At 41.6% G+C, this 71,881-nt stretch overlaps 1 protein-coding gene and 1 long non-coding RNA gene across 2 annotated transcripts in view; both read left to right on the top strand.

Moving 5' to 3' along the window:
* The window catches only part of LOC120324787, a 15,987-nt gene extending 13,612 nt beyond the window's left edge, over positions 1 to 2,375 (top strand). The window contains exons 4-5 of the long non-coding RNA XR_005566368.1: positions 1,466 to 1,526; positions 2,165 to 2,375. This is a non-coding gene — a long non-coding RNA (uncharacterized LOC120324787). The remainder of the gene's footprint in view (positions 1 to 1,465; positions 1,527 to 2,164) is intronic.
* A 21,874-nt stretch (positions 2,376 to 24,249) lies between these two features.
* On the top strand, positions 24,250 to 64,890 carry NDRG1 (N-myc downstream regulated 1). Its single transcript, XM_027711295.2, has 16 exons — positions 24,250 to 24,360; positions 38,225 to 38,303; positions 41,008 to 41,043; positions 48,494 to 48,599; positions 50,252 to 50,372; positions 52,300 to 52,362; positions 53,975 to 54,035; positions 54,483 to 54,569; positions 56,079 to 56,135; positions 57,092 to 57,195; positions 57,592 to 57,648; positions 58,521 to 58,572; positions 59,331 to 59,378; positions 60,885 to 60,920; positions 62,251 to 62,302; positions 63,045 to 64,890. The coding sequence occupies exons 2-16, from the start codon at positions 38,241 to 38,243 to the stop codon at positions 63,308 to 63,310; spliced, it is 1,209 nt and encodes a 402-aa protein (XP_027567096.1). The 5' UTR covers positions 24,250 to 24,360; positions 38,225 to 38,240; the 3' UTR covers positions 63,311 to 64,890.
* Positions 64,891 to 71,881: the final 6,991 nt, after the last annotated feature.

Here is a 71,881-nt window from a genome sequence, read left to right as displayed (position 1 = left end):
TAAAAGCAAATTATACAGGACAGTTCCATGTGATTGTCCCTTGTATTCACACTGGTCTGGGAAACGGACTGCAAATTGCAATGGGAGAGAAGCTGGGGGCTTTTCATCCTTGTGGTTCCCCTTGAATCATTTTGGCCACAAGGATACAAAAGATTTTGTTTTGCTCTAAAGAGGCAGGGCAAATCTAAAAAAGGCAAGTTTAAGCCAACTGTGCTAGCTTTAGTACCCTGTACAGCCCACAATGCAGGGCTTTGTGCAGACTCCAAGGAGAAGAACATATGTGCGTGTTTAAATGGGAACTGAAAGAAATGCTCTGTCAACTGACCAGGAGCTGGAATGTTTAGGGATCAGTTTCCAAAGTGAGCTCAATGGCATGACAGCAGTTCAGAGATAATTCAAATTAACATGCAGAGAAAAGCCCTCTGAAAGAAAGTCTTGCCCTGAACATATAATTTGTAGAATAGATCTCAACTGAAATAGATCTCTTTCTGAAGTGTGTTTGAGTAATAAATGCATAAGCAGGAAAGGATCTCTACTAGGCTTTGCTTCTCCTGGAAACACTCCCTGTTAGGCAGAGGACAGGTCGATAGAGACCCAAGCAGAAATGTCCATCTCGTTAGACATGCTTCTGGGATGCACTTATGTCAGTAGTTACCCCTTCTAAATGTTTGTCACTGCCAATCTACTGGATGAGCCATTTGTGGGACTGTTGTTTCTTTTCCTTGTGGAAAATCAGCTGAATTACTTTCATTGTTCAGCTTGTTGGTCTGAGCTGATTTTCAGCAGCAGCTGACTGAAGAGTGCTGCTGTATATTGCTCTGCCTGTAGGGTAGTTGGCAGTCAGTGACAGCCAGGATAGCAGGAGAAGAACAGTAGGGACAGCAGAGTCCAGCAATAAGACCTCAAAAAGTTGTAAAACCACCAGCTGAAGCCTAGAAACCTTTTATCCCCTCACTTCACTCAACCACAGTAGCTCCCTAGAGTCTAGTGCACCAAGCTGTGAACCGTGAGCCTTGATAATTGCCACAGCAAGGGGAGACTGATTCCTGCAATCTAGAGATTAGGTAGGTAGAAGGACACTCAAGTTTTAGTTTGGGCCACAGTGGAAAGAAAGACAGGATATGCAGGCAGAATATCTCTTCAACAATTTCACAGCTCCTTTGCACAATTCCTGCTCACCCCAGCAGCACTGCTATATCATGAGTAATGACAGGCATCTTTTATACAAGAACACCTTTTGTATAGCACATCCTCTATGTGCCTATAAGGTACCCTAAAATAAGTGATGGACAATTCTGAATGAGACACTTCTCCAGTACTCCTTTGGAGTATGAGTCATAGTATAGCCAAGAGCAGAAGGTGCCTGGGTCCAGGAGAACAGTCCCTACACAGCAGTCATCTGCTCTCAGGAGAAGGGCCTTCATCCCCAGCAGACAGTGATAATTCCATTTCTCCTCCACTTTAGGTATATAAATCCAGAGTAGGACAGCAGTGCAGTAAACCCATGAACTTCATGTTCCTGTCAGGTAGGCAGTGCTTGTTCTTCACGTTTAGATCACGTTTATGCACTGTTTAGGGAATCTTGTGTCTGGATTTCATTGTGATGACTGTGTACGTAAAACCTGAGCCTTGGCATTCCTGAGGGCTGGGCAACGTTTGGCCACAGGTCCCCTGAGAACAGTTTGTTTTGTTGCAGGGTCATCTGTCACTGCACATGAAATGTCTTTCTGCTGCCTTGTGTTCCACCTAAGAGCTGAACATGGAGCCCCACCATGGAGCACCATGTTTTTGATGGGGATTCAAGTAAAAGTAGAGCAAATCTCAGTGAGGGATTAGTCATTTACTGTCCACAATATTTCTGCTGTGTATAGAACAGTCTTAGTCCCTGTGCAGTCGAAATATTAAACAGACCAGTGAGTTATTCCTGGCCTTTCCTTACATATAGTCATCTCTACCCACCACCTCAGGGTCTGTGCATATCAAAAAGATAAAAACTAAGCTGGCAGAAGTCGTTTTTCACAATGTCATTACTCTCATGAGCAATTTGGCTTGCTTGCAACCATCACCACATCAGTCACACTGTCATTGTGGCATGAACAACACCTCCTTCCATTTGCTGCCAGACTGAAGAATAGGCTTGGTTCTCTTTTGTTGCATGTAACAGTGACAGTCCTGGTAGAAGGAAAGTGCTGAGACCACCAACCCACCTGACTGCCACGGATGTCCCCCACCTTGACTCTACACCAACAAACGCTGAGGCCTCTGGACCACAGTGCCATGACACTGCTACTCAGTAGCTACACGACCAGCCAAGGTATCCATGGAAAAGGATGTTTTTAAACCCTCTGTCAACTGCTCTTCCTTCCCAGGCTAACAAGTTGACAATTAAACCATCTTGAAGCAAAGCTGAGAAAACCATGTGGTCTGTACGTGTATCCAGCAAATAGGCAAAAACGCCCCCAGACCTCGTCTGTTCTGTATTATCCCCCATGCCTTTGGAAATCTGCCCTTGATTTTCATTAATTTTTTCCACAAACATTTGAAAATCAGTTCATTCCTCTGAGGTTTTGCGGTCACCTGGTTTGAGTAACCTGAGGAGCTAACACCAGGTCTGTAGACCTTGTTAACCCAGCACATAAGCAAGACCTTTTTGAGATTAACTCCTAAATTTGTGCTTAGATGCTTTCCAGGATTCTGAATTAATGTTTGAATGGAAATTTTAGGCTGTTCTTACAAGGCTATGCGAGTCAGAGGTGTGTACACACAAAGCCCACTCTACCTGCCTGCCCTTGCTTGACTTTTAGATAATCTTCTTTCTTGCATCCCTCTTGAACAGCCTTCTGTGGCTGACAGTAGATGGACAAGCTGGGTAATAGAATTTGTCTTTCTGCCCCTAAAATGCTATAGTTTCACTGAAAAGTAGACCAGCCATCAGGGAACCAGCCTTGTTGCCCTGTGGGGCACTAAAAATTTATCCCCTCTAGGAATCGATTCTCTGTTCCTATCACAAGGTAGACCAAGGTGGTGATTTTGTAATACAAACCTGAGGGCTCATTCCTATGGGAAAGCATGAGAGCCTGGGGGTTCAAAACAGGAGTGATGATAAAGGCAACATAAGGCATCTGGTTTGGTCTCACCCTCACTGCCAGTGGGGAAGGTTTCTTAGGGGAGGTGTCACCCACACAACACCAGGCTTTTGTCTTGGGCAGAGCTGGTTGGGTTGTTCTTTAACAGATCCTAGGAGAAAAGAAATGGTTTTGAAGTGTGAGCAGTCTGAGTTTGAGTTGCCTCAGTTTCTTCCCTGGATGATTTTTATTTGGTAAGGCAGACATAACACTGAAGCACAGGTGAGAGATCCAACTGTTCAGAGCTTATTGTACAGTCCTCTCTCAGGGACAGAGAAGACAGAGTCCCTGGTTTTTGAAAGAGGATTTCCTGGTTAAAGCACTCACCCCTCTTGTTTTTTATATTCAAACACCAACCACCAAGCAAAAACCAATGGGGCTTTTTGGCTACAAAAAAGCCCACTCTGCACATTGAAGATGCCCTTCACTAAAAGCTTTTCCCTTCCTCCCTCTTCTGCAGCTGGTTGACAGAAGGCCTTAGAGATTAGCTGCGTTCCTGTGAGCTATTTATACTGAAATATTTTGTGTTGAAAGATGTAAGCCCTTTGTTTCCTCTGTATGTACACGGTGATCCCTGCGGGCAAGCAAACCCTCTTTTGTTTTGGATCAGATATGCTGTGAATTGCTGTTGTAAGACAGCCCTGAGTGCACTTCTATGAGTCAGTCTCACCTTTACGCTTCCACATGTCACCAGGCTCTCTTGGATGTCTGTGCCGCTTTCCAATTCCAGATTACCCCAGTTAAAACAAGTCTAATCCCCACTTGGGATGATGCTTCCAAAACATTTTCTCTGAAATAATATTTCTTGATATTTTTTCCAGGCAGAGAAAGCATTTAGCTCCTTGGTTGAGCAAAATAAGAAAATCCCTCAGTAACATGCTTGGCCAATTTGGCTGGATGATGTGTTGGATTAGGCAATCCTCATCTGTAATGCAACCCTCATGGCCTAAAATAAAATGTGTGGGGCCATACAGTATTCTCTGTTCCTATGAATGGAGGACTATGATCAGCCCAGGTGAGAGGAACTAAAAGGAAACATGTAGACGAGAATGGTACAAAAACGCAGGCAGAAAAACATAGGAAGAGATTTCACCTCAGACATCCACCCCTTCCTCTCTGTCCATAGCAGAATAGCTTGTCTGCTGGAGCATACAGTCAGGTTTGTGTGGTAAGGGCAAGCTCATGGATGAGACTCTGGCACAAGTGGCCAGGGGGAGATTTTTTTTCTAAGTGTCTGCATTGTGGAGAGCACCTGCAAAGATGGGGATCTGAACAACCATCAAGCTCCATACTGAGCCAGCTTGATGAGTCTAGAGACCCTCTGACCAAAACTCCCTCAGCCTTTCCAGCTCCATAAGCAAGGACTCTGTCTTAGGGAAAAACCCAGAAGTATGAAATCTGAGTGTTGGGTTTGAAGGAGAAAGCTGGCAATACAACACAGTCTTTCCAGTCTCCAAGTCTTCTTCTCACTTCTCCTCCCCTCAGCTCTGCACTGAATCTGACAGGATCAGAGGCAATGGGCACAAACCAAAAGACAGGAGAATTCAATATTCAATTGATCAGGAAACCCTTTCTTACTGTGAGGGTGACTGAGCACTGGCACAGGTTGCCCAGGGAGATGGTGGAGTCTTTCTCCTTAGAGACAACAGCCATCGGGACACGATCCTGGGCAACCAGCTCTAGGTGGTCCTGCTTGATCAGGGGGATTGGACCTGGTGACCTCCAGAAATCCCTTCCAGCCTCCACCATTATCTGTGATTCTGTGAATTGACAGGAAAGATCCCTTCCCCTGAAGCCTCCCACATTCTGTATGGTAGCAGGGAAGCTCAGCATTAGCAGCAGCCCTCTGTTACAGTCTCTAACTGGGAGACAGATTTATGTGATCCAGTATGAGTCACTGGAGTTGCAGGTCAATGGCCAAATTCTTCTTTTTGTTACACCCATAGAGTCCTGTGGGCTTCAGTGAGTGGGAGGGGAATGGAACAAGTCCAGATGCTTTTTATTAGAGCAAAACTGCATTTTGGTCCAAGCTATTTCAAAAGCACTCAATAAACAAAGCACACTTTATTATGATGTCCCGGAAAGGTCACCCAAATCTTATTCCTTTGGGGAGATAATTAATTTAAATAAGATTGGTTGAGGAATAATACCATCCGAAAGGGGATTTTGCTTTTTCTTGGACAGTATAGGTTGCCATCAGTTGCTGAACCTTTCCTTGGTTGCACAATTTAGTGATACAAATACAAACTGCTGCTATGTACTAAGCACTATTTACACTGTTAATTCCCCTGAAATAAGATTTTATGCCAGGGGCTTCCACACTTCATTGGCAATCTGGTTTTAAAAATTTAAATGTGTAGACTTTTGTCTTCACATTAGCTTTGATTAGAGGATTTTATTTTCCATTACTTGCAAGTTATCTGTACCACACTTATTAGGCATGCTGCAGCCTTAAAAGGTTCCTTCAGATCAACTCAAAACACCCTGAACACTTTGCCACATTTTTGTGATATCTTTGGAGAGCATATGATGATGATTTTTCAGATTGAGACAGCAATATGTTCAAAATGCCCTCATCCCTCCCAAGTGAATATCACAACCAACCAGAAAATGTCTTTAAATGAAGTTTCATTATATGGTCTTTATGAAACTTTTCTAAGGCCAACACACATGAATAAGGATATCAGATGACTCAGATGATATCAGATGGCTGCAGTGGAATTTTATTTTGCTCTGCAAAGCAGCAGTGCTATAGGAAAAAATGTCACTATTGTTACCAATGTTGCTGCCAATTAACAAAAGTTAATTTTAACCAATAGGTTTGTTATAATTGATTTTTTTTTACATGGAGCTATTCTACAGTATCGATGAATATTTTGAATCAAGCATATTTATGGAGAGTAAAACAAAAGATATTTGTGATTTGCAATTTTTATTTTACTAAGTGGAATATTCGCACTCATTAGATTTCTGATTTCTATTACTAAAGGAAAATCCTCCACTTTTAAAGATAATAAAACATCCGGCTATATTTATACAGAACCCAGACAACAAACTCCACACTTTGTCTCTTGAGTTTTTTTTCCTCTGGCTTCTTCCTGCCTCCTATACTGCATAGACTCCTCAGTCTACCAGCCCTGATTGCTGGGACCGTGCCTCACATTAAACATTTAACAGAGACCTTTTGTTGCTCACTGCATGATTATGACAAATGGCAGATTGTTACAGCAGGAGCTGTGTTATCGAAAGTCAATCAAGAGTGTGCCAAAAACTCTGGTCCCTTTTGCAGAATTCCGACATGGAATAGGCATTGTCTAGATTAGAGAAAGAGACAACTCATAAACACCAGTCAAATAAAAACCATAGAGAGAATGAGAGGTGTGCAACTGGAACCAGCAAGTGTGTCACCAAGTGTTCTTTTTCACTTGCTTTTGCTAGAAAAATCCTTAAAAGAGAGAACCTTTAAAAGCTGACTGGAATGAGGTGAGGCCTGAAGACTAGTGGGGGCGAGTGTCCTATCTACATTTAAGGAGGTGGAAGCAGAGTAGAGGAACAAATCCAAGGAATTTCAGCTGTGGAAAGCTATTGGAACAAATTATGAAATGGCCTGTGAGCACTTGGAAGCTAATATGGTGCTAAGAAACGGCCAGCACAGTTTTGTCAAGAGTAAAGTATGTTAATGGAATTTAGTTTCTTCTCTGACATGGTAAGTCACTGTGCAGGGTTCACATGGTCAGGTTTTGGTAGCAGGGGGGCTACAGGGGTGGCTTGTGTGAGAAGGTGCCAGAATCTTCCCCCATGTCCAACAGAGCCAATGCCAGCCAGCTCCAGGACGGACCCATCGCCGGCCAAAGCTGAGCTCATCAGCAACTGTGGTAGCACTTCTGGGATAACGCATTTAAGAAGAGGGAAAAAACGTCCGTGCAACATCAGCCAGAAGAGAGAGAAGTGAGAATGTGTGAGAGAAACAGTCCTGCGGAAAACCAGGTTAGTGAAAATAGAGAGACAGGAGGTGCTCCAGGTGTCAGAGCGGAGATTCCCCAATAGCCTGGTCTCACAGATCATGGTGAGGCAGCTGTACCCCTACAGACCGTGGAAGTCCGCAGGGGAGCAGAAATCCATCATGCAGCCCGTGGAGGACCCCACACTGGAGCAGGGAGATGTGCCCTGAAGGAAGCTGCAGCCCGTGAAGAGCCCATGCTGGAGCAATCTCATCCTGAAGGACTGCAGGCTGTGGAAAGGAAACATGCTGGAGAAGTTCCCGAAGGATTGTGTCCTGTGACTGGGACTCCACACTGGAGCTGGGGAAGAGCATGAGGAGGAATGTGTGATGAACTGACCACAACTCCCATTTCCCATTCCCTTTAGCTTCTGGAGGGGGATGAGTCAGCAGCGAAGATGAGCATGGGAAGAAAGGAGGACAGAGGGAAAGTGTTTTGGGGTTTTCTTCTATTTCTCACTGTTTCCAACTGACAATAGATTAAATTAATCTTCCCCGAGTCAGGTCTGTTTTTCCCATGGTGGTAATTGGTGAGTGGTCTCCCTGTTCTTCTCCCAACCCACAAGCTTTTCATCTCATTTCCCTCCTTTTCCTGGTAAGAAGGGGGAGTGAAAGAGCAGCTTGATGGGCAGTTGGTAGCCAGCCAAGGTCAGTCCACCACATTCACCCAGCTGGTGACAGGGAAACATCGGACATAATTAATTGCATTTGTAATAAAACCTTGGGATATATGGTCTACACCACAATACTGTAAAGTAACCACAAAATTCAGTGGTATGACTCAGAGCAGGGTGCAACAATTTCTACCCAACAGAGATGGTACATCAAATAGCTCCTCTGAGTCTGTGATTTGAAATATCATTGTGAAATAGAAATCCAATTTATATGAGCAACTGGCACCAATGTGTGCAGGCAGGTTCAACACTCAAGTTGATCTCATTAAGAAGAGGAAATGGCCTAAATTAATGAATTTATTAAAAACATAGAAATGAGAAATCACAGATCAACTAGGAAAAGAAGAGAAGCTCTCAAGGTAACAATAGCACAGAATAGGCTTTATGAAATGAACATGAAAAAATATGATACATGAGAAACCAAATGTCACTTTGGGACATATTAGCAGGACTACTGTAAGTCAAAGATAGGAGGTAAACTTCAACCTTCATTTATCCCCCTTTGAGTAACAAATCCATAGAGGACCCTTCAGCACCTCTGACTTCCAGATTTCAGTGCCAGCTTTGAATAGTGCACATTAGAAAAAACGTAAGGAAAACAGAGACACTTGAGTGAAGAACTGTGATCCCTTTAGGCAACAAGACTTATGAGGAAATGTTTTAAAAATAAAGTTTGTTGTGTTTTTCAATACTAAAAGGGGAAAACCAATAGAAACACCACAGAAACACAGAGAAGGAAAGCCTGAAAACTGCTGGCCTTCCTGTGCTTGGAATTGTTATCTAGAGTGTTACATATTAGAAAAAAAACTTGTTCTCCAGGTGCCCTCAGCCTATGATAAGAAAGAACTAACAGGAAGAAAAAACCAAAAAATAATTTCTTAAGGTAATATATCTCAGAATAACCTAGAGAAACCTCACACTCTATTTCTGGAGGATTTTAAAACAGGTTTAAAAATGTTGATAAGCAGTAGGTACATTTACTTGACCCTTTTTCCAAAGGTACAGATTCTCATTTCAAGTCCTCTTCATCTCTACTTTTCTATGATTTGATATGAAAATACAAGTTCTGTTCTTTCCACGAGAAGCTGCTTGGCACTCTCCTCACTTTAAGGGGAAAAAAAATTAGTGTTTGGAAAATGCTGTGAGTTTCTTTCCAACTCTGGTTTCCTGTCAATAGACTAAAGCCTTGATTCTTATTCAAAGTCTTGAGGCTAGTAGACTGTTTTTTCAAATGTTTACAGTAAGTCGGTACTTCCAGTAGTGTTTCTATCTAGTATCTTGTTTTAATCCTTTTTTATGCAGCACTGCAGAGCTTTAGATACTTTTTTTCCCTAAGTCTTGAGCTGTCTAAATGGCTACAAATACAAGAAACTGCCTGAGCTTCACTAATCCTCTTTCTATAGGAAAGACCCTTGTAGGGTCACATCCCTTTTTTCAGAATGTCTGAGTATCCCTTCTCCACATGCTTTTGTGATGTTTATGCTGTTTTCCTTCTCCGAATGTTTACATCATCAGTAGAGTGAGCACAAAGCAATAAACAGGAAAAATCATGTTCAGCTTCTAGAGTTGCTTGGTTTTTGTCTACTTTGTGCAGTGATACCTGCCCATCTTGCCCAAAGCCCTTGCCATCTGGGCTACCCCATTCCTCAGTGCAGATTCCTGGACTTAGACTTAACCATCTTAAATGGAGTTAAACTTTCTAAAGACCAGCAGCTATGCCATATGCTTATACTTTAAATGAGAAATAGTCTGAAGAAGATGAAGTTGACTTTTACATGTTACCATATTCCGCCCTCTCCCCCTTCTTTTTATTCCTTCTTCCTGCTACTACATCCCTCCCTCTTATGACCAGGAAAACAGGGATCTGTCCCTATCCAAAATAAAAAAGGATTGAACACAGAACATGCTACAATGTCCAGGATTTCCTCTTGACTGAAAACACCTCTAATCTTTGGTCAGTAATTCAGACTAGGAGAGATATGTTGTTCCTTTTCCACATTTATAAACAAACCTTCTATATTAAGGAACTGATTTAAATATTCAAAGAGAAAACACATCAATGACAACAATGAATCATTGTTGTTATTTAACTATAGGAAGAACTTCAGGTGTCACAACATAAGTGAATGTTTAGGAGAAAAAGGTGTTTTTAAACAGTGGTTAATCCTAACCTTAAATATTTACCAGATCTGCAGACTCTGCATCACACTCCGTGCCCTGGCTCAGCCTTTCTGTAGTACCAGGGAACATACTAACTGAGGCCCCTTCAGATTATTCCAGGGAGGTTTGATACTTCGCCAGGAAAACTCTTGAGTACATAACATAACTGCTGGATGTTGGCAATGGGCACGCAGACGATGTGGCTCTAAAAATGTCCAGTTCAGTACACTGCAGCTGCTAGGAAAAAAAAGGGACACTTCCCCTTTTGGTGAAGAACGTTCTGTTTTAACAAACATCTAAGTAGAGGCACTGGCAGCTGCTGAACCCAGGGCACTTTTGGTACCAGCAGTTATTGTGAGACACCTTGTTTGGGCTTTTTTCCTTCTTGGGCTTTTAGCCCAAGAACCCGCTTGGTTCAGTGTAATTATCCAGGCAGGGAGTCCATTCTCTGCAGCACTGACAGTGGCTGGTCCCCAACAGCTAGACACTTCTTTGAAGCCACCTGGATATAGGTGAGGATCCATTTTCCACAGCACATCCCCTAGACTATCAATTCTGATAAGCTGCTCTTGCAAATTTGCATGCAGGGTCCAAGCCAAGGATGTGATTTCTTTCATCTAGAAAAAACCCTGAACGACTTAACTTTACAACAAGGCTGCTTTCCAGCAGACAAGGTTACAAATCTTGTACGCTGGGGGTAAAATCCACCATAGTCCCCCACCACCTGAGTGCTTAGCACACAATCTTGTCACTACATGAGCTCTCACCTGCATTTGTGGAGAGGTGGTAGATCAGAACTGGGTGGGCGTCTTGAGGTATCCCAAGAGTTCTTGGAACCCTTCCTGAAAAAGGAAACACTCAAAAGGAAGGGATGAGGTCTGGCTTTCATGCCTGCATCTGGAGCTTTCAGCATGGTCAAGACTAGGATTAAGCTAAAACTGCTGACCTGACAAAAGGCCAACTAATAATGGGTCTCAGGAAGCTCAAGCCTGCATTCAGCCTTTGTCTTGAGTTTCTAATAGAAAGGACCTAGAGAAACCCCTTTCACAATTGAGAATAAAATGCTTTAAAGCAGCTTCACAGTTGCCCAGGGCAGGTGGGAAATAGCTGTCCCTACTCCCAGCCTGCATCAAATGCCGCAGAAAGAACATAAGATTAAATTTGGTTCCTGTGGGCTTTTCTGTCTTGGAACTAATGACAATAATAAACCAGTAGGAAGAATCAGATATGTCATATGTCATATGTCTGAGTTTGTAGGTAAAGAATATAGGTCAAATTTTTTGATTTTTTCCATGCTACTTTATAAGATGTTTTAAAGAATGTTCCTCACTTTACTGTAATTCTTAGTTTTAAATACTGCTGCAGACAGAGTTTTTCACAATGCGTTAACTAGTTATGCTCAAGGCTTCCTTTCTGAGTTAAGAATCTTTTTCAGGACTTATTTAAGTATCTAACAAGATGCTTTGAAGTTCTGTCCAAATATACCTTGAGATATCATGTTTGAAAATGGACCATAAAAACCACGACAGATTTTTACCCTCTTTTAAATTCTGATAATTTTTAAGGAGCTTCTTCTGAGATAAAAATAATCTGCAATGTGTGGGACAAACAAAGCCATAAATACATTCCATCAGGGAAAGCATGCTAAACAGGAAATCTTACATTCAGTAAAAAATGTTCTTCATGTCATCCTTTATCAGTTTGCTCAGGGTCTTTCTGAGCTGAAGGGATGCAAATTGTGGTACAGGCAGTCTTTTCAGACACAGGGCCTCTAAGTTCAAAATGTTTTGTTTCAGTATGTTCATACTACTCTCCCAGGGTGACATTGGTATTAATCATGCTGCTGAAAACTCTGGTCTCGTGGCTCACGTGAGCCAAGCTCCATGATATGCAGTGCTGTTTGCTGGGGGTTAGATTCCCCCTTTTCCCAAGACTGCCTGGTACCACAGCCCACATGTGGGTGGATTACAGCATTCAGGCGTATCACAAAGGGTACCTACGTGCACTCAGAATCTACTCATCTCACATCACTACTATTTGTGGTAGCTCCAATATTGCAATTATCAATAACTGTGAAGTATTCAAGACTTATACTGTGGCCTTGGTCCCCTAGCAGAAGATGATAGAGAATGTCCTCACCATTTCAATAATGAGCACTTTTGACACAAACTGCCTCTCAAAATTAATTTCTAGTAAATTTAGTAAATCAAAGCAGGATTCCTAACCTTAGCTCTACCCTGCAATGAAATACCAAAATTAACAAATAATAGTTATCCATGTTTGTAAAGCTTTGCCACGCACTATTAAACACATGTAGCCATATTAAACACTTGCAGCCATAGATGATATGTCTCAGCGCTGGGTGATGAAAAGCCAAATTAAATACTGCATCATGCTGACAGACACTTACAGAGTTCAGTGAGGTAAGAGAGCTCAACACAAACTTCCTGAAAAGCTGCTTTTTCCATTTGATATCATTGATGATCAGTCCACTGCACTGAGGACAGAGGAAGCAGCAGCAGTGTGTGTGTACATGTATCTCGCCATAAAGTGTGGGAGCTCCTGCCCACTGGGCTGTGGTACCTGTTGGGCATTACCAGCTATGCATGTGCTGTGTAATAACAAGAAATTACATGTCTGAGTACCGTATCTTCTACTAGGGTCATTTAGGATAGCAACTAGAAGGACTATGCTTCCTAGATAATAAACACAACTGGCCCTCTAAGATGTAGTTTTTTCCAGCTGCTGTTAGCACTAGTTTGGTTGTTTCTTCTTACTCTGCTTGGCCTGTACTTTTTGTAAAAGTGGCAAAACTAGGATTCTGCTAACTCTGTTCATTGGATACCCCCCAAGACAGCCCTGAAAGCCTCCAGTTGTGATATCCTTGTCCTCAGCATATTCACCTGAATTCCTTCCTGATCCTTCCTCCCCAGTCTGGTGCCTCTGAATCAAGTTTTATTCACCAGTGAGCTCTTCTCTTTCCAGTGACAACTGGAGCTGGAAAAAGGCTGTGCAGCCATCACCTAACAATAACTTTAATAATTTTTTTCTGATCTAAAGCCCAGCCTTAGCTGTAGTTCTGCCAGTGTTGATCACCTATTTGTTCAAAAAGGAAATGTGATTTATACAGGTTTTAAGTGACATTGACCTGCTCACATCAAACCTCAGACATTTGCTCTGTTAGATATTTGTTCTAAGCATTAATACATAGGTCAAAAATGACTATTTTTCTTCCAAAATTGCCTTTTATTTTTCATTATGAAAATTATATTCTGAAATTTTTTGTAGTGTTTAGTTCATTCAGTATAGCAATGACATTAAATATCATGTATTAGTCTCCTATAGATAAAATCTTAGAATTTTCCACACCCAAAGCTCAACCTCAATCATTTCTTTCTCTTACTATCAAAATTCTATTTGCTTCTGGAAGACTTATCTTTGATCCTTTTGCAGAAAAGCACTAAGTCAACCATTTCTTTGGGATATTGGATAACTCCACTTACTGATAATTAAAACATTATAGTAACAGAGTCCCTATACCACTTCAGTTTCTGCCTTGGGTTTTTGAAACTCTAAGCTTGCATCCTGTATCCAGAGGACATACTGCACAGTAGAATTTCAGATCAACAACTGATTATTTTGGCAAATAGGTGAAGCCTCCAGAGTTCACCTTTTTAAGCATTCTTGGTACCCTTCACTGTTCACTCTGTTTTATGGTGATAATCCCAACATTGCTGTGATCTAACTTATTTTGGTTTCCTTAGCTTTATGTTAGTGTCTTAAACCTCAGACTAATTTCAGCCTCCCACACTACAACTTGTAGCTGTTACCCCATTATATTCTGTGCCAGTACCAAAAAGAGTTTGGCTTCATCATCCCTTCAGCTTCCTGCCTCAGAGACGTAGGTTGCTACTAGACCACCCCAGTGTTTCTTCTTGCCAGGACTAGACAAGCCTTCTTACCTTCTCCTTGAAGATTGCCTGCCCTAACCCTTCTAACTATCTTTGGAGCTTTTTGTTGAGATTTTTAGGGTTCTTGACATGCTGGTAGGCCCAAAACTAGTCCCACCAGGAATAAGGAAAGTAGGTAATAATTTCCCTGGATCTGCTGCATGCTTCTCGTGGTGTAACTCCATGTGATATTTGCACTACCTGTGATAAGAACAGACCATTGCCTCCTGACTCATTCTGGCATCGTCCTCAAGCCCCACATTCCCTTTCATCACGTCTCAACCATTCATTTCCCAGCCTGTGCTGATGTGTGGGGTTATTCCACCCCAAGCACAGAACTTGGCACTTCTCTCTGTTGAGTTTCAGGAAGTTCTTGTTGGTACAATTTTCATGTTTCTCAAAGTCCTTCTGGGCTAAATATTTTTGATTTGGTATATCAATCACTTTCCCTCACTGAGCATCATCTTGAATTTGCTGCAGGATGCACGCCCCTTGTCTCATTATCCAAATCATTGACGAAGACATTGAACAATACTGGACCTCTGTGGCACTCCATTTGTTACTGTCCTTCAGCTGGATGTTAAGCCATTGATTATGACACTCTTTAGCCCTGGCAGCACAACCATTTTTCAAGCACACTCATGATCCATACTTTCTCAACCCAAAAATAAGAATATTGTGGGTGATAGTGTCAAAAATGCTACAAGAGACAACATATATTCACCACTGTTTCTTTATTCACGTAACCAGTCTTTCCACCAGCAGTCCTTTTCCGAGGACAAGTGTTAGGAACTAATTGACATGATGTTTTGCAGATGGTAGACATCAACCTGGCAATTACTCATCTTTGATGGTTTCAGTAGCTGGATGGTTCCTACAACGATCCTTTTTGCCTTAGGCTGAGGAAAGCTTTCTTGCAGGTATGATTTGGATTACAGATATCCCTATTCTGTGATATCTTGAGAAATCCTTAATTTTACTTTTGCTTTTTCTTTCTAATAAAAATATAACAGCTATGTTTCATTTATGGTAGTGCCTGTATTTTGTTAAAAAAACTTTTCAGAGTTGCTCTTGTGTTAGCTGGAAGATGTTGAACACATCAAAAAATTCAGTTGCTGTGAAAAATAAGGTTACTGTCTTCCTTTTGGCACCCAGTTTCAGGCAGATAGAAGCTGAAATGCTGCTGAAATTTCCTGGTTTTCCACCTATCCAGAGGCTGCCAGTGGAGGTGGTGGCTTCACCTGCTGCAGTTCTTCATTAGTGAGAAACTGTTGAGGAGCACCAAGGGCTTGAGATATTTGCACAGACACTGCTTAGTGTCTAACTCCAGGTGGATGTATGTGATGATAAAACCTACAGAGGAACCTGCTCAGTTTTTCTGGATACGTGTAGGCTAAAAGGGGACAGAGTATGAGCTCGACACCCAGACCTTGCCTGTCCACACACTGAGTTTCTATTTTGCTTGCTGGCCCTGCCCTCCTCCCATGAGCTGTCACCAGGCAGAATGGACATGACCACTCTGCAGCCCACACAGTCCCCCAAGGCTGTCCCATCAGGTTCAGCCCCATGCATACCCTGAGGGATGCAACATATCCTTTCAGCTTCAGGCCATAAAAACATCACTCTTATGGGTTGCAACACCACCCTTAGATTCTTCCAGAGCCTCTGAACTCAAAAACATTATGAAAATGAAGATAAATCTTAGGACCAAAGGGACACGACTTGTAGCACAGAAGAGAGCCAGGGCCAAATGCCACACAATGTGTGGGGTCAGTTTGCTAGTCCAAAGACACAAAGCCTGAGTCAGGCCACGACACTTAGTGTCGGGGCCAGAGACTGGGGTTTGGCTATTTTATATTTAGTAGTATGGACACAGCATCTGTTTGAGATGCAGCTTGTGCGGGCCAAAATTTAACACCAAACTGGGATTTTTTTCTGTGACTCATTTGCTTTGCTAATCTGAAACAGATTTACCATGCCTTGTTTAATAGCAAACAGCCTCTAAAGCTATTAAATGAATGAATTGCTGGTTTAGAGCCGGCTGTTTGATTCTGAGCAACTGTTTTGAAATTGTTGGGAAAAAGAGCATGTCCAGTTTTGCTGCAAGAGCTGCAATCAGCTCACCTATGGCTCTCTTCTCCTGTCCCTACTGCCTCCACTACTTTGTCTTAAGGTTACACACCTGGTCTTTGTCAAAAGAAGCCTGAAGTGACCCCTTAAACAGACTGTAATCAAAAATTGTTGCTTGTGTCCTATCTATCTCCTCTCTGGCACCTTCTTCATTGAAGCTTTTGTAAGAAGTGAATCCACCTTTGTCTCCTCTGCCTGGACACAAGACAGGGAAGAAACCTGAGGTATTTGTTTTGTAGGTGTTTGTGTTTTATGCCCTGAAGTTCAAGACCACGATCATGGTTCCAGGTGGTCCCAGGCCTGTTGGTGTGATCAGCTCTGAGTACACAGTGCCAACCAGCAACATTACTTTGTGCTTCCTTTACTTTGGATTCAGAGCTGTAAGACCAGCATTTATAACTAAAAACTTCATAAAACAACTGTAGCCATCTAACTGATCACAAGCAATATGTGTCATTTAGGGTCTTGAAGAACCAGACTTTCTTTTAGTTAATTGCTTGGCTGTGTTACTGCTGTGTAAATGTGTTCTTAGGGCAAAAGGACATGCACTTTTAACTGCATTTTCAAGCAGAGGGCACATGACATTACTACGTGAGGAAGATTAGACAACGATCAGGCCTTTTACCAGCTCTTCCTTATCAGACATCAGCTAGCACAGAATTCTGACTTACACTTGCTTAGCTGCTCCTCAAATTGATAGGCGCCCTGTTTTGCTTGATTTTGAGCTATCTCAGCCTTGATGGGTTCAAAAGTTCAGCTGAGATGTGAGTTGGATGTTCCTTCAGTGGGGCTGTGAAAAATGGAATGGGAAGGATTCTGGTACACACAGATGAACTCATGGCTACGTGTTTGTGTGTATAGCAACGCCTCAGCCAGACTGAGTGGGAGGCAGAGGTGAGGGGGAAGGGAAGTACTTTCCAGGTTTCTAGCTAGTAGAGGAACTTCTTTAAAAATATAACAACTAAAGATAGGGACTAAAGAGAGACTGGAGCACTTGTACTTCAGTTTTGGAGCAATTTTGCTCAGCCAAATAATGACAGAGAATCAAAAAGATGCTAAATTGCATTTGGTGCTTTCTGCCTTGGCCAATACAACAGTTGCAGGTAACTAAGCTGAAGTGACCTGCAGCAGAGTGTTTGGAAACAGATTTCCTCATGGCTTCCAAGTCCTATAATCTTTTGCTTCAAATAGCCTAACTTATTACAGCATACCTCATACCCAGACTATCCCTGGTAACACCTTTCTGCTAAAGAAGAAGTTGCTGCAAGGCTGTTTCAGAAAAATGATTTAAAGTCCCCTTGAGGTTGCAGCCCCCAAGTGAGTTCTGTTTGAACATTCCTAACCCTGTGTCTCCAGGGAGGATGAGAGCAGGGTTCATAATGTTCAATACATAGAATTCCCCCTTTCTAGTATGTGAATGCAGCTTTTAAGAAAAGGCATTTACAACTTGCAGATACTTCTTTAAACTTGTTGAGTTTGCAGCAGAGGACAGCAGTTGCAGTGGATGGTTAGTCAGATTCTCCACACTTAGTGAATGGAGATGGAGAGTCCCAGCACCCAAGGCTTTATCCAGGCAGACTGAGGGAGGATTACAGATGCAAGAAGTTGTAGATGACCATTTGTGGGCATCAGCTGGGCTCTGTTAAAATCTCTACTCATCCATTGCTTCAGAAATTGAATTAGTAACTTGTGTAGTTTGTTTTCTTGTAGGTTTGAAAAGAAATGTTCAAAAGGAAGAAATGTCAAAGGGTAGTTCTTAAAGGTAGTAATGTCTAATTGGTTTTCTTTAGCCAGAGCAAACCCTTTCTGATAAACACCAAGTTTCTTGTTGGAAAGAGGATGGTGAAGGCCACCCAACTCTGAGAGAGCTGAGGAAAATCCCCCCTTATTTAAAGCCTTTCAATATTTCATTTCTCCACGTCTTACTGCTGTGTAGGGCTATGGCACTGCCTTTAGTTCACAGTTAAGACAGGTCTCTCTACTTTCTTCCCTGCCCATAGCTGACAACAAAAAGAATCAACATGAATTAAAAAGAAAATAATATCTCGTACCAGCTCAGTAAAACTACATCTGTAAGGGAACTTATTGTGTTTATCTGTATTTTTGGTGTCGATCACTAAAGGAACGAGCTCTATACAATTGTACATACAAGTGTGTACGTGTGCGTTCAACAGGTGGGCAAGTCTGAGGAGTTCAATATTCCTCCAGCAGGAATAAACAAACTCATGCAAGAGGCTACCAGATACCCATAAAAACAATTCTCTGATCTCCCGGCAGCCCCAAAAAACTTTCTGTTTGGACCATTGAACAAACACTGGGCAGGTGAGTAGCTGGTCACCAGACACGTCCTTCTGGGGCCATCAGCAAGGACAGGGATCTCCATGGGCCACAGTGCATGGCTTTGTGCAAACTTCTTCTGCACAGTGGCAAGCAGGTGACGAAGAAGGATACACAAAGAACCCATCTGAGTAGACAAACTGAGACTACATAAGTGCATTACACGTTGATTGTGGTGAATGAACCTGAACCTCACAGAATCACAGAATCACAGAATCACAGAATCACAGAATCACAGAATGGGTAAGGTTGGAAGGCACCACAGTGGGTCATCTGGTTCAACCTCCCTGCTCCAGCAGGGTCATCCCAGAGCATGTGGCATAGGGTTGTGTCCAGACAGTTCTTGAATATCTCCAGTGAGGGAGACTCCACAACCTCTCTGGGGAACTTGTTTCAGTGTGTGCTCAGTCACAGACACAGTAAAGTTCTTCCTCATGTTCAGGTGGAATTTCCTGTACATTCATTTCTTCCTATTGCCTCTTGTCCTATTGCTTGGAACCACCAAGAAGAGCCTGGTCCATCCCCTTGGCACCCTCCCTTCAGATACTTGTGTACAGCGATGAGGTCCTCTCTTACTCATCTCTTCTTGGGGCTGAACAGGCCCAGGTACTTCAGCCTTTCCTCATAAGAGGGGTGCTTCAAACCCTTAATCATCTTTGTTGCCCTTCTCTGGACCTGCTCCAAAAGCTCCATATCTCTCTTGTTCCGAGGAGCCCAGAACTGGACACAACACTCCAGATGTGGCCTCACCAGGGCGGAGTAGAAGGTCGGGATCACTTCCCTCAACCTGCTGGCAACGGTCTTTCTAATGTACCCCAGGATGTTGTTGGTCTTCTTGGCCCCCAGGACACACTGTCTGCTCCTGGACAGCCTGTTGTCTACCAGGATCCCCAAGTCCTTCTCTGCAGAGCTTCTTCCCAGCATGTCAACCCCCAGCCTGTACTGGCGCCTGCAGTTTTTCTTCCCCAGGTGCAGAACCCTGCATTTGCTTCCTTAGTCTGAAACACAGACACCACTGAGAACTGTAAAATCAAAGCTGGGCTGCCACCAAATCAGGATGTGTGTGAAACCACTGCCACCCTTGGAAAAGGAGTTGCTTTAGATCCTAACTGAAAACCCAGTTGGGATTTCTTCCCTTTTGTTTTATCCTGTGCAAGTTCCAGATAATCCCTGCTGGCTTAATCTTTGCACAATAGATAGCTTCTAAAATGAAGGCTTTCTTTGTGAGTTCTTGGTGTGAGAAACAGATTTTAATCTAGATATTGCAATTGGAGCCTTTTCTGTTTGGAGGAGCAGTAGAAGTATGCAGCAAGTCCCAATTCTCTTTCCAACTGTAGCAGGGATATAGAGCTATCTCCCTGCTTTCATAATGACATCTGTGAGCAACAGAGCCAAATTCTTTCTTCTTCCTGTTTGGCTTGATGAACTTTCATTATTTTTGCAAAATGTGTTAACCCCATCAGGAGAAATTGCAAGCAAAGAATTGTGCAATTGGTACATAACCACCCTCTAGGAGATGGTTGAAATTTTTTCCTGGTAAGGAGAAGAGCTGTACTCAAACACAACAGAGTGAGTATCGTATCTGACACTGTCCCTAGTTGCCTGCATCCTCTGTGGGTTCCAGAATGTGAGGCAGTATCAGAGAAAACTCTCATTGACCATAGGTATTCATCTCAGAGAGAACTCACAGTCAAAAACCTTATGTGGAAATAAACATAAAATCTATTTTAGAGCTTGTCTCTCTTGGCTTTTTCTCTTGGCTAGCTTTAATATTTACCAGTCATCATGTTGACTTCTCGTAAACCCAGGTCTTAGGCACTTACTTGTCCATGTGCACTGGACTGAAAGCCTGAGTGGCAAATGCAGGGCTGGGCAGCTGCGTCAATCAGCAGCTAAGTCCTGCTGTGAATGCAGCTCACAGATTCCACACCAACCAACAGAGCTTCCTACAGATATGTTTCCCTTGGTAAAACATTCCACCAATTACTCCTGAAGGGACATACCTATTCCAAACAAAACAACCCCCCCCCATCACCTCCATTTATCAAATGAACTTACAGATAAACTCAATATTCTGAAATATATTAAAAAAAGAATCCACTTCCTTTGAAAATGGCAGGAAGTTCCTAATGCAAGACCAAATAAATGACTCACCCTGCATCTATGCTTTTGCTGAAGCAGACAAACCTGCCAAAAGCAGTTTCCAAACTGGAAATAAGTACTTAAGTGGGAATATGAATAATACCAGGCAGTTCTCTGACAAAGGCATGTGAATCTTCAGTCTGTGGTGTTATTTATTTATATTTTTAATTGAGGTCAGTGCCCTTAGTTCAAAGCTACATTGAATAATTTTTGGAAGGACAACCAATCTGTATGGCTACATGTCAGCATCATCAAGGGATCCAAAGACAACAACAAAAGGCTATAGTAGAATAAAATTCCCAGTAGATGGGGTGTGATATTTGATGGGTCACACAGGGAATTCTTTTAACATGAACCAGCAAACATCAAGTATATTTTTCATAAAACATGTAGCTTAATCCAAAATTATCCCTTCTGTATTGTTAGCAAGAACAAGGGAACACCCAGTTTCTTTTGCAGTGACTAATAATATTACCACTGCTTAAATGTAAACAGAGTGCAGAGATCTTTCTAAACAAATGCACAATATTTTTTGCAAAATATAACACTGTGCTCCTTTATTTAACTCTTTTTCCTTCTTTGCTGCTGCAGCACAACCACTGAAATTTCCTGTGTTAATGTTGGCATAGCAAGAAATATAATGTCAAGGGAAAGAGGAATAGTCTTTTAATTAAAATCTGTTTCCATAGCATTGAAATAGATGGAATTGCTACCTTTCGGTGGACTTTGGATCAGGTCTCTTGTCTGGTGGTTCTTCATTTTCACCACCCTCTTTCCCCTGGAGCCTTGCAAGCATTGATTAGTTAATGGCTTTAAAGTGCTATTTAAATGCTGAAATATTGTTACTACCAGACACTGGAACACAGAGGCAGGTTTCAGCTCAGCACATATGATTAGTCTTTCACTAACATGGAAGTATGGTCTTTCATTCTTTGTGCATATGTGTCTTTGGATGTGTGGATACTTGCAACAACCCAGTTTAGTAAAACAAAATAAAACAGTAAATCAAGGACTTGTTTACTTTACCCTTAAAGAACTTGGAGACATGAGCTGTGGTCTCAAGTGAAAGTCATCAACAGCACTGGAAAGGTTTCAGATTCATTTTCACAGCTCGTTTTCTGGTACAGGAATGGAGATCCGTGTGGGGCAGCCACCCCTCTAGAGATGCTCTTCTGTAAAGGACAAGTGCATGCCAGCTGCGTAGAGCTGGTTTATTCAATGAAATAATATTTACAGTAGAAGTACTTCTTGAGATTTCAGTGAGTCCACGTGGGTGGCAGCTTGTATTGTCTCCCGAGCACAGCAGTTCCTAAAGTACACACGTCTGTGCACGTACGGATACTGGCACAGGAGCCACTCCGGTGCTGCGGGAATGCGGTGTGAGCAGTCCTGCAGCCCAGCACGGGCTGAAAAGTCACTGAGGCTCTGGCTGTTGCATTGTCAGTAGTGACATTCTGGCAAATTGAGGTTTGACATTCCTGTTTTCCCAACCTGTCTTCTGAGCAGACTTTTTCAAGCAGAGAGGAGTGATGTTCCCCAAGCTTTCACCCATGCTCCTTTCTGGCACACACCAGAATTTGAATCTCTGAGTATAAACTTTAGCAATTACATCTTCACATAGTAAAATACTTTCTAACTTGGATTTTCGGAATTAATTCATTTTCTTTTGCAATCCACGATCACCCTCAAAAGACATTGTAAATTACTGTGTTATTCTCAGCCATAACTAGCAAAATAGCTGAGAAGAGTGCATGAACTAGCAAAGGCTCTGTTTGGGTGCACAGATTACCAGGCTTTTCAAGCAACTACTCCTTGGGGCTTCTACCTGCCAGCCTCTAACATTTTAGAAGGTCCAACACCACATGTGATCTAAATAGCAAACAAACTGCAAAGGTCAAAGCAGAAGAAAACACTTCATTCCAGTTTTCCAGTCCATTCCAGACTCAGTACTTGTTTTTTACTGATGGAGTCTGCATCTAGTGCACAGAGAACAGTTAATTCCATCTGAATCTCTGGAGCTTTCAGCCCCTTCCCCAAAAAGCAGCCAAGCACAGCAGATTGAAAAGTTACTTGAGGATGGGCCAAATCACACAACTCAGACACTGACCCAGGTCTGTTTTCTGAAGGACTGAACGTTTCTGAGCTAGGATTTTGTTTCATGATCAGATAAAGGAAGGATTAATCTGTTGGAAAATTAATCAAGCCCATCTTCTCATTCTAGCATTTACACTTTTTCCATAACTTTGGTACACCAAGCTAGGCAGATCTTCCATAACAAACACAGCATGCCAGCGATTTGATGACATAATTTTGAAGATATGACTTCAAAATAGGCTCGGTTGCAAATTAAATTATTTGTGATGGTTTCATTTGTTTCCTGGCATCACAGTTTAAGATGATTATGAAAAAGATTAGACATTTTATGATCCAAAAAAAAAAAGAAAGCACACACAGAGCAGTGCTGTCTTAGAATGACAAATGCTTCTCCTCTGTTGTTCAGAAATACTTTTCATCCTTGCAAACATCAACTAAGAAAACAAGATAAGAAATTTCCTTTATTCTACACTTGGTAATACTTTGGAATTATTGCTGAACAACATGATCTCCCATCATTTTGTGGTGAAAAAGGGACCAGAATTCCAGGGGTTTTTTTTCCTGAAGGCAGCAGTTTCTGACTCAGGTGCAGAAGTTGACTTAGGAGGGGAGAAGCTAATATGCATTTTAACAGGAGCAAGCTTCTGTAGATCAACTTAATAAGCTTATTGTATAGCCAAGAAAACAGGAGGCAGAGAGTTTAACAGAGTTTCAGAGTTTAAGCAATTTCTGATTCCCTTTTCAGGCCACCTAATGAGGGAGAATGACAACATGCTGTGATTTCATCAGTTTGGGTCACAGTAACCTACCATAAAAGTGAGGTTGTTAAGTGAAACCACACTCTTGCGGGAAGTGTTGCTTTACAGAGAAGTCACAGAAAAAGCAGCTCAGGCCGTCATAGTTTAACCCGCCCCTCGGCGGGTGGCTACACGCAGAACTGTGTATACACAGATACTCTTTGCTCAGCAGGCGAGGGCCTCTTTTTGGAATAAACGATTAGCTGCGCTTCTTGCCGAAGAGCTGTTCACTGGGAAACTCACACAGCACTTGCAGCACCCCCTGCACCCTCTGAACTTCACCAGAAATGTACAAAGGCATTATTTTCCTCTTGCAAATACAGCTCCTTCCTAGTGGTCACTTTGATCTATGAGAATAAGATTTTGCAACTAAGGATCTGGTAAACAGACTTTATATCCATATAGAAGTATGTAGGTCCGCAGGACTTTGGCCACCTGTTGCACGACCCCGCTGTCGCCGTCCCCGGCTCAGCCTTTCTCAAGGCTCCTGTTCTTTAGGTCTTTGGGCAAGCCCTTGCACACACTCCTCTCTCCTCACTAAAGTGTGAGAAGCCCCTGCTAACGGGATCCGGGAAGCAGGACGGGTGACGGGTCTCCGCCGCTCGCTGCTCCCAAGTCTGCCCGGGAATGAGATGTCAGCGCTGAGCTCTCTCCAGTCGGGCTGCGCGGCCAGGAAGGAGGGGAGAGCTGAGCTTGCGGCTGGGCGCCGAGGTTGCCGGCTGACATCCAGGGACCCCGTGCGCACCGGGCACACGGGGTGTATCCGCCGCCGCAGTCGCCCGCGGCCGGCGGGGCAACCCCGGGGCCGGGCGGGCGGAGCCCCGGGACGGGCGGCGGCGGCGGCACCGCCCGGCAGGCGGAGCCCGGGCTATAAATCCGCCCCGCGGGCCCGGGCGGTGTCGGAGCGCGGTGGCGGCAGCAGGCGGAGTAGGGACAGCAGGAGCGTGGCAGGTAAGGAAGGTCCCTCCATCCATCTTTGTCTCTATTCATCCTTCCATCCGTTCGCCCGACCCGTGGACCTCGCGGTTCCCTCGAGCGCGCATTGCCCTCCTCCTTGTTCATATAACTAAATCCCTTTCCCGCTCCTTCGAGCAGGGCTCTGCCATCTGCAGGGGAGACGGATGGCTCTCAGCGGGGTGGTGGCTTGGAGGGGACCCCGGCCTTTCCCGGGAACGGGGGTGGCTGCGGGATGCTGCTGTCCAGGTTCCCGGGCAGCAGCGGGATGGGCTGAAAAGCAGCTGTGTAGCCCAGACACATACTTTCCCTACGGAAGTTGACCAGTGATGATTGTTGCCTGCGTCTCTCTGCTCTCGCAGCTCTGTGCTGGGTTCGGAGCACGGGACGGCCTTGACTGGTGGTGTCTGGTCAGTTGTTTCAGTGGAGTTGTTGTCACTGTATGTGGCGACAGGCACAGTTTTGCCGCCCGTGCTTCCAGGCACCCCTCAGTTCAGAGCACTTCAGCGTAGTGTTAGCAGGGAGGCACAGCCACGCACTGGGGCTGATGAAATAAGGGATTTCACTTCTGCTAGGGAGAATGTTTTGGCTAATGCTTTTCGTCATGCTATGGTTTTCCTATGAAACACTTACAAGCTACCATTACTCATTGTTGAACCCAGCGTTTTATAAAGATCACAGTGCCCGATTTGGCACCCCTTCCCCAGAACAGGACTTCAGAAAGAACTGATAACAAACTAACTGATAACAAAATAACAGATGTGTTATTTTGATGACTTTTTTTTCTCCTATTTAAATAGGAACTGTATTTTGAATGTAGCAAATGCAGTTGTAGTGACATGGAAGAGTTCAAAGACTACCTGAAGCTTTCTGCCCACATTCTCTGTATGGTGTTTTGACTTCCTCTGGCTTTCTATCAAATTTTTTTCTGTGTGTCCAAGTGTGTCAAAGATACATAGCTACTGAAAAACTCACTGTTGAGAGCAAGCAATGGAAATACCCTGTAAACGGTAGCTAGCAACTGTTTCAGGTAAATATCTGAGAAGCCTGTCTTGCTCTTTTTAGTTTTGGCTCTCACAGGCACGATTTACGTAAAAGAATCAGCCAGTGCATTAAGCTATGCACTTCAAACTTGACTCTGGAAACATGTTTGGTGGTTTTTTGGTTTGGTTTGGTTTTGTTTTGTTTTTAATTTTGTACTCTTTTACTCAGAGTCTAATGTAGTTAGACATGGAAGGGCTGTGTTTTTATCACAAGTATTTGAGTAAACAGCAGGCAGCTAGTGCTGTGTGATGCCCTGTGCACAGCAAGAATTTAATGACTGTGGATGAAATAGTAAAACTCAGAAGTAGATGCAGCAAAAATAGTGTTCCTTAAAGGCTTATGCAGTTCCCAGGGTATTAATGAGTCCTATGTTCTTGGAAAAAACAAAAATCATAAATGTGTTCAGGAGGAACTGTTGTGTGTTTTGACATGGAAAACACTGTGCAGTGAAAACAGGTTTTAGTGTAGTAATGAGACCCCTTAGGGTGTCTGTGGTTTCTATATCTAGTTGTTCAGTATAAACTGAACAGATGCCATGGTATAATGGTTTGGGAACCTGGAGGCCTCAACTTCTGCATCTGAGCTCCTTGTGCAGCAGACAGCTGAATGGGCAGGGCTTCAACCTTGAAAACTTTTAACCAGAATTTCTACAGTTAGTGAACTGAGAGATTGTAAAAAGGTTTGAGTTGGAAGGGACCTTAAAGATTATATATTTCCAACACTCTTGCCATAGTCAGGGACATCTTTCATTGGACCAGGTTCCTCAAAGCCCTATCCAGCCTGGCCTTGAACACTTCCAGGATGAGACATCCGCAGCTTCTCTGGGCATCCTGTTTCAGTGCCTCACCACCTTCACAATGAAGAATTTCTTCCTAATATCTAACTTTAATTGACCTTCTTTCAGTTTAAAGCCATTCTGCCTTGTCCTGTCACTATGTGCCCTTGTAAAAATATGAACTCATCCCTTGAAAATGGGCACTCTACAAATTGGCTGACCTTGACCTTGAACCAGGCTGGGGCAGAGGGTCTAGAAGGTCTTGACTAGCTCTGGTTTTCATCTGTTTTCCTTAGAAAGAAGGGTTTGTGTACTTATTTTCTATATTCATTGGCCTCTTCACCAAGGTGACAGCAAGATAGAGATGTCAAGGCATCAGGTGTCCATGGAATTAGGCAACAGCCAAAGAACTGTCACCTGCTGCTGAGAGAGGGCAGCCACATGCACTGCCTGTGTTTGGGAGCCAGCACCACCAGAAAACAAGCTCTTAAGCTTTTCCGTTTCGGCCCTGCACAATGGCTTTTTTATTTTTGCCAAAACAAAAAGGAACACTAAAACTGTGACAGGTCATCTGAGTAGATTGTATGAATGCTCAGTGAAACCAGGAGGATTCTGCAATTGTCTTTACTCCTGTGGGAGGCACTCTGCTCTTCAAATTCCTTTTTGCACTATGACAGTTACATGGGGAGATTACAGTATACCTTTTGGAACATTTTGGCATGGAATCCTCGTCCTTAGAAGTAGTTATAAGGCAATTAAGTAATTTTCACTTGTAGTTCAGGTGGGATTAGCAGTGAACTGCTGTGAGAAAAATTCTTTGATTCAGGTTTTTAAACCCAAGTGATTAATTTACTTGACTGAAGTGCAACATACATCTTCTCACGAGCAGCTTAAGGGATTTTGGCAAACTTCTAACTTCCCACAGAAAATACTGTTTTTTCACTCAATCTCATGAGAGCCCAAAACATAGATGATACATGTAATGAGACATTTCCTGCTTTTGTTGTCTCAAAATAGACAAAGAGTGAAAGAAAAGATAAAGAAGGGATGAAACCGGCTTGAAGCTCTTCAGAATGAAGACAAGTAGAAACTGTGAAACTCAAAAATAACACAAATTCTAATTGTGTTGGATCAGCAGTGTTTACATCATGTGTACAGCTGGAAGCTTAAGGCAGCAAAAGCCTGTTTGCTGTCAGGGAGAGCATTGCCTAGGAAAGCAATGGCCTGAATTGGTTCAGTCGCAGCAGTATGCAGCAAGATTACTTGCTCTGGTTTGATCATCTGAAAGGAAAACCTTCTAAAAACCAGGAGATGCAACTTCTTGGTATTAAAAAGGATGAAATGCTGGTTCTGGAGATGAAGTATGAATTCCAGCTGACTTTTTACATCTAACTTTCATGTTGAGTCACAGCACCTGGAAATCTCAGGCAGAAGTATAGAAGAGCTTACTTTGTCCTGTCACCTTTTTGCTAAATAAATGATATTGCATGTAGACTGTCCCTGGCTTCAGCTTTAGGTGGGAATTTGAATGTTTACCCTAATGTATGATGGTGATGCCCCTGCAGTCTTCTCAGTGAAGAACATCCCTGGACTGCTGGGGAGTGGTCTCCAGCTGTCAGCAGGTTATTATAAAATCATAGAAAGGCTTGAGTTAGAAGGGACCCTAAAGATCATCTAGTTCTAACCCCTCTGCCGTGGGCAGGGATGCCAACCACTAGGTCAGGTTACTCAGGTCCAGGAGCAGCAGCTACCCTTCTGCCCTCTGTCAAAAGCTCTGTCCCAAAAGTTGCAAGCAAATTAGTTGCTGCTGCTGAAAAGTCAGGGGAAATATTCTGCAATTGTTTCAAAGACTGGGAGTTAAGGAAATTTTAAGGGTTGGTGGTGTGTGTTGCTATGGATGACTAAAATCTGGGTTAGACCTCTTGGAAATCAATGGCTGTGAATGTAATGGCTATTGAACTTGGTGTTCCTCTCAAATGGAGGCAGCTTTTTTTTCCTATCCAGAGCCCTGGGTGACTTCAATGCGGGACAGTCAGTGGGAGGTAATCCCTACTGTTAATTTCCTTTGGCTATGGAGCTGGAGCTGTAAGGAACCATTCAGAGCTTCTCCTGAATATGTGTTCATGTATCATTGAAGTGTTATTATGACAAAATTTAACTCAGTACTGAGCATCCATGTGAATCAGTCACGTGAACCATTATCTGGCATTTAATCCAGCACGGCAAGTGTGAAGTAGAGAAAAAAGTAAAACCTGAAATTATTGAATTATCAAACTTGAATGTGTGAGCTCCTATGTTGGATGATGAAGGAAATGAGTTTTTACTTTTAGCTAAGGACTGCTGCAGGTTTAGGTCTGTTTTGTTTCCCAGCTGGCATGAGTGTTGCCTTTGGATAATGCTTAGCAGCTTGTTGTTAGAGGGACGTTCTCCATGCAGAGGTGCACTGTGGTAAGCTTGCTGATGCACAGCTGGGTTGCCTATGCTGATGAAATTTTCCACAGCTGTATCTGTTTGTACTAAGCAGGATGTCTGTCAGTTTTGCTGCTCTTATTTTGTGTGGCTGATCACATTTCCTATGTTTCTTTTGGGTTTGGGGCTACTTCCTTTCAGTTAGTTGTCAAAATTTTAATACATCTTATTCATCTGTCAAGGTTTTTTCTCTTAGTAGCTGGAAGTTGGTCAATGCAGGTCTTCCTCTTCAAGCCCTGTTTTTAAAACTGGGTATTCACTACTCTTCCAAGCCTTTAACTGACTGCTTCCTGTCTGACCTAACTATAGCTTCAAAAGTGTGGCTCTCTTAGCTTATTTTCTACCATGGATGTGTAAGGTCAGCCTGCTAGTACTGTATGGATGATGTAGAAATTAATGGAAAGAGAAAGCCTTAGGACTTAGTGCAGCATGAAAACCTAACTCACAAATCTTTCCACGTGCTTTCAACCCTCCACTGGGTTTGGTTATTTGTGTGGTTGTCAGTCCTTGCTGTTTCACTGCTCTTAAGACTTGACTTTCTAAAAAATTCTGAATTTTAGGAAGAACAAAAGAAGTAATAAAGATCCAAAACTGTAATGGCCCAATGAAGACCCTGAAAGCGGAGGTACTGGTATTGAAAGCAAAAAAGTGTTGTGTTTACTAGTAGGCATAAGGCATAATGTAAAATAATAAGCAAAGTAGGATGCAACTTTTGAAGGAACTTTTATTTGTGTTCACAGTAAACAGACATCTAGATGGGAAGTGCACTGTTAAAGGAAGGAAGGATTGCTCTTGCTGTGGGATTTTCGATTACTTCCTTCAGGAAGATTGTGTGCACCTTGACAAACTAATGATGTCATTCTCCTGCTGCCATAGTTCTACAGTGCTCTAAACATACTTTTCATGAACTGTATGTAACATATCCCTGCTAAATTTGTCCAAGGATACAAATACGTCTTAAAAGTTGTGACATACTGGCTTATGGGACTAGTCTATGCAGCAGAAACACTGCAGTTTTATGATGACCCTTTATGTTATGACAAATTCAAAGTACTGTTCTCTTTTCCAGATGACTCAGTTTAAGAGCATCACATCTTTTTTTCCCATATGAAACAGTGAATTTTATGAAGTTTTATATAAAAGCTTATATGAAAGCTTGGATATGTAGAACTCCAACCCCTACTATAAACATAGTCTGAAAAGTGATAACGAAGTTCTCTGCCTGATGTAATAGACACTAATTTGGAGTGTAGGTGGGTAAGGCTTTGACGAAAGTCAGCTGAGGATGGTGAATTGGTTTTTTGCCCATTTTGAAGGATTTTGAAAGGGCTTATTTTGAGAGGCAAGGAGTATTTTGGCACTGGATGGTGCTGACTTAGGTACTTCCCTCACCAGTCCCACCTGTTGTGATACAGGCTGTGTGTTCAGCCCTCGGGAGATCATATTGTATCTTGAGGTGCTGAGGCAATGGAAGACTGTTACACAAATCTAGTCTCAAGTAATTCAGCATGTGAAAATGCTTAAATTTGGGTAATTTTATAAAGGATCTTTCCTGGGAAGAATGAAAGATGTGTCCTTAATGTAATGACCATCTGTGCAAAGTTTGAGTCCAGATTAAGCTCTAGAAGGCTAAAATTCATCTAGAAAAAGGGAATGGTGGCTCACAGGAACAGAATATTTATAAATTATACTTTTCCCCTCAACAAACAAACAAACCCTCATACACTCATCATGGAAAACTTCAGCCCAGACATTTTGGCAGGGGTTAGAAAGAAAACTTGTAACAGCAATGAGCAAGCATTTTTAAAAGGTAGTAGAACAAGTCTTATATGTACGCAGAAGCTGTAACTCATCTTGCATGACCTCATGAATAAATGTAAATTAAGAAACATCATCAACATTAGCTTCAATGTTTTGTAATTTAAGTCCTCATCTCTGCAAGGCCATGTGAAAATGCAAAACATACAAAAAGAACCCACTATATACTTGTGAGGGTGCAACCTAGAGAGCCAGACAGCATTCCTTATCTCTGAGGATACTGTGGGCCTGTCCCTTCTGGAATAATCTCGGTATGTTTTTCCTCTAACTTTGACAGAACCACCCACTTGTTGGAGCGGCTGCAGCTGGGCAGCAGCTATGAACTATTAAAGCATGGCAGATTGAGAATAGGAGGGGGCAGGGAGCACTGGTGAGCTGCAGGAACAATAGCTTGTTTCTTGTCTGTTTAGACTGCAATCTTTGTGACAGAAGCTGTCTCTTCCACATTATGAAATGCCTAATCCATCTTTGCAGTATATGTTGTTTAATCTGCCTGCAAAGCCCAGCCTAGTACTCAGGTGCACAGCAGGTGCCAGGTCCTGTACCAGCGCGTCGCCTTTAATCTTTGCCTCAGACCTTTGTGCACAGTCAGCTGGAGGAGGAGTGGGACGGATGTAGAGGAGGGTGTTGGGAGGATGCTGGGGCAGTGGAAGGAGACAGGCTGGCTGGAGAGGTGTGTAAGGAAACGCAGCCTGGGAAAACAGCTGATTGCTCTTCACCCTTTCCACCCTGCAGTGCTGCCACCCGCAGCCTGGAGTCCTTTAAAGCTAAGGGACAATGTTGGTACCCTTTCCAGTGGGCATAATGTGTTTGCAAATAGATTTAGGCTGCTGCTCAGATGGAGGATTTCTTAGGAAAGCCCTGGGTTTCCCTACCCCCTTTCTGAGCCTTTGCCCTCTGCAAGGACAGTTTGCCACCAGTGCATGGTGGCTGCTTGAGGAGGGAGCTTGGACTAATGGCACTCATCATAGCCAGAGAGGCCTGGGAATCACAATGATTTTTCATAGAATCCTGGTGTAGTTTGGGTTGGAAGGGGCCTTAAAGATCATCTAACGCCCAAGCCAAGGGCAATGACACCTTCCATTAGACCAGATTGCTCAGAGAGCTATCCAGCCTGGCACTGAGCAATTTTAGTTTCTTTAAAGGAACTTTACCATTATTAGAGGTACCTCTATGACAAGTAGTTGTGTGGCCAGGAGCATTTTCAAGTTGTAAATGCTAGAGAAAACTGAATTTCAGAGAACTTTGCTAGGGTTTGTAATCTGTCCCTCATGGAGTTGTGATATTATAGCATAGGTAGTATTAGGGATTGCTACAATAGGAAAAAGCCCTAAGACATTGCAAGGCTTTCCATTTCCCTCCAGCTAGGAAGAGAATAGCTGCTCATTATATTGGCAGGGGGTACACAACAGGGGTGTCCATCATGGGGCAGTGGGGACAGCAGGCGTGTCCTTTGGCTAGCACACCAACCCTTCCCACAGCCACTTTCTGCTCCTGTGGAGCATAAGAGGACCTCGAGCTTTCTAAGGAACACACTTCACTGCATCCCACAGTAGGAGGATTGTGCAAGCTGCATTGCAACAGTTTTCTTGCTCAACATCTGCAGGGTAGACAGAAGAGCTGCTTCCAGCTCCCTGTGTTTTGATGCTACTCTCAGTGTGCAGCTGCCAGTGCGGTTTGTGGAGAGTGACCAGCCCCTGGTCTGGAGGAACTGGCAGTTTCAAGGCTGTGTTTGATCCCAGAGCAATCACAGCTGAGCAGTTCTGTGTTCATCAGGCACTGGAACCAGTCGCATGAGTGAAAACCAGCCAGAGGAGAAGGGCTGGAGTCAAGCCTGGAGATCTCATCTCTCTAATTGCAGGAGTGTGCCACAGCCAGCAGTAAGGGGGCTGGGGGAGATGCTGTGGCCCCCCATCTGTGCCTTGCTGGTGGGACAGCTGCTGGCTCTGTCCCTGCAGCTGTCTCCATGTGGCTTCACCCAGCTGTTATTTGGCACAGGGCTAGAGTTCTTGGTTGAAATGTTTTGGTTTCCTAATCAGATTGATTAGCACATAGCATAAGTCTGAACTTAAAAATGGCTAAAACTTTAGGGCCTTCTTGGGTTTTTTTTTGACTTTGAAAAAAATCACTGTTATGCTACATTATGCTGCTAACAACCCATATTTTGTTTTGTTTTTTTTTTCTTGGATTCCAGCTTTTATTTTCAACTAGAGCCTTCACAAAAGCATGCTGGTGGAGTAGCTCAAGAGGGAGGTTGAAAGAAAATAAAAGCACATTGATTAGAAAAAAATAATGAAATTGAGTATCAGCAGTGTACTGTACTTGAAGAGGGCTGGGTGATGGTGGCTCACAGGACATCTCTGAACTGGAGACCACCAGGCAGTGTAGCTGTTTCTGTTACCTGATATTATTTCATTTAATACTTTGGCTCCTGACCTTTTTCTCATTTGAAACTTTAGGTTATTTAAGGGTTCTGTTTCCAAGCTTTGTTTGTTATCTTTTGTTCTCAGTTTATTAACTTAGTTGCAAATTGAGATTATGTGTAACTGGAGGCTAAGGAAACCCGGAGAGTCCCAGGTAGTTGAGTGCCTTCAACTTTTGACACTTCCTGCTCAAACTGTTTAGTCAGATGCTACTTGACTGTCAGAAGTCATCTGCCTTATTTTTAAAGGGAAGGAACTGCTATAAAACCTCTTTCATGATTTATTGTGTGGAACAGTGTCAGAGAAAATCAGTAACTGTACACAAAGAACCTCGTGATACCAGTGCCTGTAACAAAGACTAGTTTAAACAGGGCAGAGTGTGGGCAGATGCTTATGCATGAATTGTTTTGAATGCTTGCAAAGGAATAATTTTCAAATGATTCACAAACAGGAAGATTAAATTTGTCAATTTTGTTGTAGAATATCTGAAATGTAAACTACACTTAAGGAGAGATGCATTGTGGACCATAACCATACATGGGTGCTATGAATTGTCTTGTATTGGTGTCCACTTGTCTCTGTTTAGTCTCTGCTTAATGAAGACAAGGTTTTGTTTCAAGCTGCTCTCTAGTTTGCGGTAACCATTTTTTATGTTAGGGCCAGTCAGACAAGTTTACAGCATTTAGTGTTAATGACTGGAAGAGGTCTAATTGGCCGTGTATAAGCCTCAAAGGCTGTTTGAGTGTCACAGTAACTTTCCTTGCTTCATCGTCAGAGGCCTGAGCTGCTTGGTTGTTTTTCTGACCTGGAACTGATGCAGGTATCTGCTAATCAACATTTGCAGTGCTTTGGAGACACCTTGGCTCTCTTCATCCTTGTTTCATTCTTGCTTTAATTGTGTTGTGAGCTGCTACAGGTGTGCAAAACCTCTGTCACCCCTGTCCTTCCAACCTGCCTTGATGCCAGAGCGTGAAGACACCTGTAGCTTTCAAGGAATAAAGTGCAGAGTGGTGCGATGGGCTTGGAAACACCTCCTACCTGTGACCCTGGAGCCCAAGTTCTGTGTGGTCCCTCTCTCTACAAAGAGAGCAACACTAGAGCTCAGAGCTGTGACCCTCAGTGCCCACGACCGTTTTCCTCTTTGTCATTAGATGCTCATGAGTATTTAATCCCACATGTGAAGTGATTGCTGTCCCTCCTGCTCGCTCAGCCTGCAGAGATGAAAATGCCATCAGGCTGCTCTGATGACATTACCCTTCTATGCATAAGTACTGAAAAGGATAATAATCTCCTTTTGCCAGTATTTAAAGAAGCAGTTTTGAGGAAATTGCCACCTTTATGAAACACTCGGGCAGGAATCTTTCCCTGTTCTTTGTTTTATATGATAGCACATAAATAAAAAACAGCTAGGTAAAAGGGCAGAGGTAAATCCTGTAGTGCTGACAGCAGTGCCCCCAAACCTTTATGGGTGTGAGACCATAGCCCTTGGTGATGCGCGCGCCCCACGGCACAAACTTGGACAACCCCTGCACGTGTCTTGAGAAATATGAAGTTTGAAACGAGGGATCTTTGGACTTGTTTTGCTCCTGTGCTTGAAATTAATTTGGTCACATATATGCATATTACCTAATATTTGGTATTTGATTGCAACACTGCTTGTGCCTGAGGGTGGATAGTCTGATAGGTGGCTTCTTGGCTCCTCTGATATCTGTTGTGCACATCAATCCTGTACCTCCTGCTGCCGAAACAAGGCTCCAACAATGACTGGCCCTCCAGCAATGATGTGGAGGGACAGAGGATGTATTCTGAACCTTCAATATCAAAATAATCAGACTCCTGATACAGACTTATGAACTTCTAGTCTTGTTTATGGCAGTCGCTGCAGTGGTTTTAGAGCAGTGGGCTTTGGTTGGAATGGGTACACAATTAAATTAGTAAACACTAATTTAATTGTTTAATTGAATTAAATTAGTAAACACAGTATTGCACAGATGACTTCACTTTTCCCTACACACCCCTTGCTTCCTAGAGGCTGGTTTGATGTCTTTCCTGCTAGTTGGCAAAGGTAGGTATGCCATCAGTTTTAAAACACTTTGCCAGCTGCAGAGGTGTCTTAAACCTTTAACTTTTTCTTAGTTAGAAGTATGATTCTTTTAAAACTTAAGTGTCTGAGCAGCCATTGCAACAGGTATCTGGTGCAGGGTGGTGAGTGTCCACTGGGTGGAAGTGGCTTCTTCCAGAAAAGAGAATTTGGGACCTCTCAGCAGGCTGAATTGGCCAAGCGGAGTGAAAAGTTGTTTTTATCCAAGTTGGCAACTTTACACTACTGCTTGCAGATATAAATGAACTTTGTCTTTGAAAGGCTTCTGTGAGGAAAGTGCTTTGAAATGTGTATAAAGGGATGCTTGTATAGTTATCTATTTAGGAGAGTTATGCAGTTGCATTAGCTTCGAGCTGCCCTGTCACATAACGGGGGGAGCACAAAGCACCTATTTAGAGACTATAAAATTTGTGCTGAACAAGGGTGGTACAAAGCCACTTCCCCATCTTTCTCCTTGGAAAATAAGATGTTTTTTACAGCACTGTCAAATAGCAGGGCTTTGTTTGCCAGCTTTTGTGAACAAATAGCATGTTGTTGTGCCACCTTATCACAAGGTTGTTGCTTGGTAGGAATGTTTCAGGTGTCCCTGATGCACAGAGGGAAAACCCAGAGCTTGAAAATGTCTGATCTAATACTGTTATATGGCACCAAGATATGGTATCTTTCCAAAAGTGAAAACTTGGTGAACGTTGGGCTTTTGTTCAGCAAACCTGAAGGCAGTCGTGTAATCTGCTGATCAGCACTTCCTAATGCTGGCCCTTTTGGAAACATAGAGCAACAACTTTGAACTATTAAAAAAACAGGATTGTTTTTTAAGGCTATAAAAAGCATCCATCTTGTGCTTTTCTGGCACGTTTTTTTTTGGTCATTTGTAGTCAGTACTCTCAGTCCCTGAAAGTCTGAAACTGCCCTGTGTAAACAACTCTCTTCCACAAGCACTCGCTGCAGCTTTGTTTCCTGAGCTGTTTCTTACTGGAAAACTGCAAGGGACCTGACTTCTTACTTTCCTCACCTATGGGCAAACCACAGAAAAATGTCCTGCACTTCTAGTCCCAATTGCAGAATTAGGTGCAACATCAAGGTGTTACTTCTGTCTTAACAGAATTTACCGAATTGTAAAAATAAAATAAAAAAAAATTAAAAAATTAAAAATCCATTTGGCTTTGGTACAATTGCACATGAATATTTTCGACTTCCAAATATTGCAGCAGCATTTATCTTACATCTCTATCGTACACAATTGCTCACTACATTGATGGCTGTAATCGCAAAAATATGTAACATTTACTAAAATGTCACTTGCAGTTGTTTGAAATCTTGTGAACTTGTTTTTTGCTTGTTCTTTAACATAAAAATTTGTAATGGACAAAACTTAATGGAAAAGCTGGAGAAAAAGGGTGAATCAGAGTAACTTGAGTCTTTTAACTATTTATGTATCCCTGCCCTGTTTTAAATTTGGATAACAAAGCACTGGCAATGGGGTCAGTTTTGGTACTGTTCCCATGCCTCAAGTGGTGGGGTAAAATACTAATAAAACATTTCTCTAAGCTTAAGTTTCCTGATCTAATTCTTTAGCGTAGCTATCAGGAAGGCTTCCTAAAATCCAAAACTACATGCATGGACACCCATGTTTTTTCAGCATTGACTTTCTTAGTCTGAGTGCATCCCTTCATAGCTTCCTGCAGCATCCAGCCATCTTGAGACCAGTCACTAGAGCATCTTTACCCAGGGACAAAAGCATCAAGTTAACCCATGTGGCAGAGTGAAAAATGTTGCTGCTGCCACTGCCTGGATGCTCCTGTGGGCTTCACAGCCCTTCCTGAGCACCAGGTCATTTATTTAGACGGGGTCTATTGGCTTAAATCAGATTTAAGTCAGGAGGTGGGGAAATCATGGCTTAAAGAATCAATGTAAATTTTGTTCTGTATTTCTATGCTTATCTTCAGGAAAACTGTTAATTAAAATGTGTGCAGTTACACATAGTCAATAATTCCTAAATACACTTCAGCCTTTTGTCTTGCCTTGTGTACACTTACTCATATGCTTAATTTCTAAACTTTTTAAGAAAAGTAAATTATTCACTTGGTTTATAGTTATGTAGATGGACAAAACTGGAAATTTATGAAAGATGCCTAAACCCTACATGACATGCATTTCTCCAGCAGGCCAGAGGATATGTAATAAACATACTTTGACTTTTGTATTTGTCATCTTGCTGCTGTAACAGTTCCAGTATCTCTTGAGAACTGTTTCAGGTCGTCATTAGAGCTTCATAAAGAACAGTCCTCTGTAGTGCCTCTGGCACTGTGCAGGGCCAAGAGCTTGACTCGATGATCCTTGTGGGTCCCTTCCAACTCGGCATATTCTGTGATTCTATGACCTTATCTTTGTCAAGAGAATGAAAACACTTTATTTTTTTAAACTCCCAGTTTGAACTGTTGTGCTTGATGAACTGAGATGCCTGTTAGTCCAAGTGTAGAGGGTGCTCTGCACATGCAGCACAGCCTATGTCTCTGTTTGCCTTTGCAGTCGCCTCTTCTGTTTGGCTGTGTCTGTGTTCCCAGCTAAGCTTTCTGCAGTTGAGAGCTGGACATTGCATTGCTAATCCTGTCCTAGAGCAGGATACAGCAATCTTGTTCCTTCTTTTGACAGTTTTGAAAATTGCATTATTGCACATATCTTGTTGGTGTCCACTTAAAGGAATATCTGACTTTTATCTCTCCTGAAGAATGGAGCATATTAATCTGAGAGTAAAATAGTGCTAATGAGTGTCCAATTCATTTTTCTTACAGTAAAATGTGGAGCATAGAAAGAGAGCCTTGCATAAACTAAAAACAAAAGGTTTCGGGAGCAAGTATTCAAGCGAGTTTCAGAAGGTAGTTGTGCAGATTTGGCTATGCCTTCTTTCAACTGTGGAATGATAGTTTTCATGACTCTCTCCACTGGTGCCTGCCCTGTTTCCTTCAACATTCCCTGGTTTGAAGCTGCCAAACTTCTGTTTGATCTTGCAGAATTCTTGCAAGAATTTCTTTAATCTTGTATTGTGCACGAGTGTGTATATAAATAAACCAGTGAGGCATTTTACAAGAGATTCATAATGTTCTTGCAGAGGTCTTTTAAACTATAACCTGAGTGGGTCATTGTGGGGGGCTGGGTGGAGCAGGATCTCCACTTGTTTCTGTATTTAATCTTTGATGCAAGCTGAGAACAAATCTCTTTTCATCTTTGCAGATATCAGCTACTGACCATGTCAACAGAGTTCCAGGATGCTCACCTTGCAGAGGTGAAACCTCTGGTGGAGAAGGAGGAGGTAAATATTGTAAAGCTTTCTAGAGCTTATCTATTTTGTTAGGACTGCTGTTGGTGCTGCACATGTGCTCTTGAATTAGTTCTGACATATTATATAGAGAAAACAAGAAAAACTGGAGATGGAATAAGAGCAGTTTGGGGTTGTTTAAAATAATGCAAAACTGAGCCTTAATTGTTTGTTCTTTCTTCCTGTTTGGTTTTGTGCTTCTCTAAGTATGGTGGTGACACTTTTTCTTCTCAGAATAATGACAACTGTCTTTAGCTGTAGTGAATGATGCCAATTGGGCAATCTCATGTACATCTGTCTATACCTACAGACTTCTCAATGTAAAAACAGACTTTACTCTGTCAGCTGCCTGTCAGGGAGGAACAGAGAGCCTTTATTTTTCCTTTGGGCACATCTGAATCCAGAGGTAGGGCTGAGCCCCATCCCATCCTCTCTGAGTGGATGGGGACAGCAGTTACACACCAACTGCCTGGTCTGCAGCCAGCTGGGTGTGCACAACCTGTTGCAGCATAGAAACTTCATAGCCTTTTTTCTTTTTTTTTTTTTTTTCCCTTTAGTCTTGTACTACTTTCCTTTTCTTTTTTTTTTTTTTTTTTCCAAAAATCTGCTGACAGCATCTAGATTTGGTGGCTGTCTGACTCTTCAGTGGTAGCAATTCTCTGTGCTTTGGTATGTTCATGGCAAAAAATTCACTGTAATATGTGAAGCAATGTCTCAGCTTTTTTTTCTTGAATATAAACTAAGATATTTTTTTTCCCTTTTTCCCAGTGAGGTTAGTTCTCGACAATGATGTATATCAATGTGTTGTTGTTTCTTTTTGATTTTCTACACTAAAATTCATTGCTCTATCTGATGCTTTCTTTATTTTCTACCTCTTTTGTGTAAACACTTTAGCAAATCATTTCCACTTATGATTGCAGTGAAATGGCTAGAGAAACTTTAAACACAGCTTGTTTGCCAAGGACATTGCATGAAAGCAGAGCTTGTTTGAATACCAGTGAAGGCAGGACTCAAACTTTTTAGAAACTAAGATCCTTTTTTAATGCCCGTATTGTTCAGTAGTAGCGAAGCAAAGGGGAGACTAAGCAGTAGACCTGTTAATACTGGAATATCTTTGCTTTAAAATTCAGAAATATCTTAAGACACTGATTAACTTCCTGGGTTTCTGTAGCACATAGGTCAAAAGTTGGAATCTTGACAATGAACCCAAATGCTTTTGTTCATGATGTTAGCTTAAATTTTGTCTGCATGGGGAAACTAGCAGAGAATTTGATTCCTCTGTGGCCATTCTTCACACAGATGAAGGAAGTTACTTAATGTATTTTGAGAAAGTGGAAAATATTGCCCTGAAAAACACTCAGCACATGCTAAGGTTAACAGTGGAGCTGGTTTTGAGTGGGTGATGCAACCTGAAGTCATGTCCTGGCTTGTTGTTCTTGGGTTTCTACTGTAGCTGAGTTTTCATTCCTGAACAGTGATCAGCCTTATTTCATATGCTGCTGGTACAGATACCACATACACTTCTTGCTTTCAACTCTAGGTCCCACTGGAACAACGGTGGATGACATGCTATGTTTAAAAGCTCGTGAGACCCACAGTATAGTAAGATTAAAACCCGGCAAGCACATTGCCTAAAGCTAGGCTATGTAAAGTGACTTCCACAAGCTCAATCAGCTCTTTAGCTACTTGTTTGTATGAACAAGACAGTGCCTAATTGCCTAAAGGCTCTCTCAAGTTGTGTCAGAATTGCAGGTTGGACTGCAATGCTTTGAGGTCCACCGAGACAATATTGCCTAATACAGCAGCTGTATTGCTTCCGATATCTGCCCTTAATTTATCTGGGCTTCTGGAGCTGAGTGACCTCCTTGTCATGATTCTAAGCTTTCCTTTTCATCTCCATATTTTTTTTCAAGCTTTGTCCTCTCTCTCACTTTACAGCATAAAGTGTTTGCTTGGCTGCTCTTCCTTCTGTTTTCAGCCCTGCAGTGGAAATAGGAATTTGACTTCTTCCTTGTCTTTTAATAAAAGGAGGTGACTATAAGACACTTCTTCTTTTGAAACTTTAAGCCTCATACTATCAGAGATGGGGAGGATGTCGCTGAAGTCCTTTCCTGGGGGAGATCCTTGACAGATTTTTTTCAAGGATCTTGACAGGAAGAGTTTGTCAGTAATACCTGTTGTGGGTCACAGGTTGGAATGGACCTCTCTGTGTTCAGCCAGCCTCCCAAACACTACAAAGACTAATTTTGGCTAGAATAAACCCCTTCTCACCTTCCACATCACGTAACCAAATCTCGGTAATGACTGCTTAACTGAGTTGGAAGTGCTCAGTGCATGCTTGAATGGTGACTTTTCATCCTGGGCAGGACTGTTGGCTGTACCATGGCTACAATAAGCTCAGTGTTTTACTGTTCCTTGTGAACATATTGTTCAGTGATTTTAACAATAACTGAGGATGCACCAGGTTTTATGTTTCATTTTGCCGGTCTGTAATCTAGTATTTTACTGTTTCATGTTCTCCATCAAGGTTAGCAGGTAAAAAGTTCTTGGGTGAATTTGACATTCATCAAGAGAGCTGTCATTGAATGAAGGGACAGGCAGAGCTCTGAGCTGCAAAACTGGTGGGTTAGATCACGTCCCAGCATAGGTTTCTGTAGCTGCAAGTTACTTCCATTAATGCTTTCAAATCTCTTCACAGGCTATCACTCGCCTCCTTCCAGATTTTGATGTTCAGGCAAGTAAAGTTATGGTTTTGTTGTTTGTTTGTTTGGGGGTTTTTTTGTGGATTTTTTTTGTGTGTGTGTGTGTTTTGGTTTTTTGGTGTTTTTTTGTTTTTTGTTTTTTTTTTTTCTGGCAAAAGGGGAAACGGAATTGACATTTGAGAAAACAGCAAGATGTGACCACAAGGGACTGCCTGCTTGCCAGGAATGCTGTTACTGTGAGAGGGGTCTGAATGGGGCTACACTGTAGTGATGTGAAGGGGACCACGGGAGGTCTTTTCAATCTGGAGCTGAGAAAGTTTCATTCAAAAGGGTGACTGGATTGCAAGCAGTTCTATTCTTGCTGAGAGAATGAGAATCTTTGTTAGCGATACTGAAAACAATATATTCCCTTCCCACATGGACACACACTTTCCCCAATTAATTTGCTTTCACTAGCACTGTGCATGCCTTTCCTTGGAAGAAATGCCCTTGTGGACACATCCTGTTATGCTGTTGAAATTTTCCAAGAGATTCCTGAGTCCTGTGTGGTCATGAAAGGTGTTAGGCAATCCGTGATATCAGTAATAGGACATATTTATTTATGGTCAGAACATGAGTTCATAAAGCACACCACTAGGTCACATGGTGGCTCTCCACTTTCTATGTGTCGTGCTTTTGAAAGATGACTTAGTAAATCTCCTGACCCCTCTTATTTCGTTGTCATTTGGGCTTTTGACTGAGAAGTTTGTTCTTGCTGGCTCTTAAGCTGAGACTAAGGAAATGGACAGCTGCAGGAATCAGGCTGTGTTCAACTGGGATGGAGAGCAGGGGGCGTGTACCTGTGTCGATAAAAAGAGTGAGTGGTGTTTTCCCATTGCTGAGGACAAGGAGTATGTGTTGGCAAAAAAGGCTCACTGTGTGTCTCCTTTTTATCAAGGGGTGTAGAAATGGAGGTATACTGTACAGGAAATAGGGAAAGCTATTAAATTGTTCTAGTCTTTTGAAGGTTCAGGCAGAGGTCCTTGAAGGAAATAACCCCTCTCCACTTTATTGTGTTTTGCACTTTATTAGCACCTGTCTATATTTTTATTCAATGTTGTGCAAACTGGTTAAATTCAGTAGTCTTTACTTTGGATACCAAGTGAGACAGTTATCTCAGACATCTTTCAATGGTTCTTACTTCAACAGCAATGCTGTAGTTTACGCCAATCCTGCATCTTCCCCGTCATCTTTTCTAAGGATGAAATCCACTGCCTGAAGTCTTGAAAAATGTACATTAAAGTTGCCACTATGCAGCTTCTTGATGGACTATGCACAGCATGGGAGAAGCTTTCCATTTGGGTCCAGATTGATCAGTTGGTCTAAATAAATCTGAATCCCAGATTAAGTCTGCTAACAGGAATACTGTGGTATTTTGATTAAGAATCCAGAAGTGACCCATATTTCACTTCTATTCTTGGAATAAATTGCTTGGTTTGTAAACCATGTATATATATAGGTTTTTTAACTTGCAAGATCAAATTCTCTAAGCCTTTTTGCTTTTTTTTCCATGTTTTGGATTAACTGCCACTAATCCAGAGCAGTGGTTCTTGTCATTTAGTGCTGTTCTGCCAGATCTTACTTTTTTAATGATCCTTCTTTGTTAAGAGTTTAATCTGTGACTGTTCTAGTTCAGAGAGAAAAAATGTGGAAGAACAGTCTCAATGCATTAAGAACTGTGGCTGCAAAGGAGGCTTAGCTTTGAACCTTAAACCCCCAAGTACCCTACCTATGTGTCTTTAAATTATTCTGTGGTTGATTTGTGAAAGAGGTGGTTTGGAGCTGTTGTGAGAGACTTGATTGCTTAGTTTATTGGAAAAGTTCAGGCCCTGGAGGACCCAGGTCACTGAGGGCTGACACTGAAGTTGAAGTGTGCTCTTAGTGAGCAACGTTTCCCATGAGTCACTCTTGGGTGGAGGATGGATCTGGTCAGGGAAGGTGATCAGTACTTGGCAGGATGGAGCTTCTTATTTAATGCATGTGTATGGGTATGGGTGTCCACCACATCCAATGTAACTTGCTCTGTCCTTCTGGGAGCAAGTTATGCAGTGTTCAGTTAATGTCTTTGTTTCTGCCACTGGTGAAAAGTAGTGATTGTCTGTGGCATGTCTTCCTTCCAAGAATAAATTTTATCTAGGTATTCAGATTTGGAAAAAAATACACCCTTATTTCACATGCTGTTTTAGATAGACTGGAGTTAAACATAGTTTTCCATTTTTAAAGTAAGTCACTGTATAGTGCAATATCACCCTCCTAAAAACACACATTGCAAGATGTGCATGTGGTTATTCTCTGGAGTAAAGTGTTCATGAAGTTACCAGGGGATGGCCAAGACAAGACATGGAAGAACTGACAGCTCTGAACTACATCTAGTAAGCATTCTGTCTGTTATTATGTCAGTGGCACCCATCTGAAAATTTAGGTAAAGGTCCCCTGCCTCTCAAGAAGGGGGAGTGTTCCTGACCAAACCTGTTTCAGCATAATTAATGATAATCCAGTGCAGGGCAGTGTGCCCTGTGTGGCTTTGTTTTCACCATGCTGAGCACATTTCAATTGTATTTCCAGTTTGATGTATTTGCCTATTCTCTAGTTCAGTAGGTTGGGAGCCAACAGGAACCCGGCTCCTCAACACTGGGTGTAAATTCTCTCAGCTCTGTGTTTCAGTCCATCAGGACACTGCTTTCTCAGTAACTAAGAAAACTTTGTGCTGTGTGGCATCTGTAGGTGGCAGAGATGAGTTTGTCCCTTGCGATTCATGGCTCGTGGCCATCTGTTTCCACCGGCATGCAACAGCTGTGGAAGCTTTACTTCCTTCTCCTGCCTGTTCTGGGAGAAGAAAAGAGCTGCCCTGCAATGGGAGATGAATCAGCTGGTCCTCGTGGCATGACAGGGTGGCTTTTCCACTGGCATCGGTGGATGCGGTTTGGAGCATTGCAGGATGTTCTGTGGATTTCCTCATCCTTTTAGGTCGCTGGAGGAACGGGCTGGGGGTGGTTGCAGTTTTGTGCCTGGCAGAGCAGTGTGACCCGGTGCTAATCGGACTAAGAAGAATCCCTGGGCAGAGCTATCGCAACAACCTGCGTCAGTTCCTGCACCAAAGTTTTTGTTATTGGCTTTCACCTTAGCAGGACCACTTACTTTTACATCTAAAGTCATCATCCTCATTAACGCACCTGACTCAAAGCCTGAATTGGGGAACTAAAATAGAGATCCTAACAAAACAAAAAACAACAAAAAGAGGAAAAATAACTGGAAATGTGGGCATTGGGGTTTTAGAAAAATATAAGATGACTTGAAATCCTATTTTAAAGTAGAAAAAGCTGGGAGGAAAATGTTAACTTCAGGGCAAAGGGGATTTGAAACTCAACAATGAAATACCACATTAAAAGCTCAAATATTTTTTATCTTAAAGACATTGAAAAAAGAAGTGAAAAAATAGCTTACACAGGTATTACTATATTAAAGTTCTTAAGTAATATGGATTTAAAATATACCGTCTCCTAGCAATTTAAATGCTTTTTAAATCATCTTTAAAAACTCTGAAGCTTTTCTCTCAGTTATGAGGCAAGAGAAGGGAGGTGTATTTAACAGGAATAATATTATAAATTAAAATAAAAGCATGAGATTGTAATTGAGGATTATGTATATTTGAAAGCTTTAAAATCTTGATGGAATGAAGTATTTTACTTAAAATATAAAATGACTTATTTATCAAAATGCGCAATGTGTGTGTACAGTTTTGCTTTTTAGATATTTTCTTTTTAGATATCATTTTGGTTGCATATCCCATACTTGAGAAAACAACTTGTTCATAAACATGTTCCTCAATCCATGTCTTCCTTAGTGAGGAGGGAGAGGGAAAGGAAAAAATGAGCTCTCCTGTGTGATAACAGATTTTCCCCTTCTAACCTCATGAAAGAAAATCAAAAAATGTTACTTGAAGCAAAGATAAAATCTATTTTAGAATGGCTCAGCACCTTCAAACTGAGACAGACTCTTTGAAATTGCACATATTTAAAGTATTTTTGTGTATGTTTTTAGGACACTAAGATAAGACTGCACCTCTGTTAAAGTGAGAGATGTGAACAGATGGTGTGTTTGTCTTTATCCTTCTATCGGATTAGTGTACCTTGGATTTTTTTCTAAGATAGTATTTTAATACAAATCAGTTGGTGAAGAGCCTCTTACTATAATGTTGATGTTGATTGGGATGTGCTGCCATCTGTTTTCAGTGCTCTGCATTTTGAAAACATCCATCCCTACATCACGTAGACAAATCTCTTGATCTTTAATAGGATCAATAGGGATGTGAAGTTGTTGGTTTGATGTCACCAAACAAACTGGTTTGAATTGATTTGTTTTTTAGAACCTTGTGGGTATTTCCCATTAAGAATTTGAGCTACTGGAAAATAACACAACCTCTTTGAATTAGGGGAGTCTTACTGTGAAGGTAATGAGGAATTAAGCCAATTATTAAACTGACTGTGTTTTATGCCAGTTATTGGGATCATGGTCGCCTGTTGTCTCTGAACTATTTTTAGTTGACACTGAGTTTGAACTAGACTCAGGTTTCTAGTTCCAGTAGAAATAGCTGTGGCAGTCAGTGGGATGTGCAGGTTCAAGAGTTTGGCTTTATTGACCATGAACAGTCTTTTTCATTTTTGCATGAAGGAGGGAGATCCAAAATCTTGAGGTGATGCCTGCAAAGAAAACACATTCTGGATTTTTCAGTGCTGTTACTGGAAGGCTCTAGTAATGAAAATCTGAGTATATGAAATGTCTATTAGCCTCTGAGGAAGAAATAATTTCTGTATTCCACACTGGACTGGAGGTGTGTTACACAATAACACTCTCAGTACTGTGAGGTTACCAAATTATCAATTTTTATGCTTTGCCTTGAAAATTATCTAAGTACAGAAGGGAGAGTAGAATGTGGAAAATATTATTTGCCATTATTATTAATTTCCACTATCATTAATTGCTATCTACTGCCATTGCAAATCTCTTCTGGACTACTGTATAATGACATTACCCAATTTTATACTAATTATATGATATTATATATTATTGGGTCCCTGAGCAATCTGATCTAATGGGTGACATCCCTGCCCACAGCAAGGAGGTTGGAAGGGATGTTAAAGATCATCTTTTTGTGATTCTACGATTCTATTTTAATAGTCTATGTTAATGATATACCCAAAGTATAATGTACAATAACCTATTTTCTGCCAGAAATTCAACTTATAGTGGCATTAATGTAATGTGGGAATTCTTTTGACTAGAAGTTGTGTACCTACTTTGGAAAATAGTAGATTTCAAACATTTAAAAGTACTTGGTTTTGTCATGCAGAATAATTGACTTAGACTAATTTCTCAAAGTGTTTTGTGTTTATACTGAAAACTTTAATCCTGACTTTTAGGAAAGAACTTGCTTCTGATTTATTTGAACATAAGTTTGGGGTATTTTAGCATTTGAGATAATAAAATATGCAGTGAAGCTAAACTTCTCAAAACCTGATGGAATCAGCAACAGGTCAGACTGTGCTAATTCCCAGGTTTTAAAGTTTGGCACTTTGTACATTGTGTGGCAGGGACTTAGTTCATCTTTGATGTCTGAGCTCTATTGAGTATGTACTTCCCCTGGTCAAACCTGACTCAAATCCTATTTAAGAATGACATCCTCGTGAATTAGTCTGTTTTGGTTTTCCTAGCTGGGCATTATGGGAGTCATAAGCCTATGTAGGGTAACAGCTTGTCTATATAACCCAGTTTCCTACTGGGACAAAGTAGAAACCCGCTACCCGTCCTCTTTATGACTTGCTGGATTTATCACCCTGTTTTGCCTAAGGATGGTTCTGGATGTGGAAGATACAGCTTACCTGCTAAATAATGCAGTGAGTATGCAGAGGAATGAGTCTCTAAGGAGACATAAAAGCTGAAAATTAGAGTTTTGATGGAATATAGTTCAGATAGCAGCAATGCTCAGCTCGCCAAGGGATGTAGATCTTGATTCATTGCTGTAGTTGTAACTTAAAACTGGTGTAATTATGTAATTAAAAGTAGAATAGATAAAATGTAGAATGGCATTGCCCAGAATCCTTATTTTCAACAAAATGTGCAATGTATACGTTGTGTCAAATTAAGGATCTGAGATTTAGATTGAATTGTTACCTCAGATCTTTGGAGAGTTTTTTAAAGGTTTTTATAGAGGCTGTATGCCTCTGATTTCTACAGAATATTTTTAATAGGTTTGAATTTAACTTGGACTTTGCCTCTGGGCATTATAAGGCAGAGCAAGTCAAGCAAGCCCTGCAGCAGTAGGCAGGACATTGAATGACATGGATCATATCTTATCTGTGTCCTGTACAGTACATAAAGCATTCTGCTGAGATGATAAGACTGACTGCTACCTATTAACTGCTTTGACTTCTATGTGAGTGTAAGGGTACTGTAAATAAGTGTCATAAATAACTGTTGGTTTGTGATTCCCCTTATACATGTTGGCAAAACAACAAATTGTTTGTGCCCATCTGAAGTTCAAGTGCAGAAGAAACAAAAAGCTGTTCCATCTGTTGTATAAGTTAGATATGACCCAAGCCCATCTAACTTTCATAGAGATCGAATAAATAAGTTGGTGCTAAGAGGGACTTCGGTTTGTTAATGATGTCCTTGGCTTTATTAAATACTGTTTGTCATTAAATAGTACAAGCTCCTGTTATCACTAAATAGTATAAACTCCTGTTATGCCAAATAATAGTGACATGCTTCTTAATGTTGTTTTTCTGATATCACCACAATGTTGTGGTTATTCCGCTCTATAGCGAAGTAACTTCAGGCAGTGTTTTGTGCTGAAGTCTGTACCTCAAAAGCCATGAATAAAACACATGTGGTGGCTGTTTTTACTGGGGAAGGCTACTGCAATCAGAAGCTTCATACTATGATAAGCCTCTATGGCAAACATGCAAACACAAGCTACTTAATACTGCTTTCTTTGGGGAGTAGTAATTATTTGCTGAGTCCTTTTCCTAGAAAACAAGTATTTTTGTCTTGGCAACTTGCAGTTTTGCAAATGTTGAGAGTCATAGTTGTAAGTTCCTGTTCTTTTAGGTGTCACTACATCGAAATGCTTTCCTAGTTTTCTTATGCTGCCTTTTAATGAGGTTAAAAACTGTTTAACTGTTCTCTCAGCATCTGGTTAAAGCTAGAAGCTTAAGTGCTTCTGTAGTTGCCTGCGGAACTGGAGTAGGTGACAGTCAGATCTAGAATGTTAGCACAGAATTCTTACCATGGGGGAGAACAGGGGCTGTTAGCACAGGGATTGTGGAACAGACCCTGGGATGGGCAGGACCTGTGCTCTTGGTTGTACAAGGTCTGCTGCAGCAGATGTGGAGCACTTGGTCAATCCCCTGACACATTCTTCCCATTCTTCCTGTTCTCTACCAGGAGCAAGATGTGGAGACTGTGCACGGCTCAGTCCGTGTCACCATGTGTGGGACCCCCAGGGGGAACCGCCCGGCCATCCTCACCTACCACGACATCGGGCTGAACCGTAAGTAGACTTTTTATTTAACAACACAGGCACAACCTGTTTCTGTAACACTGTAACTGCTGTAACAGTTCTGTAACTGCTGGAATCAGAGGTGTGGAAGCAGCGATGGTTAGGAAACCTTCCCCAGGCCCTCGACTGTTTGTGTGCATTGAAACCTGCTAGACGGCACATGACTCCTCTCTTACAGCAAATTTAATTCTCAGATTTTTTTTTTTATCCTTGTGAAGTAAATAATTGGAATATTTCAGTGGCAGGAGCGAAAGATCGCTGGATGTTCATAACAACTCTGCATAAGCACTGTAAAAACATCTCTAGGGAGGCTTGATGGTGTATTGACAGCAGGACTGAAAAACAACACTGCTGGGGCTTTGTCTTAGGTTCCTGTCTGATAACCAGCCTTGTGCTGCTGTAGGTTTATATGAATTACAAGTCAAGTTAGGATGATTAAATAAATGCTGGCTTTGTGTCCTTAGACAAGGAAGTTCTTACTAGGGAAAAAACTTTAAGTGCCTTTTATCTGTCATTTAAGGAGCTAATATCCAGACCTGCTCTAGTTTGTTCTTTTCACCAGTACTATTTGCTTCACACAATTCACTGTTTCTTAATAAGTTATTGATATTTAAAAACACCTGCAGATCTTTAAAGTCTGGCTATTACTGGGGAGTGGATATTATTAATATGAAAAATAACCTGTTTTCTTGTCCATTTTTAGTGGAACTTTCTTCTTTTATTTTTGATTTTCAGTGGATCAGGGCAGAGCTTAATCTGGATCCTATCTTTGAGTAAGACTTTTTTCCGCCTAGAGTTACAAAGTCTATGGTAAATAAACTTTCTCGCCCTTTGAAAGTGGAGGAAACTTTTCCCAAGCTTGTGGGTTCCCTCAAAGCTGATTTGAGCTAAAAGTACTTTATAATCTGCAAGGATTTTGGATGTATGTTGTAGTATGAAGACATGCAGAAACACGCAGAATATTGTATCATTTTCTAGGCATCTCAAATCTGGTGTGTTCTGCTCCAGAAGGAAAATGTGCTAATCCTCTTGCTTAAAAATCAGAAATCAAATCACCTCAAAGTATGGGGCCTATAGCACTGAGTATCCCAGAAGGATACTTTTGTCTTGAGCTACCTGCAACAGTTGATCATGCATTGTTCCTCTTGTAATGTTTGGGTAAAAGCACAAGCCATGATCTCAACCTTGGATACTTTTTTTCTTCCATCATTTTGACACAATCAAAAAAATAAAGATTGGACAAGGAAATGGATAGATAATTTAATCTAAGCAAAAACCTCTGATGAATATCCTTAACTACATTTTATTATTTTAACTTTGCATAAAAACAATTTTTTGAGAATTTAGTGTACCAAGAAAATACTGGTGGCAGGTACCAAAATAACCTGGATAAACCTTAGCTGGACATGATAAAGGAGCTGTTCAGGTTTTATGCTTCAAGGAATTAAAGCAAGTTGCTTTGTAGTAGGGCTTTACTTGTCTTTCCTACTTAGAAATATAACTGCCCCTTTTCTGAGGCTACAGCACCACTGATCTGGTTGAGTCAACTTTTGATTAACATGCAGGATAGTTTAATAAGTTATAGTAGCAAATTTACTATGTCCTGCAGCGTTATTATTTTGTATTTTCTTTTCCTTCTCAAGATAAAACTTGCTTCAATCCTCTCTTCAACTTTGAGGATATGCAGGAAATCACCCAGCACTTTGCAGTCTGCCATGTGGATGCACCTGGTCAGCAGGATGGAGCACCGTCTTTTCAAGCTGGGTGAGTTGCTGGGAAACAGCCCATTTCTTTAGAGGTATCCTCTTCCTGGAAAAAGTCTTGATCTGCAATTTGATTAAAAAGTGCTTGAAGCAAACACAGCAGTTGGCTTTTGAACTTAAATCCTGATACTAAAGTACTGGAGCCTGGGAGCTCTGTTTTGTTGTGCCAGTTCACAATAGACTTTGGGGCTGAAATTTTAAGTTTTTGCTCTGATAACTAGACTGCTTTTAAAGCAGTTCCTTGACAGATGTCTACATCTTGTCAATTTAAATATGGAGTCACCTGTTTTGTGATGACATCATGAAGACAAAAAAACTAAATTATTCCTATAAATAAGACAGACATTACTATAATGTCCTTCTTAAATCTGTGGTCTCAGTGAAATGGCAGCATGGTAGATGTTAATAAGGAGACCTGATAACCTCCCTGGAAAATCCAAGATTTTGGACAGGAACAAGGTGGTGTACCCCCACAGAAGGCCATAGATAGCTGCATACTTCTGACTGTGTATCACACTGTAACTCTTCAAAACCTTGTGTGCCATGAGCACCAAAATGCTTGACCCATTTAGGTCAAATGATGCAGGTTTACACAGAAATGCTCCTTGGATAGGAGTCAGCTTGGTTGAGGAAGGGAGCAGCCAACATGCTAAGGGGAGGATACAAGGAGAGAACTAGTTGTTCTGTAAGAACTAAGTATTAAGGAGCTTATAAGTACCCTTATTGCATGAGCCAGTCTATTTCCCTTCTTAATTTTTAAGCTGGTCTGATGCTGAGGAGGTCATGATGGGCCAGGTTCTCAGCTGTTGTTGACTGCAATGGATCAGTTGTCTATCAGAGCAGCCTACAAAGCTATTTCAGTCACCCCTTCTTTGCATTTGTTTAAATCATGAGCTTTTAAGTGCCTTAACCCTCACATCCTGAGCAAGTGTTAACACTTCTACGTTGTCAGCTGCATGAGGGCAATCATCGTGATCTATGCTAGTAAATACCTCTACTTGATAGAATCATGATGGCAATATAAAGAGCTGTATTATCTCTACCTGTCCTCCAACTGGGAGACCAACATTTTTAAGTTAAGTCGTAGAATCATAGAATGGCTTGGTCCGAAAGGGAAATTTGCAGGTCATATGGGTCAGCCCCCATGTAATGAGCAGGAACATCTTGAACTAGATCAGATTCTTCAGAGGCCTATCCAACCTGACCTTCAGTGTTTCCAGGGATGGGACATCCGCTACCTCTGTTCCAGTGTTTTGCCACCCTCATTGTAAAATATTTTTGTTCCACCTACTGCTCAGTTGAGATTTTGCTCAGAATTTCCTTTCCTTAAAATTTTATTTCTGCTTTGCAGAAGACCAGGAGCATTAACAAACAGCTGTTTTTATTGAACTTCCTCAGCAACTTCATAGCCCTTCTTATGCCTTCATTTTCTCCATTAATATTAATAGAAAGCTATTCTCACTTATCCTATGATAATTTGTGTTTCCCTGAAAACATGTATGCAAGTTATTTGCCAGATATCTAGATCTCATTGCTGTAGTCTGTGATTCTGCAACACAGGGAAACTTTTGTGGCAGACCAGAAGTAAAAATGTGGTGAATGTGGTTGGAAATTCGCCTTTCCTGTTCTAACTTCTTCATAGGTTCTAAGTTTCAACTTTTCTTGGAAAAGATTCATTGTGGTCTATTTTTCTCTTAGATGGACCAGACATTTATTGTTCTGTAACTCATAAAGTGCCATATAGATTATACACATATTTCTGTTAAATTAGTTACTTGTGCTTGTTCCTGTTCTAAATTCTGCTCATACGCTCAATGATCTCATAATGAGCACATTTGGTGCCAAATCTAGTGATGACTGTGTCTAAATTTGCCAGCCTACACTGCTGAACGTGGTGTAGTAACTCCACAAACACATGCTTGTTGTAGGTATGTGTATCCCTCCATGGATCAGCTGGCCGAAATGATTCCTGGAATCCTGAAACAGTTTGGGTGAGTGAAGAATTGTTTACTTATCTTTCTCATTCTTTTCTCCACATGTCTCACTGAAAGAGCAGGGCAAAGCAGGCATTTGCTTTGATCTGACTGTCTGGCATTTTGTTTGCTAGAACCACACTTGTGATTGTTTCCGATTCCTCGTTATGGGTGGATTACTTTTACCTTGGTTTCTGACAGCTTATTTTTTGGCCTTTTTTGAAATGTCTGTTTATTTTTAAACAGGAAGCAACTTCAAGTGAAATCCCATGTGCTTAATTTAGGGGTTTCCTCCAGTATTTTCTATGTATCGCCCGCACAGGGGCAGGGCACAGACAATCTGTTCTTCCCACTGTAACAACCCATGTTTTCCTGTGTGGTTAGCAGAAAAAAAAAACCCATGGTTGCATCTGAAGACATTTACTGTTTTGCTTCTTTGGCTCGAGTGTCTTTAGAAGGTCAGTCTGACCTCCTTAAGCCTCTTCTACCACCAAGTGCAGATGCCAGGTTGCCAATGTCGAAAGACCTAGTGGCAGTGTTCTTCGGTTGTCTACGTGCAACGAGTTTAGGTGTGTGTCCTCCCTTAAAGCTCAGCTTTAACCAGAGCTGTAGCTGAGAAAGGTTCCTGTTCTGTTGAGCTAGTGCTTCTTGTACGCAGTGAAGAGGGCAGGTAGGCACCTCCAAGGGGTTTTCAGAGCAAGCAGAGAAAACCTGGCATTCAGGGTTAGGCAGCCTTGGAGAACAGACAGGCTGGGCTGGTGGTGGGGATTTCAGACCAGCATCCCAATTTAGACATTGTTCAGTTGTAACCAATTGTTACAGTACCTTGAATGAGTTTACCTCACTTCTTAAGAGATGTTTTTTGAAATGCCTGATGCAAGTCTCAAGGTTGTCAGTTCTGGTGCACTGGAGTAAAAAATGCTAACAATAATGTCGGTACCTTGAAAATTAATTAAACTGGAGTGTATTTACAAAGTGTTGATTTAATCATGCTAATGAGAATGAAAATTATCCTCAGGTATTTTCCTAAAAGCATTGAATAAGCTGTTTTTCTGAATGGTTTTGTCTAGTCTTCCCTTCCATGTATTTTCTAAGACCTTGAAGGTGATGCTTTAAACCCAATTCCAGTTAATAGAAATATTTGGTTTGTCTCTGCCCTGTTTGGTTATGAAGTTTAAACTTCATCACCCCAGTGGCTGGAGAAGAGGAGATGTTTCCTTGCCAGCCCCCTGTTAGAGAGGAATCTGTCCCAGTTGGAGAGCTGTAATGGGGAGAGGGCAGGGGGAACCTGGGGAGTGGGGGAGCTTTGTATTTAGGCTGCAGATTTCAGGTCTGTATCTTATAAGTTTTTCTGGCAGAGACTAACCATTTCCCCCCAGAATCAGAAAAATGCTATGTTTGCTCAGTATATTTACTTAAAGATAAGTAAGAATATCTGCTGCCCTGCAATGCACAAGGACCAGTGTCCTGCAAATCTTACTGGGGCTGGTGGCATTGCTTAGAGTCCAGTTTGCCTGAGCTGAGCCCAACTTCTGTAGCTACATGCTGGCATGTGAAAGAGGAAGGCTACTGATGTAACTTATTTTTGGCACTCTTCCTCATTTGTCTCTTCTGTTTTATTGCCGTGCAGGCTGAAGACCATTATAGGAATGGGAACTGGAGCCGGTGCCTACGTCTTAACCAGATTTGCTGTAAGTTTTGTGGAGCTTCCCTAGAGCCTCTATCGTGATTTCCCTTACATATTATTGTCTCTGTAGCATGCAGAGAGGATTCCTGCTCTGCTGTGCCCATTTAAGTAAGCAGTCAGGCTTTTAAGTGAAATACCACAATCTGCGGGATAGCTAATCTAGAAGACCTAGATTTTCCATTTTAAGGCCTGAGCTCTTCTCAGTTAATTTTCAGAAGGTTTTTATAATGGGAGTTCTCTATTTAAACTGAGGGTGGAGGAAAAAGTTAAATCTTAATGTTCTCCAGCTGCTCAGTTGAATTGCTTTAGTGAAAAATTTTTTTCCATACATATGCTTGTTTTGTGCAAGATAAAACTAGACCTACCACCTTCCTCCCCAGGAGATAATTTGCTAATTTAAATTTTTTGCTGACTGATAGATCTGATGAATCTTCAATCTTTTCTTTTGCAGTTAAACCATCCAGACATGGTGGAGGGATTAGTTCTCATTAATGTAAACCCTTGTGCTGAAGGTTGGATGGACTGGGCAGCAACTAAGGTAAACATCTTTAACTTGGTAAAACAAATCTTACTGGAAGACTGTCGAACATGAGGAGCTGGGCAAGCTTGTGTGCCAAGACATGGCTGCAGACACAAAGTATCCCAGAATAACTCCTTTTGGGGTTTATTCTTCCATTTGCAAACATACCTCCTACAGGACTAGTGATAAAAATAAGTACTTTCAGAAAACAATTACTTGTGACATAGTGGAGCTACTGGGCATGGACAATTCTTAAGAGCCAGTAACTGCCTGGGAGAACAGAGTTTAACCTGGACACAATAGTTTGGGAAATGTTTCAAGTAAACTCAAGTGTTAGTGTAACATTCAGTTCTTTCTTATTCATGGCTTTATTTACCAGAACAGACCAAAATGTGAACTAGAACACAGAAAAATATTCAGAACAACATCTTCCACATTTCAGTCATCTGTGTGAGTCTTAGATGCCAAAAGGACTCAGAAAAGGCTATAGTAACTGCGGACAGATTGTTCATACCGGACTTTTAAGTGAAAATGTTCTCATATAAAAGAGCTCCTGTTAACTGTGTTCTTTTGTAGTTGTAAGAAACATTGCAATGTGGGAAAACAGGCACTGAGAACCAGCTTAAAAATCTTCCTGGAACCATTATATATAAATAAGCATAAACGTTACATTACATGTTACTCAAATTTAACATGTTAAAACATTTTTCAAGGTAAACTGATGGCAGACACTTCATATCATTCAGGGTCACATTTAAGTGAATGGTAGTTGCTCTAAACGCTGAGAAGTACAAAAATTAGTGTCATCTTTTAATCACACAGAGACAACCCATTGTAAGCTTCTAAGATGATGTAATGTAATGGCAACACTGTAATACTAGGAGAGACTTGCAAAGCTAGGATATAACATTCTTTCAAGGCTTAAGTTACTAAATAAACTCCCAGATGAAACTTATAAAAATAAACTGAAATACAAACTTATTTTAAAAAAGTAGTAACTTGTCTGTGTTGAAATTTAACAGTAGACCCATTTTGATTATCTCACCCAGTATCTTACTGTAATTAAATTTTTCTCTATCTGTGCCTTTACCTTCTACCTGTCAAGTATTGCTAAACTTAGGAGTACAGCAGGTGATTTTTATTCTTCTGTCCTTACAAAGCAAGAGCACATACTGTGGGTTATGATCTTAAGGTATCAGATCCATTGGTTTGTCAGGGAGGAGATTCGGCAGTGGCACCCATCTGGCTGGTTTGCTTGGTGTTCCTGCAGAGAGTGATTCCATAAACATCTATGCACTAGCACTGTTTTCTGAATAACTGCATTAAAAAAGACACCTTATGAGTCACTCAAACATAAACAACCCCTAATGGCATTAGAATTGAATCGAGGGGGGGGGAAATATCAGTCCAGAGTATTGTACATATGGAAACAACATACATAGAAATATCCATTTATGGGTAATTAGAAGGTTTCAATTGTTCAAGTGTTGTGTTAATAGCAGATACTTAGATAATCTTGCTGTTCAGATTTCAGGTTGGACAAATGCTTTGCCAGACATGGTCATTTCACATCTATTTGGAAAGGTAAGGATGTTCAAAAGATTCCTCTGATATATTCAGTGTTCTGTATCTACCTTCTGGGGCTGGAAGGAGAGGATAACCCTTCACTTAAACAACAAAGGACAGAGTTAAACTGTGAGATAGGTTTCATACTTGCATTCCCGGTATTTTGGAGGTGGTATGCTACCATAGGGCTTGCTGTGTCCTGAGGACTCAAGTGCATCTCAGTTGTGACAACTCTAGCAGGGACAGCTCTAAACCCTACTGTTTAGACAGCCAACACTTAAACATGAGTATTACTGCCACATTCAACTCAGGACATGAGCATATTACCCCACATATTTTTTTATATAACCTACTTGTAGCTCTGACAGCTGGTTATTAGTACTAATGGCACTCTTCAGTGCAAGCCTAATGGAAAGTACTGTATTGTTTTCTGAGGCTACTTTGCTGTGCTTGAAACTGTTAGTAAGTGCAATGGAAAACTCCATTCCAGCAGAACAAGGGACTAATCTATAAAGACTTGAGAACCAAACTGTTTGAAAATGTTACTGATTGAAGTCCTTGGAGTTTAGTTATTTACAATTGTGAAATTGAGTTCCACATTACATACATTTGTAAGCTTTCAACATCTACTTTGCCCTGAAAACATTTATTAGGCTTCTTACTCTGAATATTTTTTATTTGTTTTAAAACCTCACACTTGCCTGACTGTAACCTACTAACATCTGCACTACAGCTGCAGCTTTTGCAACTGTGAGATCTTAACATTGCAACATACTGAAGTTTTAAAGTGAAAATTGTGGTACCGCAATTACAAGCTAATATTAATTCTGGTTGACATCATGCTGGAAGTTGTCCCTTCCCTCAGAGTGCACCCCTGGTGTGTAGATATGAGTCTAATATGCAACTACTGTGCCATGTCTTCAGATCCTTTCAGAAAATAGCCCCTATTCTGAATTATTCTATCTCCACTTTAGGAAGAAATTCACAGCAACCATGACCTGATCCATACTTACCGTCAGCATATTATTAATGATATGAATCAAACCAACCTTCATCTCTTTGTCAACTCTTACAACAGGTAATACATTTACCTGATTTCTAACTGGAAATTGTTTTAACGGGCTATCTAGGTCTTTAGAGACAGTATTACTTGTGTGGTGAAATTGTGTGTTCCCCCAGGATAAAGTTCTGCTTGAGAGTGCCTTTAGGAATCTCAGGTGGTTTTCTTATGGGAGAAGGACCTTGTGCATTTGTGGGGTGAAAGATATTACACTGGGACTAAATTAACACATTGATCCTTCAGTCTAAGTATGGTTCTACATCAGTTATGGAGGTTACAACACGTATCAGATTAAATTAACATGTGAATGTCTGTACTTTCTCTAAATTAAAAGAATATGGAAGTGTCTGTAAAGTCTCAGTGTATCAAAAGCCTTTGTCCTCTCCATTTTTTTTTTTTTTTTTTTTTTTTTAGCCGGCGAGACCTAGAGATCGAGCGCCCTGTTCCTGGAGTAAATGTTGTCACCCTTCAGTAAGTATTTTATTTCCTACCAGTTCATTTGTACATGATGTGAGGTAAGAGGTGTGGTCAGTAGATGCATTGCAAATGCACTGCAGAACTGTAGTTGCATTTGCTTACGTGCTGTAATGTAGGAGATGAGAGGTTACTGCAAGTCAGGGACTACCATTAGGAAGATTTTCTCTCTTCAGACTTGACAAACATATATTAGCTGAAATGGAAAGTTAAGCAGTTCCGGTTCCTGTGCATGCGCAAACTTGGGCTTACAAAGTACTTGAAAAGTAGGTGTACTTATTCTCATGCAGAAATATATTATAGTTAATGGAAACAACTGAAAAACCCAACCTAAAACCATTTGAAAAAACAAAAATTGAGGAAGATGGAGCAGGTATGAGAATGACTTTGAGATCTTCTACTAACAGCTTTTCACTTACGCTGCAAATTGTGCAACATAACAGTTGTCAAGTCCTTCTCTGCTCAGCTGCTGATGGTTACATACAGGAGACTCTACTCCTCTGCCAATCTGTTTGGAATAGAATGGACAGATCCAAAAGCTGGAACTCAGGGGCCTAGAGGTGGGGGTGAGACTTTGGTGCTGATGCTCACATTCAATTTCTTTTAAAGCAAGGAATAAGAGCACTGAAAAAGGCTGATTTGCTGCCTGGTGGGGAAAAGGACAGGTTCTCAGGCAAGGAATCAGTGCATGTCAGTAGGTCTGCAGCTAATGCAGTGGATTTGATGTATGTTTAAGGTGTCTGGAACACAAACCAAATCGCTTCCACACACTTAACTGTCTCATCCTTCCAGCGACACAAAATGCAGCTTAGGGCAAGTCCGGGCTGGATCACAGAGATAACACCACTCCTGTCTGTGCTTCTTTGCAGGTGTCCTGTCCTCCTGGTGGTCGGTGACAGCTCCCCGGCGGTGGATGCAGTGGTGGGTACACTGAGCCTTCTTTGCCACCCTGCTGGGTGATGGGTGGGTGAGCCAAGCAGCTGCACAGGGCCAGCAGAGCTCCTGCCATACAGCAGCCTGGCTGGCTATCAATCCAGCCCAGCTGGCTCTCTTCTTTGACTGCAGGAGAGCTGCCGTTAATCCCTTGCTGTTTGTGCCCTCTGTGTGTGCACCATTATTTAACAGCTACCATGTTTGGAACAATCACCACAGCAGTTCCAGTGAACCGCAAATATTTTCCTTCAGAGAGGGATCTGCTCCTGGTATTTTAACTTGTTGTGTGGTGCTGGAGCTGTGCCCTGGATCACTATGGAAGTGAAGAGCTGCTTTTTGACCATTATAACTCACCCCAGATGACTGGATGACTTCAAATGTTGTGCCTTAATGGGCATGCCCAGTCTGCTGGCCCGAGGCCACATGGCTACTCACCACTTGGGATGCTACCAGATGACCCCAAATCACAAGATAAACAGTACTTGTTGCCACTGGAGTCCCAGAGACAGATGAAAAATCTACAGTTCCCAACTAATGGGTTTGTACATGGAAAAAAATGCAGTCAGAAAAGTGAACTGACTTGGGTTTAAAGATGCATATATGTATACATAGTCTTCATACAGAAGCATAAGATATTCATTTTACCCTGTATTAAACCAGAAAACAGGATTTTTGATCTGTTTTCATCTAGCAGCTCATAATTAAGTCTTGTGTACAATGCCTTATGCTGCTATTCTTTTATGTAGGTTGAATGCAACGCAAAACTGGACCCAACAAGGACCACACTTCTGAAGGTAATAACAAAAACTGTGATTTTTCAAAATAAACATTCCTCTCATGTAAAACCAGTTGGATTAACTAAAAAAAAAGGCAGAACCAGAGAGATATGCTGCAGTAGAACCCAGTTCTAATGTGAAAAGGTAGTTCCTTCAGGGTAAGAGTATTTTAGTAGAATAAACAAGGCTAGGGGCTTCTTGTTGGTGTCAACAGTACAGAATTTTTCAGCTCCTCCACTTTAAAGCATTAGGGATGAGACTTGAAATGCTCTGTATTTCACACACCCATAATGAATTTGACTAGAGCTGGCAAAGCTGATATTGAGGTATTTGGAAATGTTTGAAAAAGCATGGAAGGGAAGTGCAAACCAGCTCATTCTGATCCTGTGCTTGCCTGTCCCTCAGCAGTAGTGTCAGACTAATTGATTGCTATTGACAACTGACACATTTATCAACCACAGTTTGGTCATCCTGCCTTTTATGAGAGTACAGTCCAGGATATCTTATCAGAAAGTTGATAAAACGCACTTCCAAACAGCAGAATATGATGCAAAGGTTTTGGCTGATGCTTGGCATTCAGAGGACGGGTGCAGTTTTCAGCTCGTTACTGATGAAGTAATAGCATGCAAACAGCGAAACAAGTTCAGTCATGCTTCTGCTGTGAACTTCTACTGCATCTACTGCACTGAACTGGTCAGTGAAAATTATAATAATGATTTTTTAATTTTTTTTCCCAAATGATTTTTCCTCCTAACATTGAGGAGTTAGTCTCACGCCCACATGGTAGGGCAGCAGTGTATCTCAGACGCTGTATCTGTGGCCAGCTTTTTCTCAGTCCAGGGATATGGGTGATGCCAGATCCCATTGCAGGCCTGTTTTGCTGCTAACTAATCCTAGATAGGATTTGGGATTTCCTGTAATTTACAACTCCACTGTTTTGAGCTTGTGGTGTTCCTTGGAACAGGACTGTTTTTGTTGGGTTGACTTTGAGGGGTGGAGTGGCAGGAAAAATGAAATGCTCCAAAAATACTGCATGCACTCAAGATAGCTTTTCTCATTTGGCTTTCCCTGCTTCCCTTGGCAAGTCAGGCTGATGCTTGCCATCCGCAATCTCAGCAAATTGTTTTTCCTTCTCACCTCTGAGCCTCAGGTGTTTGTTTTCTCTCCCCTGTTTGTCATCCAGGTCAATACAGAGTCATGTTATTGTAATTCAGAGCTGAACTTGTAACCAGGACTATCAGGCTGGTTTCTAAGAAACTGGTAATCACTGCCTAGTAAAAAAACACTCGTAACTCCAGCTGATTCTTTGCCTGATGGTCAAGAAACTTCAGGGTTTTCTGGGGTCCACTCGTAACTTTTATAAATGTGTAACAGCTTACTTTGTGTTCATCCACGTGGATGTTACTCACATAACAAAAGGAAATGTTTCTCTGCCAAATAGCTAAAAAGGTCATTTTAATATATCCTGAGCACAAATGAGTTCCTCTGGCATTGTGCTAACTGGCTGTTCTCATCTCGTTTCAGATGGCTGACTGTGGTGGGCTCCCTCAAGTTTCCCAGGTAGGATTTGGCTGTCGGAAATCCTACTGATCCTGTTCTGAAGTGTGTCAGACTGCAACAAATGGGTGTTTTCCTGTAGGGTACTTGCTGTTCCCAAGTGTCAGCCAAAAGGATGGTTATGATTTCATGAATAATGATGTCAATTGGTCATCTGAGTTTTCTTTTTTCTTAAAAGAGCAGTGAAGCACAAAATTAAGATTGGGAGGAGATATTATTTTCACTAATAAAGTCTTAATCAAGTAAAGATCTGAAGTGGGAATGCAGGGGTATTATTTTATGCCTATTTACTAAGCAGATGTGGATTAAGGCTTGAGCACTAGCATTTTGAAAACAGTCTTATTTGGACTATTTATAGCATAGATCAGGAAAGTGGAGTGAGGAAATAACAATGTTATGTTCTTGCATACACTGACTCTGCTTGACTGAGAATGAACTGGAGTTTATGAAATATATTTAGGCCTAGATTCAAAGTTGGTAATAAAATTAGGGTGGGAAAGTTAAAATTTACTTGTGTTCTTGTGTCACCTCACTAAAAGAGCTGCCCTATAAATCAGCTTTAGAATCTAACATCTAAACAAATTTCTAAGCAATACAATGTGGTGTTGGTGAACTTAAGGAAAACCTGAATTTGTAATTGCCTGCAGCTGAAGTCCCTGGACAGGCAGTGTGTGCTCCAACAGTGGGAGTCAGGAAAAGGCTTTTTCTAAAGCTACACAGTAGTATGTGCATTGCTTCTGCTATGCAGAGTCCATTCTTTGCAGTGATTCAGATAGAATACAAAAAATATTTTCATGTACAATGATTGAGATTGTGAGGCTTATGTGGCCACTGTGTCAGCAGCAGAGAAAAACTGGGAGTGCCTCACTGCAAGAATGTCAATCACAGGCAGTTGTGCCTGTGTATTCCTGTTAAGCTTTTTTTGCCCTATAAACATAACTATCAGCTCTGACTAGAATTTGTTCTCTGCTGATTAGGAATCACTCAGTTACTGACCATGCGTGAACTGCCTTGTATATTTTGTGAGGCCAGCTGTTTTACTTTAGTTCACCTGCTTCAGTAACTGCACAAGCAAAGTTTGAGCCAGACTTGTCACTTCTCTGGAAATCTCATTCTTAAATACCTGTGTTCATTTTCTAAAATAATGAGGCAGGGGAGCAGTCTAGAGAGGGGAATGGTGGATTTTTGTCATAAATTAAGCTTTCAGAGGGTCAGCAGAGTCCAGAGAATATTTGAGAACCCTGTTAAGATAGGACATCTGTGACATCTATGACACTGTAACGTAACTAACCTACTGAGCACTACCTAAAATAACACTTTCTCTCTTTTGCAGCCTGCCAAGCTTGCGGAAGCTTTCAAATACTTCGTTCAGGGAATGGGATACAGTAAGTGTTGGTTTTATGGAATGGTTGATCCGACTATCAAAGTTAATTGGGCACCTAAGCACCCAGAGTCTCTGATCTCAGGTGTGTGATCTTTGCCCTGTTGGATGTGCATTTGCAAGGGGAAAGAAAAAAACACCTGTGGTATCTGGGCAAAAGGTTTTCAGACCAAATGATGTTATTAAACAGAAGAAAGCTTTTTGAACAGCTGATACCCACGAATAGCTGTTTAACTTTATCTTGATGTTTTTAAGGTGGATATTTGTAATAGTGTCCCCTTGTGGCATCACAGGATATGGTTCATATACTGCATGTAACATTTAAAGCCTCATTAGCTCAGAGGTTTTTTTGAGTTGTAGCTGGGGTTTTTTTCCACATATGTGCTTCTGGCAGCTGCTTGTGTGCATACATTTCCAACCTGGGCTGCCAACAAAGGTTAAACATCTGAAAGTAATGGGAGGTCTCATGGAGACTCTTTAGTTTATCTCTGTATTCTTGCAGCCACAACAATGTGCCATAAAGCTACCTTGAATCCCTCAACCCTGACCACCAATTTTACCTTAGTAATTTAGGCTCCTTAACTGTATGCCTGGAGCAGTGAAGGTAGTTCTGCGTGAGAGGCTACCATGAAAAGCATGTATTCAATCTCGAAGGCTTCTATAAGGGTGGTCAAGGTTGGAGAGGAAGGCAAGGACTTCCTTCCAAACCCACGAAGGAAGGAATTAATGAAAGACTCTTCTTCCAGTGCCCTCTGCTAGCATGACCCGGCTGATGAGGTCCCGCACCGCTTCTGGCTCCAGTGTAACCTCTTTGGAAGGACAGAGGAGCCGGTCTCACACCGGGGAAGGCACAAGGAGCCGGTCTCACACTGGGGAGGGAACAAGGAGCCGATCCCACACTGGGGATGGTTCCAGGAACCGCTCCCACACAGACACACGCATTGAGCTGACACCGAACTCGGCAAGCAACGCTGAACAATCAAGCCCCAAGTCCATGGAAGTGTCCTGTTAGATGGATGTAGGAGGTTTAAACTGGTCACGGTGTGAAAAAGTAATGGATGCCCCCTGTGTATCATAAAAACATAACTGTTATTAATCTCAAGCTATTCTGTAGGAGAAACTCTGTTCACCAGGGTCTGACAGGGACCAAAGAAAAGAAGCATCTCATTTGCTCTATTGTTATTCTTGTATCTCAGACAGCTGCTGCTATTGTGCCCTCCTTCAGTGGATGCCAAATTCTAAAGGATACTTGCCAAAAGCTGATGTGGTTGTAAACACTTCAGAGTCAAACCAGAATTGCTCAGTACCCTCCTTTAAAATCAAAGCTGTTACAGGCCCCTTTATTTCTTATTATCTTGAAGTAAACTGGCACAATTTGAGATGAGTTTCAAAGAGGGGGAGAAAAATATTATGGATTACTTTTACGAAAGGAAATGAAACAAATGTGTTATGGCCTCATGTTGAAGCTGGAGTTGAATTCATTGTATATAGCTTGACTTCAATGATAGAGAAATTAATGTATCGTGCATTTATAGGCCTTCTAATTCATTAGTATTCAAGCCTGTTTTCCTATGTACAATAATATACTACTAAAATAGGCGATTTTAATGTGACTTTGAGATGAACTAAATCTTTAAGCTTTTTTTATTTCACTTTTTTGAGACTTAGTTTCATTCTTCCTTTCCTTCCCCCCTCCTAGACCCTAAAATCTGCTTAGCCAAAAGAGGACAAGATTTAAATTTGATAAGCAAGATAGGATTCCCTGTTTGGGAACTTGGGCCAAAGGGTTTACCATACTGCGGAACTTGGTGTAGTTGTAAGAAGTAGCATAGCCATACACGCCAGCAAAGCAGAAACAGCTTGATTTTTCCTTCAGGAAGCTTCTTATCTTTGCGGCTCAAGTTTTTTGTGTCCAGCACAATTGTGATAAATTTGGAATTCTGCAAGCGAAGCCAGATCCAGCTGTTCTTTGTCAGGAGAGATGAATAACTGGGATGGCATGTAATTAGATACTGTATGTTCAACTGCCACTAATTACCTGATTTGAAACTGATGAGATCTCACTGGTGCTGAGAACTGTATTCCACAAAGTGGTGGAGCAGCAACACTGTATCTCTGAAATACAGTGTCTAATGACTGCGTAAATGTCATGATCTGTTGGTTCTGCATCTTTACATAGCCTCCTGATACCTTGGGTTGCTTTCTTTGAAGCTAGTGGCTTGATACCTATCTGCCAGTCAGATTTTCGCAGTTGGGTGTTCTTAAATTTGTCCTTCCATAGATAGCAGGACAGGATTTCCTGAGCTCCAGTGCATACCTGCTGAACTGCAGTCCTCACACAAACAAAAAGCTCAAAGGCCGAGCAGCTAAATAGCAAATGATAATACTTTGGGATTGCTTGTTCAGAAGAACACCATCTAGGTTACTTTATATTGACTAACTTCAGCTCTTGTGTAGAATATCCATAATGGTTTGTGGGAAGAACAGACAATTTCCAGAAAGAATAAAGCTATTGTGTAAAGTCTATCAAGAAAAGTTTCTTAATGAAGTATTTGTATTTATTTCAAAACAAATAAATTTGTAACTTTGCAATGTCTGGTGTCTTCATGTTTTACCAGGAGTACAATCTTTCTCAGTCCGAGTATATTCTTATCCCTTTGTATCAATGAAATCTTTTTCTCTTTTGCTTATATCTCTACCATTACCTACTTCTGTGATCAGTTTTTTTCCCCCCATTCCAGCCTACTATTTATACTAAGAAAACACCACGCATTTCAGCATTTTTATTGGCAATATTAATACTAAAGGATAATTTTACTCTAAGAAATATAGCAAAATATTAAGCCATGATATAGAGTACTATTTGCTGTTTGAAGTTTTCTTTGTCTCTCTGGCTGTAGTACTGTCTAGTGCACAGATCTGTGGTCTGTACACTGACTTCCTCACTGGAGTTGGTGCCATGCTCATTTTATCCGTTCTGATGCCGATCTGATCTGTAAATCCATTGATGTGACATGTTCTTCGTGAATAGCTGAAGGTATGCAGGCCTCTTGACTGAAATTGCAGATGCCACTTTGAGTTTCTAAAGGCATTTCTTTTTGGACCTCTTGCAAGAATCTAACTTCAGAAGAGTAAAGATTAACCTAGTGACTTACGTAACATACTGATGTTTTCAGGGACAGGTGGCTTTGTGATTTTGCTGGGACTCTTTTGGGCTGCTCATTCCTCCTGTATCTCAAAAAATCCCGTGATAGGAAGAGGCAAAAGCAAATATTTGACATGTCTGAGCCAAGGCTCTGCTAGACATGCTGATTCAGCAGTCATGATTGGACTGATACCAGCAAAGGGCTTGATTTGGTTAACCACAGCCAGCGCCAGTGAAAACAGGAGGAACCTGTGCCAGTTCATCTTACAAAAGAAGGGCAAAGTTATGTTCTTTGCTGAGCTTCTCTGGGAATGGCTAATCATTCCTTCCACAAGGACACCATGGTGCCTGTCAAGCCCAGGCACTTTATTTTGGTTTAATGGGGAGGAATGCATCCAAGCCTTCTTGCAGCACAAAAGGGTCTGCAAACACTTCTGAGCAGCAAGGCGTTTCTAGGACCACTATAAATGTCAGCTTTGCAACAAAGAGTATTCATTTGGCAAAGAACAGTGTGTATCTGCAAAGAAAAGCTGGAGGGCAGCACAGAGGAGTAATGCCTTACCTTTTACAAGGAGTTATGACTCCTCTTTCCCTGCAGTACTGATCTCCTGGCATCTTTAACTTGTGCTGTAACTAAAGAGATGCAAGTGGCTTTCAGATTTATTAGATTTTTTTTATAAAAAGCCTTCTTTAAGGTTGCAAAAGCTGATTTCTACAATATTCTTGGGGACAGAATTAAACTGGATGGTGTAGTGTCACTAAGCCAGAAAAGGCTTTTTTCTCCAAATATGAATGGCCATCAGGGGACAAGGAGCTCTTATGGCATAGAGGAAATTCAGGTTCGATAAAAGGAGGTTTCCAGAAAATAACCAGATCACATCTCACACTGCTTTTGGGGTTATAAAGGGTGGAAGAGAACAGAATGGGCTCTCAGGGACCATGAGGCTTCCTGATGCCATCAATATACCTCAATACCAAATCTTTGCTGTTGTGGTGCTCTTCAAAACCACTAATAGAAAGGATGTCATTACTGAAATCTGGGTTCTTTCCACCTCTGTCTGGGCCTTGACATCTACTGTACAAAAATCTGGCTGAACTTCAAGATGTATTTCCCCTGCCCTGTCCTTGCAGAGAAGGAATTGGAGAGGATGTGCCAATACCATGTCATGGCAGCAGGTCTTTTGTGCTGAAGGATGCTGCTTTCCTCTTTAAAAGTCTCTATAGATTGAACAGCTGAAAACTTTAACCTAGATGTGTTTTCAAGGTTTATGATTAATGTCATGTGTTGCAAGTGATGGACTGAGCTGGAGTGAAAACTGTTTATAGCGAAGCTGCTTATTTTTACTCTCCAGTGCAGGAATCCTCTTCCTGTCTGTTTTTGTATCTTGGGCAGAGTATCTGCTGCAATCCTTAACGTGCTGGTAATGGGGTCTGTTGCATCCACCAGTTCAGCACATTGAACAGTGCTGCTGCAACTTGGTCCTCCCCCTTCCCACATGCTGCCTTTTTTATTTTTTTACACTATTTTGCACTACTTCATGTTCACTGGAACAGAAAGCCTCTCCTTATCTATCCCTATGAACAGCTGCTTTGATGTGTGGATTTAGCGTTTCCACCGAGCCAAATATAGGCTTTATGTTGGTAGCTGATCATTGCTATGCCTAATGTTTAAATAGCTGAGAGAAAGGATGTCAGGGTATTTTAGGAGCTCAACCCTTCCCCCTCAGCCCTTTGTAATAGACAGACACAGCCTTTCACTGTTTCTATGTATTGCTTCATTAAGGGCTCCATTCATTTTATAAACAACACAGCTGCTGACCAGTGTTGGGGGGGAAAAAAAGGAAAAAAGGCTTCTGATTCCAACTGCCAAACAGTTCAGCGTCTGTTCCCTGCAACTCAGCTTGGGGATCGTTACCTTGCACTCCTGGGGGCTGGAGGAGAATTGTTATTTGGATGTCATTAAAGAAGCAACCCCACATCCCATATACTCTACATGTTTTCACACTGGTGGCTGTGGGATGTACATCATACACTGGATGCAGGCATCACTAGACATGTCCAGAAGAGCCCAGCGGTTGGGAAAGGGGATAGCAGGCAGCTCTTGCTTCCCAAGCAGCAGCATCACAGTGAGCTATGACCTGCAGCAGAGCTGGAAAAAGTATCCTTGGATGACCTGCCACTCTCTGCAATTGCTTATGGCTGGAGTGGATTATGGTATTCAGGCCAAGGTCAGTGTGGGGAGGGGGTTGGGGAGGGAACGGCTGTTTGCTGGGCAGCAGCACTGGGGGAGGGCTGGGACAGCTCCCAGTGAAGTCTCCATGACCAACCTGCTTGTAGGGTTTGGTGAGCCTGTACCATGCAAAGGTGCCACCCAGCTTCTTGTGCAGTGGTGACATGCACACTGTCACACCCTCCCTGCTGGACCTCAGTCCTGCACTTATATCTCTCCAGCTAGGAAATTGTCATTTACTGACTGACTGCAATACGATTTCACTTCTTTTTAATGATGAAAAGTCACCAAATCAAAAAAAAAATCTTAGTTCTTTACCGCCAGCTGCCTGTGTTAAGCATTGATCCCGTGGTGATTCCCTCCCTGCCACTCATGCAGATTTGGAGCAGGGGAGGTCCTACGGAAGTAAAGCCTATCACAGGGTCAGCACATCATTTGGAAAGTGCACAGTACACAGGAGATGATGGTTTTCCCAGACTAATGACCCTTCAGGCAAGACTGTGCACTTGGCAGCTGCCACATGGGCGAGCACAGGACACATGGAATTTCTGGTGCCTATAGAGACAGCAGAGAAATGTGGTACCTTTGATGAAAGCTATTGCCAGAGGCACAGTTTTCTGGAAAGTACTTAAAATGCAGATAATTGCCCTTTCCAGTAAACAAACAAACAAAACCAACCAGCAACAAAACAAAACAAAAATAAAGCACACTGAAGGAGAAGGCTGGAAAGAACATGCTTTCTCACCTAAAATTCCAGGAACTGTAAGCAACTCCAACACCAACCCAGAACTGTTCAGAACATGAGGCCATTCACAGTGTTTAAATTCCTACCAAGGCAAGTAACCTGCTTCAGGCTGGAAGGCAAACTTGATTTGTGGGAAAACTCTACAAGTATATTTTTCTAGAATTAAAGGGTAGAATCCTTACTGGGGTTAGTTCTGAGGATATGTAAATTAAGGGATATGGATTAATGAATGCTTTCCCCTATGTCTTTAATGACCTTGTTTGAACAATTTTGGTATGTATGGCTGCTGCAAACAGGTTACTACTGCAGCCTCTCAAGGGAGCTGCTAACAAAGCCACACTTAGGTTAAGAACACACTCCACTTTGCTCAGAGACTCTAGAAGTCTGTCCCAAGTCCAGTAAGGGGAAAAAAACCCCAAACAAATGTAGAACCAGAAACAGACCAGCAAACAAGAACATGTTAGTTTGGGAACACCTGGCTTTCCAAGCTGACAAAATACTCACACTGAAGGAGAAACTTCCACATCATCCTTTTTTACCATATTACTGTCTCTTTATTTGTATGTATCCTCCAGTTCAGGGCTTTGTCACAGATCATGAATGCACACTTGGACATTGGCCAGGCAAGGAGATCAGTAAAGGAAAAGAACTGCCAATGGCAGACATATTTCACTTCCATTTGCCTGCCTAAACTTCTAAATGAGGTGTCAGTCATAGATTCATTAACCATTTACTACTTATGAGGTTATTTAATATCTTTAAACCATAGCAGCAACATGCTATCTCAAAAAGCCTCACCATGATGCTTTATGAACAAGTAATGTGTTATATATAGCTGGAGTAACTCAGGCTGACACTGCCAAGCCAATCTGGTTTTCCTATTAATTTTTCCTGTATTTCAGTATATGAAGCTTACAGGTATAACTGTAGAACTGTTAAAACAGGAAAAGTCACAATTTCAGTAGGTGTGTGTATGGATATGTGCCTCTAGATAGTGAGAGCACTCTGTCTATATCAGTTTAATAAAGTGTTTGTTTTAAAACTCCTTCCAAAAATGGGACCAAAAAAACCTCAGGGTTTAATTTACAAGATGACACAGTGTTTCTGAGTTTTGTGTTTTTCCTAGAATTTTACATATACACAACACAACCCTAGTGAGCACATAAAAAATATTGCAACTGCACTACACCCTGTTTCCAATCGCATGCACACGAAAATGATGCTTTAATTTCCAGCCAATGCTCCATGAAAAGGCATTTGAATAAATTTCATGCCTGCTTCTTCGCTGAGTGGATAACCTGCTTTCTGGGATTCCCAAACAAGACAGCTTCAGCTACTGTACTGACTGTGATGAAGTTCCTACAGAAGGCTAATGGCTACGGACACTGGAGCTCACTGGAGTTTTGCTGTTCATACCACCATGAGTAGACCTTCAAAATCCCACCCTCCATCCTTGTCCCAGACTACAGGTCTAACAAGATAATTACTGTGAGCAGAATGTGTGTCAAACTGTCTTGACTTAGACTGGATTGCAAAATTGTCACTCCCATCCTTTCTCAAGCCTTTCCCAGGACTGCTGCAGCAGAGGGTTCTAACACCAGCTCTGCTCCTGGTATCTCCTCCAATGCTATTATTGTTGCTTCCTTGGGTTATGGTATCCCTTTCAGGTCCCAGCAGAGACCTGGGCCCATTGTACAAATGTACAGAGAACATCAGTTCCTGCTAGAGGAATTTTCACTCTCAACAGAGGCAATGAACAGTAGAGTCTTGTTCTGACTCTGAAGTACTGAGAAAAAGTGAAACCAAGGGCTGGATCCATGAAAGCCTTTGAGGATCTAGATCCTGAATGTATTTGAACAGCAACCACAAAATGCTTTTATAAAGATATATGGTTTGCCCAAAACAGAGGGAACCAGGAAGCTGAATCTAAAGGCTGGTCTGTTGCCTTAGTCCTAGAGCTAATCTTCTTGTAAACATCTGTTAGAACAAAGGATCTCTGATGCACCACAGACTGCAGGTCAAGTTCACTGTCTACAAGTGATGCTCTTCCCTTTCAGAGTCACCAGAAAAAGAGTTGTAAAAGCAGAAGAGTTAACGAGGCTGTGCATCCTATAGATTTGTGTCCAATCTCCCCACAATTTACAGCACTATTTACACTATTTACAGCAGTGCAATAACCACTATTCCCCGTCTGTGATTGCTTCAGCTGTGCCTCCTCCATGGCTGCTGGTTTCCAACTGGTGCATCTGTTCAAAACCCCTTTAAACTGCTGCTGAGGTGTTTGGGCCACACTGCAGACATGCTGGACACATTGGCTGCCTGGCAGATGTGCATGGGCTTGACAGGGACAATATGGTGGTCCTCTTCCCTGTCCTGCTCTTTGGTTTCGTTTTTTTTGCAGGAACTGCAACGCTTCTGAGATCTTTACACTTCTGCCCCCTTTGTTTGGCATTTCCCACAAAGGGACTGGCTGACAGACAGACAAACAAATGGATGGTAGGGTTGCATATGCCTTGCTTCCTTAGGAAACCAGGCTAGAAACAGAAACATCTTGGGTGCGCTGGGCAAGATCTGAGGTTTCCAGGCATTCACTTCACTAAAAACTGACATGCACTGGAGCTGCTGGCCATGCATAAGTTTTCAATAGCTTCTTTTATCTTACAGTGAAAGCCGTGTGTTACAGCCGCTGCAGCATTTCATTGAGAGGGTTACAGCATTAGCTAATTGCAAAGCAAAGCAAGCCTGTCGAGGGACACAGTTTTTTGAACATAATCTGATCCTGGTTTTGTTTCCTTATGTGTACATGTAAAACAGAGAAAGACTGATTGTACATATAAACACACATTACACATGCACTCCTTTTTATGCACCAAAGACTGCACCATAGGAATATATATACGTAAATATACACATATATATTCATGGGCATGTTTCTATGTATAATATTACATACGATATTATATAACTGCATCCACATAATATTTTATGGATGCATAAGGAGTCTTTCTGCTGTGCCTTTTGCAATCGGACATGTCTATCTAGTATTGGCCTTATTAGCCACCAGCGTGCTTGTAACAAATGTGGATAGAGCCTTTCCCAAATCTTCGTTTGCGAAGCCTAGCCATGGTGATATGTATGTATACATATATATGTATATATACACACATATATATATATGACATTTTAAGATGGGCAAGAACTAGAACACAGGATTCCAAGCCATATTTAAGGGATCTTAAGTCTGAGATTTAAATATTTAGATTTAAATACTGAGAGAGAGATATCCTAGTATGCCTTCCCTATAACATGTCTCAGTACAAACCATTTTCCCTTCTGGAAAACATTGTCAGTGTTTTCCGCTTCCTGGTCAAGGCCTCTTTTTTGTATGTTCTCATGGGACTTTTTTACCAAGGGATGGACTTTAAAATGTAACGTTATCAGTCTTGCTAGTGCTGAGGTCTCA

This window comes from Pipra filicauda, unplaced genomic scaffold (assembly GCF_003945595.2).
Source record: "Pipra filicauda isolate LSUMZ 115617 unplaced genomic scaffold, ASM394559v2 scaffold6_size6359152_pilon, whole genome shotgun sequence".
Taxonomy (NCBI): domain Eukaryota; kingdom Metazoa; phylum Chordata; class Aves; order Passeriformes; family Pipridae; genus Pipra; species Pipra filicauda.
Note: the sequence above shows the minus strand (reverse complement) of the source record. Positions and strands in the feature narration are given on the sequence as shown.

Bases quoted from the DNA above. Each gene is read 5' to 3' on its own strand.
- NDRG1 (XM_027711295.2), top strand. From the start codon at position 38,241: ATGTCAACAGAGTTCCAGGATGCTCACCTTGCAGAGGTGAAACCTCTG. The intron at 41,044-48,493 runs GCAAGTAAAGTT...GTTCTCTACCAG, and splicing joins TTCCAGATTTTGATGTTCAG to GAGCAAGATGTGGAGACTGT. The intron at 52,363-53,974 runs GTGAGTGAAGAA...ATTGCCGTGCAG, and splicing joins GGAATCCTGAAACAGTTTGG to GCTGAAGACCATTATAGGAA.